This window comes from Antechinus flavipes, chromosome 2 (assembly GCF_016432865.1).
Source record: "Antechinus flavipes isolate AdamAnt ecotype Samford, QLD, Australia chromosome 2, AdamAnt_v2, whole genome shotgun sequence".
In the NCBI taxonomy this organism is placed as follows: domain Eukaryota; kingdom Metazoa; phylum Chordata; class Mammalia; order Dasyuromorphia; family Dasyuridae; genus Antechinus; species Antechinus flavipes.
The window spans coordinates 159,563,781-159,635,869 of NC_067399.1; the positions used below are offsets into that span (position 1 = coordinate 159,563,781).

Consider the following 72,089-nt stretch of genomic DNA (forward strand, 5'->3'; position numbering starts at 1 on the left):
TATGAAAGCAAATTTACATACTAATGAGGTGGATGTGCTTGTTTAGTTTACATAAAGAGTTAAATCTTGGCAAAATATTTGGTATCTACTGTTACCAATTTTTTTGTGATCTCCACATTCAGTTATACAAGTTATATAGAATTACAACTCACAATTTAAGAGCTTTGCTCTAGATCACTGGATGAGGAACAGATCTCTGAAAGCTACAGATTGGGTATCTACATGATAGGATTCTTCCAACACTATTTGACAGCAGTGGATAATCTTAGGGCACTTAAAATAAGTTTATATAAGCAAGAATGATGGATGACATGATAGAAAGAATATTGAATTTGAAGGTTTTTTAAAAAGGACTTATACTCATTTCAATTTATCAAATGTTAAGCATATTATTTTAAAATTCTTTTAAAACTAGTATAAGATACTCCTAGCATGAAACATTATGTGGACTTTGAGCTTACTCTTTTCTCTTGTCAAGAAGATCAAATCCCAGACTATCCTGTTTGTAAAGTGATTGTGAGAATGGACCTTTTCTCACTTCTTTTAATTTCTATCAACAATAATAAAATATAGAAATAATTAATTTGTAACACTTCCTCTGGCCAACTCTTCAGCATGTACTTAGACTCACAGTCTGTATCCCCCCAGGTTCCTACGGTACCCTTTTGGTGATTATTCCTATCACTACAGCTTATGAATTGGTGAACTTCCCATTAACAACCAATAGACAAGACTAATTCATATCAAAGGTACTTATTAAAGTGGCTAGATAAGAATAGTAGCTATAAAATATTCCATCCCCATAACTTGGGATGCACTTTGACAAACACATGGCTTCTATGGAAAGAGCACAGTGATGGGATATGTATGCAGAGAACACACATGACAAAGACTTTTCACCATTCTAGTACTGTAGAGCTTAGAAGTTCTTTCTATCTTAGTGGAGTTCTTCCAAATCTAACTTGTGGGAGCAGAATTTCTCTGTAGGGTTGTTCAAACTGGCTTCCTTTCCACAACTCAACTTTTGATTGCCAGGACTATCTTTCTCTAGTGAATATTTTCTGTTTCACCACAAATGGAAAATTCTTTAATGGTCTCTGTGTAAAAATATCCTCCATTCTCTATCTGACCTGGAACATCTTTTCTTTTTCTACATTCTATTTTCTGGTGACTTCATCAATTTTAATATATATTCATCCTGAGTCTCTCTCCTGCGGATACTCCAGTCTCATTTCACCAATTGCTTTTGTACTTTTCAATATGAACATTCCATAGAAATCTCAAAGATATGGTCATAGATATCCATAGATATCTCATAGATATTTCACAGTTATGCCCAAAACACAATGATCACTACACAAAACTCTTTCTTCTATTAAATGTCCCTGTTTTTAATGAAGACATCGTCAATTTTTTAGTTGCTTGGATTCATAACTGGATTATGGCCTAAATGGTTCTTATCCTTTGATCTCTCTCTAGTTCAATCCATCCTTTATAAAGTTGTCAAAGGGATTTTCTTCAACAAAGGTTTGATCCAATATGGAGTCCAGTGACTCATTATTACTCTCAAAATAAAATGCAAATGCCTCTGGGCTTCAAAGCCATTTCAAATCTGGGTGCAACTTTTCTTTCCATTCTCATTATTTAATACTCCCTTATTGTACTTCATGGTTCAGACAAACTGAGATCTTGACTCTGCTGTTCATATGTGGTATCTGATTTCTAAGCCTTTGCCCTGCATGTTCTCTGTGCCTGGAATATACTCTCTCCTTACTTGAAATAGCCCTCTCTTCCTTCAAGATGCAACTCATGCATCCCTCTATCTGAAGCCTTTCTTGATCTTCCTGATTGCTAATGCCTACTCTTTCAGATTGCCTTGTGTTTAAATATTTTGCATTTTTTCTATGCAAACACACATGAACATGTATCTACTGCTACCGATAGACTAGAATCCCTATGACAGCATAGTGTTCAGTCCTTAGTAGGTACTAAAAAATATTTATTAACATTGGAAAATATCATAGATGAGCATATATGTCTTTCCAAATGCCTCATTGACTAAGCTGATTATTAACAAGGTTTATTCATGATTGTATCTGTTGTATACTTGTATAATATATTAATATACACAGGAATCAATCAAAAGACTTTTGTTAAGTACCTACTATGTGTCAGAAGTTGAGGATACAAAGAAAGGCATAAGATACTCTTTGCCCTCAGAGATCTTATAATCTAATGAGGAAGATAACAAAATTTTTAAAACTGAAAAGTTAGGAGGAAGGAAAGAGGGAATGCTTGAGGGTAATGAGGGTAAATTTTTTTTAATTTAAATTTAATTTGTTAGAATTTTTCTATATTTCCTACAGCTGGACAGGAAATGGTTTGAGGAGGTGTGAGTTTCAGAGTTGATTTCATCTTGCAGAATGACACATTTCAGGAGATTGTGAAATCCAGGTCAACCAGGTGGGAATAGATTAATCAAATGACTTTTTATTTAAATCAACAAAGAGGAATATCACATTCTGTCACTATAATGCCTATCAGTAGACAATATTTTCCAGTTATGGCAAACCACTTAGGTAGACATGATTCAATACTCAGCTCTTGAGGATGAACCTTCAGGACATATCGTCAATGCCCAGAACCCCACATTGAATATGTTCTGCAATCCATCTCCTAAGCAGTATATAGAACATGACCATGTACTACATAAGACCTCAAAGGGAACTGATTGCCAGATATCCTACAAAGGGGGAATTCTTGTTCAGATATGGGTAGAGTCAGATGGCTTCTGAGTTCCTTTGAAACACTAAGATTCCATGATTCCCTCTGTATGTACAGCAATCACAGGTTGGTACACAGAACAAGAAGGACAATACAAAAAAATTTCAAGCTCCTGAACAAGCTATTGTGCCATTTAAAAAATATAAGCTCTGCCAAATCCTGTGGTCCTGAGGACTCTGCTAACCAATCCTTGAGCTTTTTGCTCATCCACCTCCTGAAAAATTTCCATTAATGTTGACTCTTCCTAGCTTAAAATAGCTCTAAGCCTACAAAATTCATTTATGTATTCAATTAACAGTCTGTTCCCTGCTTTAATCCTAACATCATTATTGTAGCATCCCTACTGCTCTGCATGGAGTCAAAGACTCTTAGGAACTCAGCTTTGAACCATGGATTGTTTACTAACAATAAGCTTCTCTACAATCAAAGTCAGATCCATCTGTTCTCCCAGCAATAAATGCTACCTGTGGTTGATCAATTGCAACAATGGGAGGATACATCTTAAAAGGCAACCCACAGTGGGCAAAAAAGAGAAAGAAAATACTTCCTGTCACCCTCCCTGGAAAATAGTCAGGAACACCACAAATAGCATTGGCAGAAGAAGCAATCACAGTTACCCACAAGAACCCTGGTCCATCTCGCAGCTGATAATTACTCTCAATTTTAGTCCTACCTTTTTACTACCTGCATAATTCTTCCAGAATAAGTGGAAAGGGGGAAGATGATTTAGCTCAAGTGTTATACTTATCGAAGTTTGTAATGGGCTGAGGCTCGAGTTGATGCACTGAGGTCCCAAGCACATCAGGCTAAATAGTAATTGGACCATACTCTATTAGTATATATACTTGGAGAAAGAATGGCCCCCACCCACTCTTTGTGCAAGTCCTGATGTGTTGTATAGGAAATGACGTTTTTGGTGGGTGGAGGCAGGGGAGTGGAAAGGGAAGCGGAAAGAGAGACTGCTGGCTGGTTTCTTAACACAGCTGCTCACATTGCTATTGTGACCCCCTTTCCCCTCCAATCCTCCTTCACCTGCAATCCCCCTTCACCTCTGCTGGCTGGCTTCCTGTTGCAGCTGTCAATATTGCTATCGCAATGTCCCTTCACCTCAAAAAGAATAAAGATTGAAGATTTTTCCCTTAATCTGAATTCCTGACTCCGGCTGGTCATGTTTGTGTATTTCTGGACAATCTTCTGTAATATTGTTGAATTGAACTTATTTGTGGAAGCTCAGATCTGTGACTTTGAGTCCAGTCTTTTGAACATGTTATCACTGCTCAATTACTCCTTGGAAATACTCTTGTGTTACAAATCCTAAGTACTATGGTATCTAGTCAGGGACCACACAAAACACTTAGAGAAACACAGATGGCACCAACATTTCTGAATTCTAAGCCTTTTGTCAAGAAGACTTAAGTTCACCAGCAATCTTATTACTGAGTCTCTATCCCAAAGAGATTATAAAAGAGAGAAAAGTACCCACATGAGCAAAAATGTTTGTAGAAACTCTTTTTGTAATGGCAAAAAACTGGAAATTGAGTGGATGCCCATCAGTTGAAGAATGGCTGAATAAGTTATGGTATATAAATGCTATGGAATATTGTTGTTCTATAAGAAATGATGAGCAGACTGATTTCAAAATAACCTGGAAAGATTGATATGAATGTATGCTGAGTGAAGTGAAGAGAACCAAGAGAACATTGTACACAGTGACAATAAGATTATGCGATGATCAACTGTGATGGACTTGGTTCTTTTCAACAAAAAAAATAATTCAAGTCAATTGCAATAGACTTGGGATGGAAAATGCCATCTGCCTCCAGAGAGAGAATTATGGGAGACTGAAAGTGGATCAAAGCATAGTATTTTCACCTTTTTGTTTGTTTTTTTCTTATTAAATTTTTTCCCTTTTGATCTGATTTTTCTTGCACAACATGACAAATATGGAAATATATATAAAAGAAATGCATATACTTAACCTATATCAGATTACTTGCTATCTTCAGAAGGGAAGAGATAAGGAAAAGAGGGAGGAAAAAATGGAACATAAAGTCTTACAATAATAAATGTTGAAAACTACATGTATTTGGAAAAATAAAATAGTAATTAAAACTTTTTTTAAAAAAGATGATTTCAAGTTCAGCTTCAGAAAGTTATTAGTTGTATGACTTTAAGCAAATCACATGACTGCTGTCTGCCTCATTTTCCTCAATTATCTAACTGTGTTGTTGTGAGGATCGAATGAGTGAGAAGGTTGTTATTTGGATACAAATATTTCTAAAGCATTTGGCACAGTGCCTGACATATAGTAGGTATCTAATAACTGCTTATTTCATCTCTTCCAGAGTTTTAGCAGCCAGAGTTATATATAACACCAGGGAGAAAATTAAGACCAAACCTTAGAGAAATACAGGAAAGCAGCTCCAATTTTTTGGAGTCTTAACTACTTTTTATCTACCACTGAGTTTCTCATACTTATTGCACTAAATGGAAGCTCTTATAAAGATTGGGGATGGTCTGACCAGGGTACAACAGCACTAAAGAAACTTCAGGGTTGGTTTAAACACCTAGTAGATTAAGTGGGAGTCAACCAATCAATCTGAGTATTCCTTAAGCATTTCTTATATGCCAGCCACTCTGCTAAGCACTAAGGATGCAAAAGACACTTCCTACTCTCAAGGATCCAGACATAAATGTCCATTGTGAGTCATTTTTGCCCATGTAGTCTCATAAACTCCACCCAAAGAATTGGAGGTCTTCTTAATGTTCTCTTGACATCAAGATGCCAATGGAGGGCTGAGACATGTAACCATCATTCCTCATTCTTATCACATGACTGATCCATGTTTTTTTTTTTTTCCCTATCATCCATTTCTTAGATATCACTCTGTTCCCCTATTTGTCTCCAGAGTTCTTTGTTATGTGTTACAACCTACAGACAATTCCTAGGTGCCTCTCCACTGCCCTCTGAATGATACTACATTTTAATTCTTTAGCAACTACAATGTCCAATGAATCATGGTAGCCATTTGAATATACCAATAGAATATTGGTTTTAAATAGATGGATCTTCCTTTTTGGTTTATTTATAGGATGAATGTCAAGATTGATCCAATTTGTCCTTTAGTAGTAAAGCGTTAAGTTCAATTCCAACCTCAGATACTTATTATCTGTGTGATTTTGAAGAAGTTACAACCTCTATCTCCATCAGTTTCCTCTTTCTGTAAAATGGGTTTAATAAAATAATCCACTTCCTAAGGTTTTTAAAAGAATAAAATGAGATTACATTTCTAAAGCATTATGCCAAAAGTGCTATATAAATGCTACCTATTCTTCTTATTGTTGCTGTCATTATTATTGTCATTATATATTCTAAGAACTGCATGATTCCCAACATCTTCTGTCATTGTCACCATGGGATTGAGTACATATGGCCAATGACTGCTTTGAATTATTTCATAATTGCTTCAGCTGAAACTTTATTACCTCTTGACAATCTCTTGTTAAAAGTCTCCCATGCTTATCTTGGCTTGTCCTTGGATAGCAGGCAATTTCTATTGCCAAACTGTCTTAGAAGCTTCTTCAGCTTCCTAGTATCTACTTCTAGAGTACTGTCTTTAGTAACTTAAAGTTATTCCTCATCATGATAAAGCATCAGAGTAGGACTTTTGTGGAGTACCATAATTATAATACAAGATAAATGTATTATTTGAGTTCAAAACAAGGGGTTTTTTTTAAGTTCTTAAGTGGGAAAAAGGTAGCACAGAAGATAGAGTCTTGGACCTGGAATCACAAGAATCTGAGTTCAATCTGGCTTCAGACACTTACTAGCTGTGGAATCCTGGGAAAGTCATTTAACCCCAATTGCCTCTTTTAAAAAATAAATAAATAAAATGATTTTTTTCATTAAAAAATCCTAAATGAGGAGTGAGGGGGAAAGTCATTACTGACAGGTAGTAATGCCAAATAAATAAACGAATGAATAAATTAAAAAGAATGCATTATGTACTTACTAAGTGCCAAGCATGATAGAATACAGATAGAAAAGCAAGACAGTCTTTGCTCTCTTGAAATCAAAGTGCCCATTTCTGATCCCACAGAAACCTATTTCCCTTAAGTTCTTCAGCATGAAAGCCCAGACTTCTGGCTCCAGTAAAAAGATTAAGTGTGTAGGGGCAGGCTTGGCAGGTATGTTTGCAGTTAGTGGAAACCACGTACACAAAAGCCCAGAGGGAGTAAGCAGTCCATACACTCTGTGTAACTTAGGATACACTGGGATGGGGCAGAGGGGAGGAGACAAGGAAAGAGCCTGATTCCTATGCCATGGATGAGAAAGAATGTCTCTGTTAATCATGTAAATAGCCATGCACAGCATGAACACTTCCCAGAAATCAGATGCACCACTTTGCCTTTTTCCTTAAGATTCCAAGACAATCTGAGGGCTGAGGGATATTTTAATTACCCCTGAAGCCAGCAGGGGGTGACTTTTAATAGTGCCAAAAAGTCTTTTCCAGTAGAGCACGGGCTTTCATTCCAGCTTCTTCCCAGCCAGATAATTCAAACTTGTTTGTCAGTTAGCACATTCTTCATGTATTTTTTCAACAAAATAACCTCTTTTTCCCATGAATGATGCCTCAGAGCCATATTTGGGCTCCATTAACTGCTAATATTCATCATGAAGATAGGCCAAAAGATCATTTACCAGCCCATAAACAGCTTTTGGGAAGCAGCGTCATGTGGAAGAGAGAGCACAAAATTTGGAGGTGGAAAACCTTTCAGTTCTTAGCTCTCCCACTATAAGGACTAATAATAAGCAAAACACTTTATATCCCTAGGCCTCCATTTCCTCCTCTATTTAAAAAATGGGTTGGAAAGATGACCTCTAAACTCTCTCCCAAGTTTAAATCTAGGATCCAGTGAACATTTCCCCCTCTCTGCCCATATTTAATTTCACTAATTTCATTCCTGAATCAAATCTTCTACTCCCTACTTGTCCAGGTTAAGAGATCAGGAAATTTTGCTTGCAATCTGAAAACCCAGAAATTCCCCTCCCTAGAATGATCTTCATGATTTAGAGCAGATTAAAAAAACTAAGCATATTTCCAAAGTATATACAAAGCCCAGCTGCTATAATGATTGTATTTGCAGATTTCATAAAGCTTGGAAAGAAGCTTAATACACAGACACCAAGTAGTACAATGGCATAATGCTAAGCCTAAAGTCAGGATGACCTAAATTCAAATTCTACTTCAGACAATGTAACTTTGGGCAAATAATTTGCCCTCCCTGCCTCTGTTTCCACATCTGTCAAGTAGGGATAACAAAAAAAAAAAAAAAAATAGAGATCTTGTAGAAATCCTTTCGTTCCAGAGATCAGTAGAGAGAAGAAAATAGATCCAGTAGAGATAAAGAATTTGGCCTATCTGAAGGTCATGATTAAAAAAGAGCCTAAATTACCTTTCAATAAATTATCAAGGAAAACTATCCTGATATTCTAGAATGAAAAGATGAAATAGAAATTGAAAGAATCTACCATCGCTTCTTGAAACAGATCTCAAAATGAAAACTCTTGTGAATGTTATAGTCAAATTTCAGAGCTTCCAGGTCAAAGAGAAACTATTACAAGCAGCCAGAAAGAAACAATTCAAATACCATGGAGTCACAGTCAGAATAACACAAGATTTAGCAGCTTCTATACTAAAGAATCAGAGGCTTGAACTGTGATATTCCAGAGGATAAAGGAGCTAGGATTACAACCAAGAATCACCTACCCACTAAAACTGAGTATAATCCCTGGAGGCGGGGAAAGGGAGGGAGGGAGAGAATGAATATTTAATGAAATAGAAGACTTTCAAGTGTTCCTGATAAAAAGGCCAGAGCTTAATAGAAAATTTCATTTTCAAATACAAGACTCAAGAGAAGCATAAAAAACAGTAAGTAGGAAAGAGAAATCATATGGGATTCAATGGGGCTAAACTGTTACATTCCTACATGCAATAATAATGTAACTGCTAAGAATTTTATCATTATTAGGGCAATTAAAAGGAGTATAAATAGACAGAGGACATGGGTATAATTTAAATATGTTGGAATAATGTCTAAAAAGTAAAATTAACATGTGACAAAGAGGAATGCATTGGGAAAAGGGGTAAAGGAGAGGTAGAAGGGGACAGATTATTTCACATAAACTTGTACAGTAGAAAGATGGGGAATACAGTGGAGGCAGGGCCATTTAAATCTTACTTGTATTGGAATTGGCTCATAGATAGAATAACATACACACACAGTATAGAAATCTCTTACCTGTACAGAAGGTATAAAAAGGAGATAAGGGAAGGGAGGGGGAAGCAGATAGAAAAAAGGGAAGACTAGGACAGATAATAGTCAGAAGCAAGATATTTTGATGATAGAGAAAGAGATTAGGATAAACTGGAGGAAACAAGCTAAAGGGAAATACACAGTAATAATAACTATAAAAAATGCTTAAAACAACCTTCTTTGATAAAGGCTTCATTTTTCAACTATATAGAGAACTGGCTCAAATTAGTAAGAATACAAGTCATTCCCCACTTAATACATAGTCAAAGAATAAACTCATGCTTCAGATGAAGTAAGCAATGTATTTATAGTCATATGAAAAATGTTCAAAATCACCACTGATTAGAAAACTGCAAGTTAAGATAACTCTGAGGTACTACTATCCTATATCTATGAGTATAGGATGAAAGAAAAGGAAAATGTAAAATGCTGAAAGGGATATAGAAAGATTGAGGCTCTGATGCACTGTTAGTGGAACTGTAAACTAATCCAACCATTCTGGAAAACAATTGCACAACTATATTCAAATAACTGTAAAACTATGTATACCTTTTGACCCAGCAATACCACTACTAGGTCCATATTCCAAAGACATTTTTTAGAAAAAGAAAACCTAAATATACAAAAATATTTTATAGCAGCTCTTTTTGTGGTAGCAAAAAATTGGAAATTGAGGGCATCTGCATCCATTAGGGAATAACTGAATAACTCAGGATAAATGAATTGAAAGAATATGATTGTAATAACAAAAATGAGGATGAAGATACTCTCAGAAAAATCTTGAAAGACTAACATAACCTAATGCAAAGCAAAATGAGAACTAGAAAAACACCATATAGAGTAACAGCAATATTATATGATGATTAAATGTGAATGACAGCTATTCTCAGTAATATAATGATCCAAGACAGTTCCAAAGGATCTATGATGAAAAATGCTATCCACTTCCAGGGAAAGAACTGGTGGAGACTGAATGCAGCTCAAAGCATACTTTAAGAAAAAAACTTTCTGTATTTTCTTGTTTTAGTTTATTGTCTTATGTTTTCTTTCAAAACATGATTAATGTGGAAATAGGTTTTATATGACTACTCATCATGAATAACCTACATCAAATTGCTTGCTTCTCAAGGAAAAGATAGAGAAGGGAGAAAGGGAGAGAATTTGGAACTCAAAATGTAATTGGGAAAAAATAAAATATTAAATAGATAATTGTAAAGTCTTACTTTTAGTTTCAATAAAAGGACAATTTGTTTAAAAAATATGGAGTTTTCAGTGGAGTCAGTCAGTAAACTTGGAAAGTTGGTACATGTACTGTGTACCAACTACTGTTCTTAAGTCCTAGGGACAAAGAAAGCAAAAAATATTCCCTGCCTTCAAGAAACTCATGATCTAATGGGGTTGACAACAAACAAATAAGCTATAGGATAAATAGGAAATAATTTTTTAAAAACTCTTACATGAACTAAACACTGTCTTCACTCTGGACATTTTCTCTGGCTGTCCCTAATGCTTGGAATCTTCTCTCTTTTCAAATATATCTCCTGGCTTTCTTCATGTCCCAACCAAAATCCTATCTTCTATAGATAGTCTTTATCCAATCCCTCTAAATTCTAGCACCTTCCCTCTATAATTATCTCCAGTTTATTCTATACATGTTCTCTTTGTATATAACTGCTTGCATGCTGTCTCTCCTGTTAGATGGTGAGATCCTTAAAAACAAGGATTTTTTGTTTGTTTCATTTTGTTTTGAGGGTTTGAGCTTTTGATGTAACTCGAGCTTAGCACAACATTTAACACATAGTAGGTATTTAATAAATGCTTGTTGACTTCCATGAAAGTCCACTATGTAACTACCAACTTAGTATTAAAACAACTGAAAAACAACATACATAATGACTATATCAATACAATTGAGAAGAATAACCATAAAAAGTCCAATTTGGAGATTGACAAATTAGAAAGAAGAGCTTTTCACTAAAGATATGAGAAATTTCTTCTCTCTACATCCTTACAGAAATGGAGGGGCCTGAAGCTAGGGACATTGCATGTAAAATCAGATTTTTTTTTCCATTCAATTGATCAATTTTTGTAATTTTCTTTTTTTCCTTCTTTTTTTCCCCCTTGTTAAAAGGAATGGATCTCTGGGATGTGGATGGAATATATACAGGAAGTCTAGGAGACATAAAAATAAAAGATATCAAAAAATCTATTAAAATTTTTAAAAATCTGGTTGGAAAGAGAAAAAATAAAAGTCTGGTTATCAAGTACCACAAAGAACAAAAAAACAAAAACACATGTTTATCTGTTTGGATTGAACTGCCAGGGGTGGTTATGTTTTTAAAATAAGCTTACTTCAAGAGCTTTATGGAAACAAAAGCTTTTTTTAAGTTTTTATTTTTGGACGAAAAAGCCTGGAGAGCAAGGAAGAAAGTCATAAGAGAAGATAGAAAGGGAAATGAAAGAAAGAAAAGAAACTCATTAAAGAAAATGAATTAATTAATAAGTATTTACTGAGAATCTAATATTCATCCAATATTGTTATGAGTGAATAGTTGACATAGTGGATAGAACACTGGGCCTGCAATCAGGAGGACTTTGAGTTCAAATCTAGGCTCATGCACTTACTAGTTGTGTGACCCTGGGCAAGTCACTTAACCTATTTACCTCAATTTTCTCAACTGTAATATGAGCCAATGATCACATCTAAGTTTATTGTGAGGGTCAAAAAAGTTAATAATTGTAAAGCATACAGGATATAATAGGTTCTATACTATATAAAAGTTAGCTATTATTATTACTAATGGCATGAAAAAAGGAAAAAGGAAGGAAGGAAGGAAGGAAGGAAGGAAGGAAGGAAGGAAGGAAGGAAGGAAGGAAGGAAGGAAGGAAGGAAGGAAGGAAGGAAGGAAGGAAGGAAGGAATAACCTATAGATAAGCAAAATAACCATATTGGAAGGTAGGTGACCTGAGTTCTAGTCTTTGTTATGCCATTCATTGGCTATATAATTTAAGGCAGTTATTAATTTTTTTTAATAAGCATTTACAAAACACTGGAAATACAAATGAAAACAGAAAGTCCATAGCCTATTCTAACTGGAAAAGATATAAAAGGAAGGTGAAGGTTGGGGTGGGGGAGTGATAATGATACACAGTGCAGGAGCACTATGGAAAAAGACTAGGAAGAATCATCAGGAGTACCATCTTGATTAACCTAGGCAGAATCAGTTAGAGGGAAAAGGTTCAGGGGTGTGCATACTTCTTGTGTGAAATCCAAGGGTAGAATGAGTTCCCCATGTGAAGATTCTTTTGAGACATTACAGAGAAAACTCTAGGGAGGCAGGATGCAGCCTAGAAAGCAATGGATCTCTTGAAATGTCAGCTTTCTCATCTGCTCACCAAGGTGTGTAGGAGGGAAAAAATAGGGTTCCACATTGTATAATACAGTCATTAAAATGATATTATATCTGGAGTATTATACTTGGAGTCAGGAAGAACTGGGTCCAAATCTCTCATCTTACCAGCTACATGACAATGGGCTCTAAGCCTCCATGAACCTTGAGTTTATGCTAAAGATTCTAAGTTAGAGACATGTTCTGATCTGCATCAATGGAAGGGAGGTTCCACATAAAATCACAGATTTTCACTGATGTGTTCAGTGATCGGATGGTTCTGTAATCTTATAGCTATGAAGATGCTATCTGCCAACAATGCTAGCAATTTGTCTATGCTTTCTCATACTGCATGATGTTTGTCTGTAGTTTCTCATAAATTCTCTATAGAAGGTCTGTCCATTGTTTTATAGGCCTTTCTCTAATTCTTTCTATCATGGGTCATATATGGACTGGTCATGTTACCCCTAACTCTTGTCACATGGCTCTTTTCCAATAATAGACGTCCTTGATAATGTCTTCTACATCACATGCAGTACAGGGAATTAAAATGTATGGTCCGGACATGAGTGCAATGGGAAGTAAGAGTAGAAAAAATATCAAAGAAGGGGGGGTGGGGGAGGGAAGGAAATGAGAAATAAGAGAAAGAAGCTATTTGGAGACCAGGAACACAGTTTGTTAAAATTCTTAGTGGCTCACCATCTAATTTTTCCACTGGCCAAGTCTCCTCACTTACAAGCCTCAGGCATGTGGGCATGCGCTTATTTGCATGGCTGATTTACAAGGAAGGTGCCAGTTATGGAAAGTTGGAACTTCTTTTAGGCTTTGAAGTCTTGAGGCAAATGGAAAATTGGAAAACCAAACATTCCATTTGGTTCCTTTGCCAGAAACGGGCATTAATAGGTTTCTAGACACCTCTGCAACATCAGCAGGGAAGACATGTTGCTAGGGGAGTAAAGGGAGGGAGGAAGAATGCTATACCATTTTGATGACTAGGAATAGCAAGACCGTGAGTCAGATAGGCAGGTTTTCCAAAGCAAGCAGCAATTAAAACTTTATGGTGCCTCCTCTCATGATTGCATATTTTATTTATGCCACATGTATGGTGCCATTTTTTTGTCCTTTGTCAAGCTCCTTTCTGCATTCCCCACTTTGCGGTACATTAGTTACCATGGAAACAATGAGGTCCCAGTGGTATGGACTTAGCTTAATGATGCCCACAAATGCTGCATGAAGTCAATTTGTGTAATGCTTGGAAATTTGTTAGACATATTGTATTAATGTATCATTGGAGCCAGGAATTTTGTGCAGCATTTATGAGTTAAAGATCTTCTACAGAGCACATGAGCTTAAGTTCAACCACTAAGAATAAGGAAACATCCCAGAATCACATTCTATACAGCAACATGCTAACTTTCTAGACCTGTGGTTCTCACATTTTTTATACATAGTAACTATCTAGTATTAAAATTTTTCATATGTCCCCCATGTGATCATAGTTCTATTATTAGTACTCCTTGAATCCAAAGAAAATAGCAAAATTACAAAATAACAATGTTACTGTCCACATGGTCTAGCGTGGTTAAAATAGAAAGGATGCAGAACCTAGAGCCAATAGAGACCTAGATTTGCATCCTGATTCTGATACTTATTTGTATGGGCAGCTAGAGCTTAGAGCACTGAGATTCATCTTCCTGACTTAAATCCAGCTTTAGACAGTTGCTAGCTGTGTGACCCTGAGCAAGTCACTTAACCCTCTTTACCTCATTTTCTCTATCTGTAAAATGAGCTGGAGAAGGAAATGGCAAACTACTCTGGTATCTTTGCCACAAACAAACAAAAATGGAGTCACAAAGAGTTGAACACAACTGAAAAAATAACTTTGATTTCTTACAGCATACTATACTTTACTACTAAGCCACTAAGAATTTCAATAAATTCTATTTTGGTCCTCAAACAGTTTCTCTCTCTCTCCTATTTCCCTTTTCTCCCTCCTTTGATGTTTTCCTTCTCTAACCTCTCATTGTAGTAATATATAGTACTATATCTTTAAGGCTTTTTCTCCATGTAATTGGGAGATTCTACATGTCTGATAAAATGATATCTAATTAAAAAAAAACTTTTTAAAGTTCTTATAGATTAAAGTTATATCCAAATATCTATGAACAATACTTCAGTCAGGCCTGGCTATTTGGTCAAGCCTTGCTAGATATTAATTTTTTAATATTTTACAGTGTTATGTTGTACAGTTTCTATTATTTCTTTGTATAAAATATATTAATTAATAAATATAACCTCCTTGGTAATAATCTTTCTATAATTTCTGGTGGTGATGACCTGATCCTCAATTGCTACCATAAGCTCCTCCATTTCCATAAATAAATCTGGATGATATGGACACTCACCTAACACTATATCGTAGATAGAAGTTACCTCTGAGACCTTTTAATTCCATTCTTGAATCAGACTAGCCATTTCATAGATTCTATTCAAGGATAAACTATTTTCTATTATATTCCATAAATCTAACAGCATCTATCTTTTAGCAGACTTTATTATTGCTCAGAGAATCAATGTTTGCTTGTGCCAAGAGTATTTCTGTAGGTTTGTGACTTATTTATGATGTGCTCTGAGAATGCCTATCAATTTTTTTCTTCCTTTTTGTTAACAATGGGTTAATCTTCCTATAGTCCCTTGGGAAATTGGATCCTGTGTTTCATTAATATTGTATAGGTTTTCATTAAGATATTTTCTGAATCTGTTATGATTCATTTTACAATTCTGACTGGAATTGCATAGGTATTATTTGTTTTAGTCATGAGTTTCCCCATTGATTTTCATTTCAGGATGTCTTTAAATTACTCACAGTTTTCTCCTTGATAGCTTTATGCTACATGTATTTTGCCTAGAGGTTACCAAGGTATTTGTAATTTCAATTTGACATCTATATTCATGCTTAAAGGATTCACTCTATATATTTCTTTGCCATGCTTTAAGAATGTTATACTTATTAAATCCAAATGACAGTTTCGTATTATTGGAGAAAAATTCCATGAAATGAAGCAACTGTTAGATTTTTTATTACAATGCAGTCATATAAATTTGTGTCATCCATACTATATCATGTGACTAATGACATGTCTATTTAATTTCCTCTTTATTTTGGAAACTACAATTCATTCTAGTTAGAAGAGATGATAATGAATTTAAGACTAAACAGAAATATTAAGTGTTTAAGCTATTTCTTTTCAAAAATGCAATAATTTATGCAATTTGTTCTTGACATTACAGGATTAGCAGAGTATTTTTGAGTTAAAAAAACTCTCTATGTGGACATGAAATAATCAGTATTCTCACTATACTCAAGGTATTTTACCCATTTACAACATGTGAATGAGCAATGAGTACAAAACTGAATCAAAAAATTTAAAGTAATCAATAAATATGTTATAAATGTTATACATTTTACAAAGGTATAAAATACCATCAGGCATTATGTCCAATAATTATTCAATCTATTTCAAACATTTACTTTTTACACTTCTGAAACTTTTTAGCACATCTTTTTTGTTTCTCTGCCAATATATTGTTTCATTTTAAAGATTAGCACCTCTGTTAATGATTTAAATTGTAAATGATTTCTAGAAAGTACATAAGTATATAACTTACCTATATTTGGAGGGATCATTGAAAGTCTCCTCTCTTAGTTATAGATATGTAATGCCTTTTGCTAAGAATGCTGGGATCCAGTTTTTGTATGAGAAAAGGCTAGTGATGAGTTTTTTGGTACCACTCTAAAGTTTTTGAGTTAATAATTATGCATCTTATCTAGCTTCATTACTTTCCAATTCTTTTTTTTTCTTTTTTTCCATTTTTAAAGAAACTAGAATTTCAATTGCTTCCCTGGATATAACTGTTCTGTCATTCATTATGCCAGCAGTGTACAAACTTTCTGTTTCTCATTAAATCCAATGTGCATTCTCATTTTATTGGATTTCTTGTTACCATATAGATGACCAGAAATTTTCCACATCTTCCTTATCCAGGTATTCTGTCTCTCTTCTGACTGCTTTCTTCTCAGCCTCTGTAGTAAAGTTTTTCATTGATGTTGAACTGTTTATTGCTCACTGCTCTGACTTCTTGCACTGTCTTAACATTTTGGCTTTTGTTTTCACATATCAATGAAAGGAACCAAAAATTCTGACAAAATGTTGTTTTCCAGATTCCATTTTGCATGTGTCTTTTTTTTTTTTTTTTTGCTTTTAACTGGACAACACGGTGGTCAAGTTTTCTGTTATATAAATGAGCTAGATATTGATTGTCATCTAGTTCTTTCCTATAGATTTTCTTTTTTTTCTTTTAAATCTTTTTTATTATAACTTTTTATTGACAGAACATATGCCTGGGTATCCCATAGATTTTTAATAGTTCCCTAAAGTCACTTCTGCCATAGTGGTATTGGACGCTTCTTCCATGAGTTATTCCATGGGCACCTTCTTTCCTCCTAGGGTTCTTATATGGGCAATGACTACCACATATATTTTTGTGTTCAGAGACTGAAATGTTTCAATACTTTCTGTCAAATATTGTGAGAGAATGCAGACATCCATGATGGTTATAGCCTATACCAGCTTTTTAAATCACCCTGTTTCAGTGTAATTAGCCTGAGAATTGGACTCATATTATCTTACTCAAGGAAAGTCTTTTCAAAATTTCGGTTAAGAATACCCATTCCTTTTTCAGAATTGTTTGGAATATCAGTGTTGTTTTTGTGATGTTTTATTATTAGGCATAATTTAATGAGTTTTCCATAAATAAAGATTTTCAATGGCCTTGGCATCTTAGTTTTTACATCATAACATGGCATAACATAACAATTATAGCATCATAAAGAAAAGCAACTTTGAAAGACTTCAGAACTCTGAAGATGAAGAACACCACTAACATTCTTCAGAGAAGAAATGAACTTAAAATGCATAAAGAGACATACATTTTGGATATGGCCAATGTGGGAATTGATTTTCCTAGATTGAAAATTTGGATGAGGGTTTTTTATTTGCTCAGTTGGGGAGGAGGGGGGCTCAGGAGGATGAACAGATTATAAATGCTTGTAAAACTAAATAAACTATTTATTTTAAAGAAACTCTTGCATATCATTGGTAAGTTCTGCTTCCAATTTTGTTATGCAATTATAATTGTGCATAATGAAAGTACTGGTGTTTTCAGTCTATTGTATTCATCTCTTTTAGTTCCAATTTTGGAAAAAAAATAAAAATAATTTGAGTTATAGGAATGATAGTAGTGATGATGACAGTAGTCATGCTAGTGGTCATTGCAGTGGTGATAAAACAGGGCAAAATGAATTTATTATGTCCAAATAAAGCAAATTTAAAAAACACTCCCAAGTTTTAATCTGCCTGCTACAAAATAACCTAGACTTTCTCACCCACTTATTCAAAGCTCCTTATCTTCTTTTAAACCTTCTAGAGAAAGAATAGCTGTTAAAAAAAAAATGATGTCAACTCACATTTGTAGATTATTTTAAGGTTTATTAATTCCTTCTACCACAATAACCCTGTACCAATATTAATATCCCCATTTTAAAAGTCAGATCACTGAAACACTGAGACATTAATGACAAACCAAAAAATTTCTATTACCTTTAAGATGACTGTGTCTTATTAAGACCTATGGAGCTATATTAAAATTACAAAAATTAATGTCAGTTATAAATATGTTTGTCCAACTCACACCAAATATCCAGATGTTTCAGATGTTTGATACAAACAAATAAACTGATAATTGGCCCAAATTTTCAACTCTTCATATAGATTTTTTGGCACTAAATGCTGGTAACTAGTATACAAAATAATATATGAAAATTGGATTTGACCATTTTGACTGATCATCACATCAGAAGCCTGAGAATGAAACAATGAAACTATTTCTTGGAAAAAAGGTACAGAGTAAAGTATACATTTTCAGACATAATCAATGCTACTCAAGTCAAGTCAAGAAGCATAAATAAAGTGCTTACTATATGCCAGATACCAAGACTATCACTTGGAATAAAAACAGAAACAGAAAAAAGGTCAGCCTGAAAAATTCTAATGGGAAAAAGATGACATATACAAATATTTTCTTGAAAATGGAGGTTCAGAAAGAAATCAATCAATCAAAGGGAGAAACCACAAGTACAGAATGTACTTTTAGTCCAAAAAGACTGCTGCTTTATGGTAGTAATAGAAATGGATATTGTTCTTTTGTTTTCAAAGAGGAACAATAACATCATGATAGGATATATGATGTCTTAACTTGCTCGTGATTTGAATTTAATCAAGGCAAATTTTCACAAAGTCATCAGCCTTATTCTCTCTTCCAGAAATATCAAAGTCAGGAAACCAATGGGGAAGGGGGTGGGGAGTAAAGATGGCCTGGGTGCATTAGAAGGCATCTTTAGTGTCTGACCAAGCTCAAGCACTGCATAGAACTTGCTTCAGCCATCTACATGGCTATTAGAAAAAGTTGTTCTCATTCATCCATTCTGCTGAGGGCAGTCTTTGTACACTTGAAGAAGATATCCTTTTAATTCACTGTCAGGTTTGAAGCCTGTTGATTACCCTCAATCTGGTTTAGCTCATCTGCTGAGATGAGATAGTTTTACAGGAGTATAGCCACTACAGCTTGTCTGGAACACCAAGATTGGAGCTTGTATAGGATTGGGTTGGAAATTGGTGGGGGAGAGAAGAAGTGAGTTAGTGATTAGTGACAAAAATGCAACCAAAAAAATTACATAGAACAAAATAAAAAGAAGCTCAACCAAGGATACACACAAAGACCAATTTTGTTACTATATTATTAGATTAGATATACTTTTTTTGAAACAAACTATACATAAGTTCAGTTTCACTTGCAACCGTCTTTTATTCATTATAAGTAGCGTTTGTATGTTTGCTGATGATTGCTAATAAAAAATTAAGTTTATAATTATGTATAATTGTAATAGTTATATATTTATATGCTCATAATATTATAATTTTGTTAAAATACATCAAGCCAGGTGCATGCAAACTGCCAATAAAGAGGTCACGTTTCACTGGTATAGCCATCTTACTACTTCAGAAACTCCATTAAATACTTGCCACAGGCATCTCAACCCTGAACTGAAAAGTATTGTATTAGAGAGACAGGAAAAAGAGGGTTAAAGCAATCATAAATTTAGATCTGGAAAGGAACTTAGAAGTCACCTGGTTCAACCCCTCTCATTTTACAAATGAAGAAACTGAGGTCCAAGAGAAGCTAATAGACTTACCTAATGTCACATAGCTAACAAATGAATTTGAATTTATATCTGTGGAATTCCAAATCTAACTCTAAATCTGGGATACTATTATCCTAGAACTCATGCTATTGGACAGAAGCTCATGTTCCAAATCAGTTCCAAATTGATTCACCCTCCTTCCCTTCCATGAAATCCTCTTCCTTCTCTTCAACTGGCATGGATCAGTTCTGACCCAATCAATACAACTAGAAATTAAAATCAACAAGTTTCCCACTTCCCCTCCTAAGGTCATGCTGATCCATCAAGTTGTCTGGCTATGGAGTGAAGGACGCTACAAGCATAGGTTACCATTTATAATACAGGAGCAGATGGGTGGTATAGTAGAGTGCCAGGCTCATCTTCCTGAGTTCAAAATTGGCTTCAGTTACTTACTAATTTACCATAACCTTGTTTGCCTCAGTTTCCTCATCTGTAAAACAAGCTGGAGAAGGAAAAGGCAAATCACTCCTGTATCTTTGCCAAGAAAACACCAAATAGGGCATGAAGAATCAGACATAACTGAAAAGATTGAACAATAACAAAATAGATTATAGAAACAAGAAAAGTCACCATCTGCGTACCTATTCTGTTATCTAGAACACTCAATAAATAAATAAATAAATAAATAAAATCCCATTAGTGTTTGTGTGTGTTTTCCTTATCCCAAACTCTGTTCTTTATTTCCCCTATAATAGCCTTCCAGAAAAGGTAACGATGCCAGATACATTCTTTCCCCACAGCAATAAAGGTCTAAGCATTAAAGAAGAAAAACAAAGCCTTTCCTCCCACCCCAGACCCCAGTCTCACCCCTTTGTACCAACAGGCCTTTTCAGCCCAATAGAATACAAGTACAGCCACACCACAACTTTCAAGCCCTATGCCGCAGTCAAGTCCCCAAGAGCAAAAAACCCTTGCATCTGAGGGAAAAACAAATTAACTAGAGCTAATTCATTTTTCCATTGCCACCAGGCATTGCTGGGAAAGTATAGAGAGGAGATCAAAGTGATAGGGTTTGAAAGGACAGTATAAATGTTTATACACTCCTAGAGGAGCACACCACATTCCTATAATGCAAGAAGAGATTAAGGAGTACATAAATCCAGATCGAATAAATTGCCAGATCTTCATATTAAATCTGCCCCCCAAAAAAGCTGGCCCTGTGAGTTTGTTTTCATTTTCCCACTGTAATGTTGTTCCTTTTCATAACCTGATGCATCAGGCCACAACTACTGTGGTCAACTCAGTGTAACCCAAGAGAAATGAATTGGACAAAATGATGAGATCTCTGAGCTTGGGCAGGGCCTCGGAGGGAGGCCTGCTAGTCCATCCCTCCTAAAGCATCCTTCATACCTGTTCATTTAAGATCACTTAAAGGTCTCCTATTCCCTCTAAACTATAAATGACTCTGTTTTGCTTTTAAAGCCTTTCACAACCTTGTGAGAGGGCTTATCTCTACCAGCATCCCTGACATGGAAATATCGGGACAGGAACTGTCATTGTTGATGTTGTTCAGTGAGTTCAGACCTCATTTTGGTTTTTCTTGGCAAAGATACCAGAGTAGTTTGCCAGTTCCTTCTCCAACTCATCGTACAAATGAGGAAACTGAGGCCAAGTTAAATGACTTGCCCAGAGTCACACAGCTAGAAATGGTCTGAGGCTTCCTTTGAATGCAGGTCTTCCTGACTTCAGATCTAGTGCTCCATTCACAGGTTGTCTGAAGGGATTAGCTTTCCCTAAAAGGAGACAACGCTTTTCCTGGGACTTAATTGGTCCCAGCATCCTGGTTACTTAGGGCATTAAAAAAATTCCAGACACATGGACCCTGAGCCTGTAAAATTTGGTGAGTGTCTAAGATTTTGGATTATCATCCTGCCCATCTGACCTGATGATCAGATGTGTTTCCATAAGGTGACTGGGGAGATCACATGCTCCCAAAACAGATTGTCACTGTATCCTTTTTTGCATATCCTTACTGTGTTAGAAAGTGAGCCTCTTTTTGTTAATGGTTCAATGACTTGCCAGTGTCTCATCTTGTCCCAAAATAGAACCTAAGCTAAGAGAGATCTGGGGTTAGAGCCACCTTCAATAAAAGTCATTATACCAATCTTGTTAGCCTCCCCTTCCAGAATATTATGGTCCAGCCAAATTGGCCTCTTCTCTGTTCCTCACCACAGTGTTCCATCTTTTGTCTCTGGATCTTTGCAGTGGGTCTAGCACAAGCCTGGGAAGCTGTCCCTCCTTATTTCCCTCAAAGAGTATCTCACTCTTTCTTGAAGTTATAGCTCAAGCATGACCTCCTAGATGAAACTTTTCCTAATACTTTCCCCCACTCACAAATACCAACTATTAATAGTACCCTCTTACCCTAACTACTTATATTACCTAGCTTATTATTTGTATTTTCTACATAACTACCTGCATTACTTTAGCTAATATATCTATTTTTGTATACATAAACATATATATATCCTTAAATACTTTTATATATACTCACATATGTGCTTAAATGTTTTTGTGTATACTCACATATATACTTAAATGCTTTTGTATATACTTATACACTTATATATATACATATATATACACATTTGTATATATCCTTAAATACTTTTGTATATAGTTATACTTTTGCATATGCTTATAGATATACTTAAATATTGTATATACTTATATGAATGCTTATATACTTTTATATATACATTTAAATACTTTTATAAATACATATATACTTAAATACATTTGGGTATACTTATATACTTTTGTATATACTCACATACTTTTATATATGCATACATATATATTTAAATACTTTTGTATATACCCATATTTTTCATATACTTATATGTATAATTATATCTTTTTAGATATACATAACTTATATATATATATATATATGTGCATGCTTGAATGCTTTTGTATATACTTAAATACTTTCCTATATATTTATATACTTTTGATACTTTTGACATTAGAATGGAAGCCTTTTAAGCATGAGGATCATTTTATTGTTGCTTCTTGCATCCCCCACCTCTAACACAGAGCCTGGCACACAGTAGGTACTTAATTCACTGAATAATTGATCTCTAATGATAAGGAACTAGATCCCTCTGGAGGAACCCATTCATTTTTGACAAATTCTAACTGATAGGAAGTTGTGATTTTTTTTTTACATTAAGCTGAAATCTACTTCTCTGTATCTTTTAGCCATCAAATCTCTAGGGATGAACAAAAGTAGTCTCATTCCTCTCTCACATGCTAACCACTGAAACACTTGAAGACAGTGATCAAGAGTTTTTCCTCTTCCATAGACAAGTTTTCTCTCTCCAGGTTAAATAGCCTCAGTTTGTTCCTTTGATATTCTAATTGCCCTGTCATGAAGCCCTTCATTCTCTTCATGGCATTTCTTTGATTACTTGTAGTTCCTCCTAAAATGTATGGCCTAGGATGGATTCCAGGACTCCAGACAGAGTATGACCAGAAGAGAAAATAAAACAGAACCACCAACTCCTAGGCTCTGTTAGCATTCTGACTCCAAAGCTTGGAGTCTCCAAATGGTTTCTGTCCTAAGAGAAAGAATTTCAAAGGCCTGGGTCCTTCATGGCTTCCTGGGTGTCCTCTACAGACATTACATAGCTCCAGCCCCCTATACAAGGAGAGCAATCAGGAGGATTATGTATATCTCCTAAGTCACTTACAAGGATTCTGTGAGAAGGGTCAAGCACAAGCATTCACAAAGTCTGGTAATCTATAGTTTGAGTGTATTTTCATACCAAAGACTGGGCTGAACTTTCCCTTTTGGAAGCTTCTCCAAGGGGAAGCTTGGGAAGGAAGCTGCTTACCCAGTGGCTGCTGCAAAAAAAGCCAGAGGTTGGTTTTAACTATTTCTTAAGAAGATCAAACAGCATGCTACAAAGAAAGACAAGAATTTTGAATTTCCTATTAAGAAGAAAGATCTAGATTTGATTCCATTCTCTGATACAAAGCTATGTGACACAGGCACATAATTCAAACTATAACTGTTTTTTTATCCAACTCCCAGAAATCTCTAAAAAACAATGAAGTCATGAGGTAGATAGAACTCAAGACATAGGATTCAAATTATGCCTCTGAAAATTACTATTTTTTTTTTATTCTGAGTTCCTCTTTATGTGCTGTCTTTTCCCCCTTTATAATTAAAATCTTTCAGAACAAGGACTGCCTTGCTTTCTTCTATTAATAGCCTAGCATTTAACACAGTACCTGGCCCAATATTTAGTGCTTGGTAAATTCTCCCTTTCCCTTACTCTTTCCTGCCTTTTTTTTTTCTCCCTCTTTCCCTCTCCTTCTCCTTCTCCCTTTCTCTTTTCCTCTCACTCTCCCTCTTACTCTCCCCTTCTCCTCCTCTCTTCCTTTCCCTCTCCCTCTTTCTCTCTCTCTCTCCTCTTCTCTCTCCTTGTCCCCCCTCTCTTCCTCTTCCTCTCTCCCTCACTTTGCCCTCTTTCCCTTTCTCCCTCTCTTCTCTTCTCCTCTCTTCTCCTCTTCTCTCTCTTCCTCCCCTCCTTCTTTCTCCCTCTCCTTCTCCCCCTTCCTCTCCCTCTTCTTCTCTTTTCTTCCCTTCTCTCTATCTCCCTTTCTCTGTCTGTCTCTATCTGCCTGTCTATGTCTCTCTCTGTGTGTCTCTCATCTTCTTCTTCCTTCATCTCTTTCTCTTCCTCTCCTTTCCTTCCTTCCAGTCCATTTCTCTTCTTTCCTCTCTCCCTCCTTTCCTCCTTGTCCTCCCCTCCTTCCTGTCCTCCTTCCTTTCCCTCGCTCTCTCCCTCTCCCTCCCTTTCCTCCCTCTTCCTCTCCTCCTCTCTCCACCTTCTCACAAAGCTGTGTGGAATAGATGAAATACTATCTTAAAGTACTTTGCAAACTTTAAATACTAATAAATATCATCCAATTTCATTGTTATAATAATGGTTTGTGGTGGAATAAATGAATCTAAAACCTTCCCTCACCTCATATAAAAAAAGTCTTTGGAAAACTAATAGGAATAAAGTTGGGCAAGACATTTCCATAAGCTGACTATTGTATAATTTGATGAAATAAAGTATTCCTATTTTTAAAATATTAGAATATACTTTGTATGCTCTTAAAAGATACAATATAAACTATATTCGGTGATTATAAAATTAATTGGGCAAATAATGGGACCCACTACTCAGGACAGATTCTCAACGACTTGTTGACAGAATTGTAGAGGTATTCTTATTTGAGTGTAGCTTCAAACAGATGGCCTTGGAGTTCTTTTCCAACTCTGAGATTTTATAAATCTATAAATAATTGTGGTAGTAATCAATCAGTCAACAATCACATATTATATGTGGCAGGTACCAGAGCTAAGTGCTAGAGATAAAAAGAAAGGTAAAAACACTCCCTGTCCTCAAGGGATTTATATTCTATTGAGAGAGGCAACATGTAAGAAATCTGTATATACAAGATACATACAAGGCAAATAGAGGCAAACTGAGAGGTGAAGACACTAGTGAGAGATAAAGGAAAAAGGGAGATAGAAGAAAAGACATTCTATAGAAGATGAGGTTTGAGTTTAGTCTAGAAACAAAACAGGAAAACTAAGAGGTGGAGTAAGCATTTTTACATTCCAAGAATTGAACATAGTTTAGATTAGACAGAGTTAAGATTCGGCATTGAAAAAATGGGAAAATTCACCAAGATTTTAAGGATGGGTTTAAGCATACAGTATCCACTAAGTTCTCAGCAGTATGCAAGGTACTATGAGGGATACAGGAAAAGCAAAAGACCCCTTACTATTATGCTTCCTTAAGAATGGCACAATCTGTCTTTAGCAAAAATGCCTGACTTCTCTATTAATTACGTCCTAAAACTCCTTTTGTTTTTGTATTAGTATGTGTGACTGTGAGAAGAATGTGAGTGTGAGTAGAATATAAGTAGAGAGGTTCCTCTACATGAGCCCAGAATATATGGACTTTCACAGAAACTTTTCCAAAAATAACCTGATATAGACTGGCCAAAATGAAGACATTTAATCAATTTTATTGTTTCACCCTCCAGCAGAAATTAACAAGATTGTTACATCCAAATCTGCTAACAACACTTATTTTTTTCCACCAAGAGATCTTTTCCAGTAGTCAATAGAGTTCTTGGGGAACATGCACTCTAAATTGTTTAAAAAACACAAAACCTTTTTCAGCCTCCTGACCTCAGTCAGCTTTATGCCAAATGATCCAAGAAGGCTATTCTGCTGCTAAATGGCTCTCAGATGGACCTTTAACTCCTACTCTGACAGCAGGCCGATTGGTGAGTTTAGCACCTAGCCAGCTGGAATAGGAAGTGGGGAAGGAAAAGGAGAGAGAGAGAAAGAAAGAGAATTCAGAAGATATGTCTATAAGTTCTGTCTATGAGACTACCATAGTACTTACATCCCATGTTCCTAATATTCTTTCTTCCTAGGACCTACATAGGCTCATCTTTGCCCTTTTACAGGCTGGTAACAAGATTATACCATCTATATTTCACACTCTGCCAAATCTAAAATCCTAAGAAAGAAGTCATCTGTTATGTGTCCAGAAATATGACCAGTACTATGAGGAAGATGAAATTAGATGAAATCACATCCGCCAACCTAAAGGAATTACAAGCTAGTAGGGTACCTATAGGGAACTAAGAGCCATGAACCTGAAACTAAAATGGGAATTGGCTTGGGGTTTAGTTTTTGTTGAGAGGTAGGCAATTGTTTTTGTTTTGTTTTGTTGTTTGTTGTAAACCCTCAAAATACTACTAATTCATTTAATGGGGCAACTAGATAGCACAGTGGCTAAAGCCCAGTCATGGGGATAGGAAGATACTGAATTCAAATCCAGCCTCAGACACTTGCTAGCTGTGTGACTCTGGACAAGTCACTTAACCTTGTTTGCCTCAATTTTTTCATTTGTAAAATGATTTGGAAAAGGAAATGGCTAATGATTTCAGTATATTTGCCAAAGAAAATCCCAAATGGGATCACAAATAGTCCAACCCAGCTAAAATAACTGAACAACAATTCATTTAATAGTGCTCCGAGGGAATCTTCTGCAAAAATTGAGCACTTTAATTCTTGGGAAATAGAGACCTCCCTGTTAACATTAGGCCTCATAGGAGACCTTTAGATTTTTGCTTTTCATATAATGAAGTACTCTCCTTCTGTGTCTTATTCATGCCTCAGAAACCCCTTATCTAATGAAACTAGCTAGTTTGCCAGAGATAGTGTAGAACTCAACCAAGTCCTAATTGTAATAAGTGACATTTTAATGACATATTCTGCCCCAACTTGTTTCCTGAACAATGAACTACCAGTTAGTCCTCAGGTTCAGGCCATGGCAGTCATTTAGCTGTTCAAGGATAGATAATAATTTTCACTGTAAACCATAAGGGGAGACCCAGATGAGATTTGTCTGGACTTCCTGGAAATTCACAGATCTGCTCTGAATTGTTGGAGGAACCACAAAGATCTACCTCCCAAGGAACTTTTGTTTGGTTTTGCTTTAAAGGTAAACTAGAATTTGGAATAGAGTGGGATCAATTGGATGCTTTGTCTTTGGCTCAATATTTATTAATTTCTTTTAATAAAAGAGGTACCTCCCCTCTTTTCTTCTCACTGAGAACCTTGCTTTGCACTATGGCAATGATCTCAAGTTCCTTCCCTTAGTATAATGTAGAGGTGAATTGACTTTGTCCTAAAACATCAGGAAAGAAAAGAAAAAAACTCAAGGCTAAGTATTTCAACCTTTCAAGGAAAAGAACTATCAAGATGGGTAAGCAGGAAGACTGTCTGGACATATCCTAAACATTCAAAACACATGGAGTTATTCCTGCCAAGTCTATAACCTCACTCTATATTTTCAGAGTCTCCACAAGTTGGGAAATTACCATCTCCTTCTTTCTTTTCTATTGTCTTTCACATCTGGCTCTAGGACTCAACTATCTTCACTAACAAACTCATGCTTTCCAACCACCGACCCTCACCCCTATTTGTCAGACAGATACATCTGGTAAAACCAGAAAAATAATTCAATTAAAATACAACAAGATGTTCTTTCCTGGTTCACATAAGAATAATAACAATAAAAAGCGGTTAAAATGATACCAAAGTAATGGTCTCATCAGTCATGAGTTCTGTTAGGACACCCCTATTTCCTATTCCCACTTAGGTTGTTCTATGGATAGAACCTTGAGGCCGAAGTCAATAAATTAAAATCCAGCCAAAAACATTTCCTAGTTCTATGTCCCTTGTCAAGTTAACTTCTTCCTGCCTCAGTTACCTCAATTGTAAAATGAGCACCAATCTCACAAGGTTATGAGAATAAAATGATATTTGTAAAATGCTTGGAACAATGCCTGGCACAGAATAATAGAAATGTTGTGGAAGCATAATCAAGATGGTGGAGTAAAGCTACTTGAACTCTTCCCCAAGCCTTATACCTTATAATACCTTATACCACCAAATACCTTAAAATAATGACTCAAAACAAATTCTAGGATAGCAGAACCCACAAAAAGATGGAGTGAAATAATTTTCCAGCTCAAGATAACTTAGAGGCTTGTCAGGAAAGGACTGTTGTTCCAGATGAAGTCCAGCACTAGCTGTGCCAGGATAGCCCCAGTCCCAGCAAACCAGGAGCAAGCCTCGGGAGCCAGTGAATCTGCAAAGGCAGTAGCTGCTACCAGAGCTTTCTGCCCACAGATGATAAGGGTGTAGAGCAACTTGTTAGAAGATGATAGAGGACTCTTTACTAGCCTGAAACAGGATTCTGTTGCTTTGCTCATGATTCGATCTAGGGCACAGTTCTCACTGGCAGTTCCATGATAAGTTGGAGCAGTAGCACATCAGAGCTTGTGGCCACAGTTGGAACAGGGACCTCATCCTACAGAGAGTGTTTGTGGTCACTCATCAACCAGAGCATAGTGCAGGAGAGGAGTAAACACCTCTCCTTAGATCGCATACCTTGGAAGAATTGAAAACTCACAGATCCCCAGAAGTATCTCTGAAACCAGCTCCACAAAACCCCTAAAACTTGGGACAATGCATCCTCCATCCTGGAAGCACAACGATACTTTAACAAAGAATTAAAAGTCAACTAGCCTGGGGAAATGAGTTTGAGGGGATGGTGAAGTCAAGTGATTTCTTCTGCTTCTTGTCTGACCAATTCTTCTCAGTCTTCTTCATAGGATCATCTATGGATATGTATACCCCAGAGTTTTAGCTTTAAATCAGTGTTACAAAATTCCAAGAAAAAGACAGTATCCAGAATATGGAATGGTTCATACTCAACAAGGATGAGAATTGAGAAAAATCCATAAGATTTATTGATAAAGATATTGTTGATGACCTCAAGCATTTCCAGTTGCATAATGGAGACAGAAAGCAGATTGTAAAAAGAGGAGGTGAGTAGAAAGTGAGACATTGCAGACAAAAAGTCTAGGCAGATTTTTTTTTCTCTAGAAGCTTGTTTGTGAAAGGCAGAAGAGTTTGTTTTGTTTTGTTTTGTTTTTTGGAGATAATTAAGGTTAAGTGACTTGCCCAGGTTTACACAGGTAGTAAATATCTGAGGTCAGATTTCAACTCAGGTCCTTCTGCCTCCAGGGCTACTGAATTGGAAGTTTTTAAGGAAAGGAATGATTTGGGGAGTGTTTGTAGGCATTAGAGAAGGACAATACAGATTAGGAGAAATTTAAAAATATGTTTAAAGAAGAGAGAAATAAGAAGGGATTTACTCAAAAAAAAAAAAAATAGTGGATGGGAAGGAAGGCACAAGTAGAGGGCTTGGCAAGGAGAAGGACCACTTCCTCCAAAATTGGATCAATGGAGGAGAATATGAGGAATTCTGTTGATTTGGTTTAAACTGAGGGTTCATGATAAATGGCCTCAATTTTTTTCATAAAAAAACTATGGTATGATACTCCACTGAGAATAAGACTAGAAAAAATTGGTTTACATAGCTTGTGGAAAAATGTATTAGAACAGTAGTGGTAGAAAGTATGATAGAGAGTTCACAAAGGTAAAGAGTTGGCATGCAGAATTGAGGGCTTTGTTGAGTTTAGATAATGAAATAGAATTAACATGAGAATTAATGAGATCTAATATGATTTGTAAATAACAGGTTGGTGATTCCATAGGTCAAAGTCCTATTTTGTAGTCCATAATAACATAAGGGGACTACAACTCAATTCAGATCTCTTACCAACTTAGAAACTGATGTTGAGAAAAGTGACTTGGTTTCAATATGATCATAAAATGTAGTCTAAAAAGGAACCTAATTTGAACTGGGTCTTTGTTTGGACATTAGGTAATTTGGTTTTGCTGCATATATACATACTCTGTATCAATAGAGTTTGAATTTTGAATTATTTTCCTACTCAAGTTGTGATGAGCTTTTATTGAACCAAACGCCTTCTTTCATCTAGTCTTTTATGGCAAGATGCCTTGTTTTTCCATATCTTTTAACTGGTTAGGGTTTCTATGAGTGATATATAACAAAACCAAAGACAAAACAAAATTCATTCACGCAAGAAACAATCCCATGACTTTGACTTCCTAACTACTGGTCTAACCAACTGAGCTAAATATTTATTATGGGCAAGAAATAGGTATATGGAATATGATTCTGACAAGTATTGTTCCATTATTTTAAAACATCTGTGATTTCACTGATGTTGAATTCTCCCCCTTATACTGAAAGCAACTCTTTTAGGCCACAATAGGCAATTTTCATGAGCAGTTGTTGGCAAAACTATCTTCCACCTGGCAGCTAACCTTTTGGTGACACAGTTCTTTGACTTTAGCTCAAATGGTCCTGACAATAGTCATTTGTTCGAGTCCCTATTTGAAACCTCATGAAAACTCATGGTTACCTCCATATGCCATGTTGAGGTATTGGAGTAGGACTTTAATTGAAATAGTAGAGAAATGATAGCCAGGAAAAAAAAATGCCAGGTTAGTCATATTTGAACAAAAAGGGAATTGGACATGAATTAATACTTTAGTCCGAATTGGCTTTCCACCATCTTGGTCACACATCCTGAAAATTGGACATCTAGAGTTTGAAAGGAAAAGCGTAACCAGTTTGCTCTAAGTCTAGTACCATAGCACAGTGTTCTGAAATCGATCCACAAGATGATCTCAGAGCATTACCTGGTTAGCTTTTAAGCCAGATGCAACACCTTTCTGCAAAAATTTCATTAGAACACAAGCTCCTTGATTATTTCATTTTTTGAGTTTAAATTTTCAGTTTTAAGCACAAGGTCAGGAATACAGTTACAAATTTCATAAAACATTTCTTAAGTTTGTGAAATTCCAGAGGGACAGCTTCAACTTCAACTAGCATTTGCTAAATCCCTACCATGTTCCAGGCATGGAAGTTCAAGGGATACAAAAAAAAAAAAAAAAAAAAAAAAAAAGATTATAAACACAACAAAATAAAAACAAAAAAAGTTCTTGTTTTCAAATAGCTTACAGTGTAATAGGGGAGATAAATTGCAAAGAACTATGTACAAACAAGATATAAATAGGATAAATTGGGAGTAGGCTTAGAGGGAAAGTTCTAACTAAGGAGGACTGTCACAATTCCTGAGATTCTAGGATACCCTTATAGTGAATGGAAAACCAAAGCAGAGACAGTATGAAGGATGCCTGTCCTAGATGCTAGAAGGAAGATAGTAGACAAGAATAAATTGCTAAATAAGCATTCAAGATCTCTGTACTTAGAGATAACTAAAACCCCTAAATCACTATTTTTTCCTTGGTTATTTCAAAAGTAGTCCTATTTTAGAGGCAGAAGTCTGGACCAAAAGACCTCTTGAGAAGTCTTCTATTTCTAGGGTTTACTGTGTTAATAACACATGTTAGTCTATTTTAAAATTTTCAAGCTTTAAATAAGATTTGCTTTAACCAAGTTACTGTCTATTTTTCATTGTTGTTAAAGATCTCTAAGGATTTAATTCCTGGCCCAAATTAATCTAGATCACACAGATCTATTCCATTTCTCTCCTTCAGGAACTTTGAAACCAGGGAAAATCTTACAACTTCGTTATGTCTTTTTTTTCCCCCTGAGGCAATTGGGGTTAAGTGACTTTCCCAGGGTCACACAGCTAGGAAGTATTAAGTGTTTGAGACCCAGATTTAAATTCAGGTCCTCCTGACTTCAGGCTGGTGCTCTATCCACTGCACCATCTAGCTGCCCCAACGTGGTTATGTCTTAAAGTAGGAAAAGCTTATCCAGAACCACTGAGGAAAATAGGAGAAATCAAATAGTTTAAGTGGAAGATAAAATTATTATTGCTCAAACTCATGAAGCTACTTCCCTCTTTGTCTCTTAACAATGGTGGGAGACTAAGACCTTGGAAAACATCCTTATCACACATCATTTCTCCCTGACTAAATCACTTTCCCCTTTCCTCTCTCTCCTCTCTCCCCTTTTTTCTCTTTCTCTCCTTGAACTCTCTCTTCCCTTTTCCCCTCTCCTTTCATCTTGTCTGAACTTGTCTGAACTCATCCCATTCATCATTTCTTGTGGCATAATTTTTCCAGTACATTTATGTACCATAATTGCCTAGCTACTCCAAAGCATATTTTCAATGAACTCAGCATTTGACACTTAGCCAAACATGATGCAGTAGAAAGAATACTGTATTTGGAACTGAGTTTGAATCTCATTTTTGTCATTTACTACCTGCATGAACTTGGGCAAATTACATAATCTTTTCAAGCCTCAGTTTCCTCAATTGTAGAATGAGAATATTGGACTAGACAGCCTCTAAGATCTCTTCTAGCTTTAGATCTCTGATTCTCTATGTCGTTGAACTTCAACCTCAGTATCAGTTCTAAGAAATAACAAGTAATACAACATTAGAATTGGAAAAGATCTTAGAGATGAGACAATTCAACTCTTCCTATTAGATTAAAAAAAAAAACTAAGATTCAAGGAGATGAATGATTTGCTCACAGTTATGGAACTAATTATAAATAGATTTTGAATCCTAGAGACTTTTCAGCACTAATTTGCATTTTGTTGACTTGGTTGCAGGTTAACTCTGAAAGTCAGGAACTTGTTGGTCCCAGGAGGATCAATAAAATCATGGGAACTGAAAGAGGGAAAAGAAGATTCACCCATCCTTTTATGGGGAGAGTCCTGAGCATACTAAGTCAATTCCAGAGTATATTCTGAAAGTTTGTCTTTGTCCAAAATGGCTCTAGAACTTCTTAGGTTCAACCAAGCTAGAGTCCACCTGCCTGGTTCAATCCTAGAAAAAATCCAGTTATATAGTGAAACATGACTGGGCCTTCTTAATCAATACTTCAGTGATTGTCCTTCTTTTATCCAGGAGAGTTCATCCTAGTCTCTATAAGCCAGGACATTTTTCATCTGGAATCTTTGTTTTGAATTCCTGCCAGTGTTTTAGAAAGCTGGTAATACCAAAGAAGCCAAGGCTGAGATTGCTATGGACTTTCATGAAGACTGAATTGAGATCATTGGGAATTTTGGGCACAGTCAGACCCAAGTCTTTTGGTGTGAAGGTAGAGCTAGGGAATGGGGAACCCCCCCTCTCCTTCCAGCCTTCCCAGACAAAAGGCACAGAGGAGCTTTACAATAAGGTTCCTTCTCTTACTTTTGTGCAACTATTAAATGCTGCCCCAATTTTTGCAGTTAAGGTTTTGCTTCCAGATGTCATATTTCAAGAGTAGCTACAAGGCAAGCCTTTTCCTAAACCTCAAGCATGTTTTTAAGCTTTAAGCATAGCCTTATATCATTTCATCTTTTCTCTAAGCCATGGTCCATCTACCACTCAGAATCTAAAAAAGTTGTTCCATCCCTCAGTTTTCTCATTCCTGATAGTGGATACTGTGAGGATTCTCAAAATTATTCTGCTCAGCCTAAAAATCCTAATTCAGGATTCAATTTTAAAACAGACTGCCAAACTTTGTCTCTCTATATTTACTTCCTTCCAATCTCTTTTCCTCTTAGCCATTACTACCATTGACCAAAACATAGCTACCAAAACTAGGATCCAGGAAAGGCCTCCTCATTTTCTGGCCATCACCTCTCTGATATAAACAGGGTAACTATTTGGATCCCTAGTGCTGGTCATTTTACAAGGAAAGCATTCAGAGACTAAGGACATGCTGGAGGCAAAGGGAACAATTGAGCAAACCATGTCCTTGTGCAAGATGGGGAGATGTCTAAGGATCCAGTTACACTTTTGAGGTGTCCTGGCAGAAGTCGACTCAGCCTCAACTGCTCCCAGGCCCCATGATTAGTTCTGTTCAGAGCCATAATACAAATGTCTCACGAATGAAAGACAGAGCATCTTCTCTGGAAGAAATTGAAGGCTTTGAAGTGCAGCCTTTTTTTAGGTTACTCACAGAATGGTGAAGCCACTGGGCCCCATCTGGACCGATGCTATTAGAGCTGTCTGGAAGCTGACCTCCAGGGTCATGTTTCAGGAAGCAGAAACTTTTCCAACACAATGTCTAAAAATGCTTTGAGGTTTATCGGGACAGGACCTGGATCTGCATCTTCTCAGATACTTGAAACTGCTGAATTTTTGCATTTTAATATAGACTTTTCCCATCTAACGAGTCCCAAGTTGCTAAATGAGAACAAGACTCTTCTCCCTTGAACATTTGGCCCTTGGACATCCTCCACATCTCTACCCCGTAAACTGAAACTCAAAACAGTCTGTTTCTGCAGCATCAAATAATAGGTGGAAATACAAGCAGCTGAATGACGCAATCTGGGGATTCACAGGGAGCCAAATAGATCCTGAAGAAACATAAACTCCAAACATTGATAGAAGCACTAGCAAGCACTATTGGATTATTTTACAGAAAGGTGACTCCCAATCTGTCAAAAGACTTCATTTCCCTATATCATCTCTCAATGGTATCCCAATAATTTCGATCTGGTTCACTGTCTAATTAGGGAACTAAGTATAGTTTGGAGATAAGCAGTTTTAGGCATATTGTTTAATTTTATAATCCATTCATCTTATTAGTATGGCTATTCAATTAATGTATGTATGAGACACTGTATTTGACATTAGGAAAACCAAGACAAAATTCTCTCTCCCTTTAATGAGTTTATATTCTCCTAAAGCATATAAATATCATTATATTCTCCTAAAGCATATATTTGTCCACAGATAAATCAATTGACAAGCATTTAAAGCACTTACTACATATGTACTAAGCACAGTGTTAAGCATTGGGGATTTTTTTTTTAAAAAGGCAAAAAGTAGTCCTTACCCTCAACAAGTTTACATTCTTATGGGACATAACATGCAAATAAATAAATCCATACAAGCTAGATACTGAATGAAATACAAGCACAGTTCAAGGAAAATCAAGAAGGGAGAAAGTATTAATAATCTGAGGAATCACGGAAGGCTGCAAGGAAAATTGTATATGAATAGAATCTTGAAGAAAAGCAAGAATTCTAAAAGACAGGAAAAAAAAAGAGAGCATTATTTTCAGTATCAGTAATATTGTGTGTGAATTTATAGGGCTAAGATATGGAATATTGAGTTCAAAGAAAGGTTAGTAGAATAGTTTGGCTAAAATAGAGAACTGTGAAATAAAACTAAAAAAATTAGGAAAGAATCAGATAATAAAGGACATTAAATGAGCAACTAAAAATGTTTTATTTTATTCCATCAGCAATGTGGAGCCTCTGAAGACTCTTAAATGGGGAAGAAGTAAACCTGTATCTTGAAATTATTTTGATAATTATGTGGAAGATGGACTGGAGAAGGAAGATACTGGGAGCAGGAAAATGAGTTAGAAGGCTATGGGAGTAGGTTAGTTGAATAGTTAGAAAAAATCATCGAAGTTTATAGCCATGTGAACAGACAAGGGGACAAATACAAGATATTTTTAAGGTCATTTCATTTAGACCTGATAAATGATTTCAAATAGAGATAAAGGATAATACCAAAGTTACAAACCTTAATAACTAGGATGGTGTCTTCAATAGAAATAGGGAAGTTTGGAGAACAAGTGTGTTTAGGAAAGAAGACAAAGAGTTGGTTTTTTGACACAATGAGCTTAAGATATCTTTGAGATATCCAATGGGAAGTATCCAATAGGAACTTATTGATCTCAGAATAATAGCTCAAGAGAAAAAAATAAAAGTTGAATATAATGACATGAGTCATCTGCCTAGATATGATAATTGAATTCATAAACGATATGAGATCTCTTACGAAATTTGGGAAGAAGAATAAGATAAAAGAGCCTAGGATAGCACTGAAGCAACTCATGCTAACAAGGTCATTAGATGCATTATGAGAAAAGTAAATGACACTGAGAAGAAATGGTCAGACAAGTAAGCAAAGCTCAAAAAAGAGGAGTATCACAGAAGCAAAGGGAGCAGACAGTGTTTATGGGGAGGTCATGGTCACTGGTAACAACTGATACATGGAGGTAAATGGAATAAGGGAAATAAGAAGGAAAATGGGATAAGGAATAAGAACGGATCTTGGGGTTTAATAGTTTAGAGATAATTGGAAAACTTGGAGTTAATAACTTTAGTCTACTGATGAGAAAGGAAGTTGAATTACAAGGGACTGAAAATAAGTGTTTAGGAAAGAAGTATATGTAGCAAGTGTAGATTCTTTTGAGGAGTCTGCTAGTTTAAAAGGGGAGAGAGGTATAAAAGACAATGGAAGTCCTACCATGCAGATCTGTTTGGTTTCTATATAACGTATTTGCTACATAATTTGGGCTTAATCTTGGGAGGGGAAGCCTAAAACTTGGAAGAGAAGCTATTTATCAATTAGACTGCAGTCAGTGAAGAAGCTGACTGGAGATAGATGGTACAGAGCTAAAAAACAATAGAGTTTGTTCTCCCATTATGGGACTGCTGAAGGATAATTGGGGCAACAATACAATGCTTAGCACACAGTAGCTGCTTTTAAAAGTGTCAGTATAAACCAGAATTTGAATCAGTTCAAGAACCAGATTTTTTTCAAACATATCAAATACAAGGGACTAGGATTGGAGTGAGAAGCTGAGAGCAAGAACAAAATTTTCAAGCTAAAGATAAAAAAGACAGAAATCACAAAATTTGGGACTCTGTTTTCCAAAAGGTTCTCCCTAATGCAGGCAACATGTGTTTTCCATGTTGTGCTGATGTATCAGGATGGTCATGTTCTGTGCCCCAGTATGCTCCCTCCTTCTTCAGCTCCACTGGTGAGGTCGTTATGGATTTGGACACTGGGATAAACAAATAAAGGAGAGGATTAGTAAAAGGGATTCCATTGACTCTTTGTCATCAAATAGACATTACCACCCTGCTTTAATGTGGAGAGGAGAACATGACTGATAGAAGTTCTCTATGGGATTAACCAAAGATTGTTGCACTGAGGCCACCATGTCTTACTCATGGAAGGCAATTCTCTCTTCTCACTAATTTATTAACCCCCTGTAATCTGGTTTCTGACTTCATTATTCCACTGAAACTGCTTTTTTGAAAAATATCAATGACTTCTTTGCTAAATTCAATGACCTTTTTTTCAGTCTTCATTCTTCTTCATGTTTTTCAGGTTTTCAGGACATTCTTCTTTCCTGATTTTTCTCCTATATAATGGACTATTCCTCAGTCTCCTTTTGGGATATTATTCAGGTCATGCTCTCTAACCATGTATGAATCTCATAGAATTTTTTTCTAGGACCTCTGTTCTTTGAACACTATACTATAATCAATCCTCAACTTTTGTGGAATGACATTCCTAGAAAATGGCATGAAAGTTTTTTAAAAGTGAATCTTAATACATTGAATCTATGAGAAATAAGGGGTTAGCTTCCCATAACTAACAAAAACTGTAATCTTTTGCTAAATTACTGAAAATACATTTTTGTGTCTCCAATTCTTTATAACAAAACATTAATTTTGATAATATCAATTTCTCAACACAGCAACCACAAAATAACCCATAAAATGCAGTTGTTGTTCAGTCATTTGTGTCATATCTAACTCTTTTAATCCCATTTGGGGTTTTCTTGGCAAAGAAACTGGAGTGATTTGCCATTTCCTTCTTCAACTCGTTTTACAAATGAGGAAATTGAGGCCAGCAGGATTAAATAATTTGCTCATGGTCATACAGCTAATGCCTGGGGCCAGATTTGAATTTAAGGAAATGAGTCTTCTTAACTCTGTGCTTGGGGATCTATCCTCTGTATCACCTCTATCCAACTGCCCCAAAAATGCAGTATACAAAAGTGGTGGTATGAAAAATATTTTTTCTTGCTAGTAATTCCCACAATTTCTTTTGTGTTAACATCCCAATTTTTTTTAAAAATATTGATTTCAGATAATATTCACTTCTCTTAATGTGTGAAATCTATAATACCATAAATACTGTACAGCAAATAAAATACTTAAAACTAAAACATTTTTAAACCAAAATCTAATCTTTGTGTCAGCTAGCAGGGCAAGAGCATTGCATTATATACTATACTACACTTCTCTACCTTATCTGCTCTGTGAAAACCACAGAAGAGGTTCCTGGGACTTGCTGCTGTCCAAAGACATTGAGACTTGTAAGGTCTCAGCATCACCTCTGTTACTTTGTTCTTCAGGACTAGTGAATGGCATTGGAGATCATGAAGGAGACACCAGCTTGAAATAATGTCAGTGACATCTGTTTCAGGAGCTATTTGAAATCTTTAAGAGTCTTGGAGTATGAGACCATAGTAGAGGAAAGTTGAAGTTTAATCTTGAGGCTATGATCGATTACGGGATAAGCAGTTTTGATGTCTCTAGCCAGTTGGTCAATTATGCCAAGTCACCCTTCAACCCTGGAAACTGTGAATGGTATGGTCATTTTTTTTCTCTACTGCATATAGTCACAAATGTGCATAATTGCCAACATGAAAGTGAAAATAAGGTTACGAGTAAAATCACATGAAATCTTGATGACAAAGTTAAATGTGCAAATGTTGAGGACTGACTATACTACAATTGGTGATCTCTTCAACTCCCATGGATTTAATTAAACATCTTTATGTTGATAATTCTCATATCTATTATCCTGCCCTAGTCTCTCAGCTGAGCAAGCTTCAATCTCATAACTCCAATTGCCTTTCTGAAATCTTGAAATAGATGCCTAGTAGACACATTAAACTCTACATTCCAAAGTAGAATTTGGTATCTTTCCCCCGAAATCCTATCCCAGTTACTATAACAGGAATTATCTTTCTCCCCAGACTTATAAACCAGGGATCATCTTTGACTTTTTATTATCTCTCATCACTTCCCCCATCCAACCTATTGCCAAAGTGTAAAGGGCAGAACTCCGGAGAAGTATGCTTGAAAGAAGGTGTTAAGTCAGTGGAATTGATAAGACAATGGTTATATAATTTAGCATGGTGATTAATAGTTCTCTAGTTCAGTATATGTACTTAATATAGTTCTACAAGATGGATACCTACGATGATGTAATTAAAATAGAGTTTATAAGAGCCAACAAGGACTGGACGGAGACATTCCATCTTTGATCAGGGTCCTGGTGGCTCTCCATTTCTCCACTGAAACCAAGTCCTATCTGAAGGCCCTCCAGAAAGTTAGCCAGGCCCCAAGTGAAGAAGACAGACTATGAAGGAGATAATAAAGAATTTGGACTTTATTTCTGGCTATTCTCGTGGTGATTACTCTGTTGAAACAAAGGCTGGTCCCAAGACCTCCAGAAAGCTAACCAGAACATTACACCAAGGCCTATTAATTTCACCTATATAACATCTTCCAAAAACAACCCCTTTTTTCTTCTGATATTTCTACCATGCTAGTTCAGGGTCTTATCAACTCATGCTTGGACAATTGCAATTGCTTGCTGATGGGTCCACCTGCTTTTCTCTTCTCACACCAATCCAGCCTCCATTGCCTGCCAAAGTGATTTTCCTAAAATGCAGAACCATGTCACTTCTTTATTCAATAAATTCAAGGGGCTCCCCATTCCTTCTAGGATCAAATACAAAATCCTCTGATGTTCAAAGCCTTCAAACTTACCATCCCCTTCAACACATGCACACACATGCACGTGTACACACACACACACACACACACACACACACACACACACACATACACACATCCCTTTCCAGTCTTCTTACACCTTATTGCCTGCCACATATTCTTTCAGTCTAGCGACTTTGGCTTTCTTACTATTCCTTAAATATGTAAGATCACATATTTCAAAAAAGAAATCCCTTCCAATCTAACATTTGTAAACAGCAAAGTCATAAGTTTGAGCTAATTTGTGATTTGCTTTTTTTCATGGCCATAAACTGCATCCACACCCCAAGCCAAACAATTGTCATTGGCCACAGATGAGACCTCATGAGAGAATGAAAATTGTACCTGCTATTAGAAAAACAACTAAATTTAAGCATTTACTCTCCCGATGATGGGTTCGATTGCACTATCTTCGGAGACAAAGGACGTAGGAAATGAACATGAGAGTCCTGGAGAGCTTTAGCACCACTCTTTACGCAATTGAAGCTAGAATTTAAGAACTTTAAACCTACTGCAGTAGATGCCTCATTAACCAGTAAGCTCTATTTGCTCTCCACCACTGATTTCTTCTGTTTTACCCTTTTTCTGTAAGGATACACATCATTATCAACAGAACCATTTAGGAATCATCAGACAAAGACCAAACAATTTAATTTATGCTCCATATGTATCAGCTGCAGGGAGTTTGGTTTCTACTGAATAATGGAATCCCATTTGGTGAATCACATGCTTGTGGTAAAAGGCAGCATACTTCAGTTAATAGATCACACAAAAAAGAACCTAAGGTCAGGGGACCTGTACTCTATTACCAGCTTGAGCAATGAAATTTTATGTGATCTCTTTCAAGCTGGTAATGCCTCTCTGTGTCTTAGTTTGTCTTTCAATAGTCTATAGAGGAAAAACAAAGGGCTGGCTAGATTATTATCTAATCCAATTCCCTTCTACAACTATTTAAATCAATCCTATCAAATAATGATTTTCTAAATACTTACATGATATCTCCTCCAACAGAATATGTCCTTCATTAAGGTCAGGACCATTTATTATATTTTTATGTATCACCAGCACTTAGCACAGTGCCTGACACATAGAAAACCAGAAATGAAGGGAAAATCTGAAAGGGAATAGTTCTTGAGATGAAAAGAAATGTCCTGTTCCTTTTCCCACATTGACCATGTAATCAGAGTAGATCAACATGAGACAATGCATCCAGCCAGAGACAAGAGAGCTAAAGTGAGGCTAGACAGATGTGAAAAGACAGTCACTTAAGGAAAAAGGCAGCTTCAAGGAACATGACCTCTCATGGGAAAAAGGAATACTGGAAACAGTGCTCCCATGAGTACTTTCCAAATGGCATTTCTGACTGCCCAATGATTCAAGCAGCTTAGTACAGAGAAAAAAGCATAGACTCTTTTTGTTAATACTTTATTTTACATTTTTCTATGTTCATTAGGGATCTTGTTATTTAGTTTTCTTTTCTGCTTTGACTCTTCTTGAATAATGTATCAAAACCATGTCTGTGTCACAGATGGAATCTGATAGGATGCCTTCTTTTGCTATTTTTGCAAATAATTTATGTAACAGCATAATTAGTTGTTTTTTAAATGTTAAATAGCATTCATTTGTGAATTCATCTGGTCCTGGAATTCTTTAAATTCTTCTTTTGATAATGTATCATTTAACTTTATTGTTTTTGACTTGCTGATTTAGTTATTTTATATTTTTGTAAATATTCTCTGAAATCCTTTAAGTTGCCAGTTTTATTGGCATATCATTGGGCAAAATCATTTCTAATAATAGCCTTAATTGCTTTATTTATTTTAAATTCTCTTTTTTTACTTTTGATACTAATATTTTTCTCCTTTTTTAAAAATTAACTGTTCCCCCCTCCAAAAAGAAAAATGGCCCCTGACTAGATTATTATCTAATCCAATTCCCTTCCACAACTATTTAAACTAATCCTGTCAAATAATGATATGTCTAATACTTACAGCCATCTCCTCTGGCAGAATGTACCCTTCATGAAAGGCAGGACCATTTGTTGTCTTTTTATTTATCACCAATATTTAGCCTAGTGCCTGGCACATAACAAAACTTGATGGAATTTTTGTTTTAAGTTTTGATGTTCTTCTTTGATGTTAAGAATTTCTATTTTTGTGTTTATTTTTTTTTTAATTTGTGAATTTTCTGATATTTTCAGTGGCAGTCCCAATTCACTGATCTGTTCTTTCTCTTTTTTGTTATCAAATGTGCTTAGAAATATAAATTTTCCCCCAAGGACTGTTGTTTTCTGCCTGTTCAAAATTGTGTGATATTCTTTTATTGTTATTATTATCTTTAATGAAATTCTCATTTCCATAATTTGTTCTTTGACTCATCAGTCCTTTAATACTAAATTATTCAGTTTCAAGTTCATTTTTATATTTTTCAGCCTTTCTTTATTTAATATAATTTTATTTCATTTCAATCATTGCATACAATACTTCTGCATTTCTGCATTTATGAGATTTGTATTTTCTAAGATGATTTGTTTTTGCAAAAGTGTCATACACACCTGAGGAATATGGATGCACTTTTTTATTCCCATTCAATAATTGCCAGAAATTTACCATATCTAATTTTTCCTCGATCTCTGTTCAAGTCCTAATTTTTTTTCTTATTTATTCTTTTATACAAACCTAAAGCTGATATAAGGAAATTGAGATTCTCCAGTCTTATAGTTGTATTGTCTTTTTCTTTTTATAATTAATTTTATTTTTTGCTTTAAGTATCTAGAAATTATACCACTGGCTACATATATGATAAGCATTGAAATAAATTCATTGTCACTTTTCAGCAAAATGTAGTTTTCATATTTATCACTTTTAATTAAATCTTATGTTATTGTTGCCTTATCTGAAATCATAATTGCTACTTCTACTTTTTTGTGTGTTCAGGTGGGCATAGTAGATTTTGCTCTACCTACTGTATAAATATTTATGTTTCGAGCATATTTCTTGTAGACAACATATTGCTGAATTTAGCTTTTTAACCTATTTTATCAGCTTATTCTATTGTATAGGTAAATTCATCCTAGTCATATTCAAGAGTGATAGTCAATTAATTATTTCACTCTATATTATTTTCTTCTACTTTTTCTTCTCTTCCACACTTTCTGTTTATTCCTGTTTTTTGTGCTTCCCTCCCTTGTGCTTCACTATCTTTTTGCTAGGTTTTCGTTTGTTTAGGACTAATCCCTTCCTGAATCAAACCTGTCTTATATATCCTTTTTTCCTCTTCCTGTATATATATGTATATACATATATATGTATATACATATATATATATATATATTTGTTCAGTCCTCTTTTGATCAATACAGATGAATATGAAGTTTAAATAGCAATTCTTCAATCAAGTTTGTATAATAAAGTAGTTCTATTTATACAACCTGATTTGTTCACATTAACAAGCTTCTCCATCTTTTTCCCCATTTTCTCCTAACATATCTTTTCTTTGCTCCTTTTCTTTTTTCTTACATTTAAAACTGAATAACTATTATTATATTATATTATTCATTATGTTAATATTAGAAATACAAGATTGGTTTAATGCTAATAGCTAATTAATTAATATTAGAAAATCATAAAATTAATTATATTGATAACAAAACCAACAAAAATCTTTCAAGATATATATAAAAGCTACAATAAAGACAAATAATTTGAAAAATATTATTGTTCAGGATTAAGTTGAGCCAATATGATAAAAATGATCATACTCCCCAATTTAATTATGTATTCAGCATCATATCACTCAAACTATAAAAACAAAGGATTATTTTAAAGAACTAGAAAAAAATAAAATTCATATGGCAGGGGGGAACATCAAGAATCTGAAGAAAAATAATGAAAAGAAATAAGAATTAAGGAAGCTTAAAAGTTTCTGATCTCAACCTATACTAAAAGGAAATAATTATTTTAGAAAAATGTGGTATTGGTTAAAAATAGATCTATCAGCAGAACAGATTAGGTGCCCACCATCCATAAGCAAACTTATTTAATACCCTATTATTTCATAAACTCAAAGACCACATTTACTGATATAAGAACTCACTATATGACAAAAATTGATGGAAAAATGAAACAATAGTATGGAAGAAATTACATTTAGATCAAAACTTTGCAAAATCTATTTATACAAAAATAAGCTCCAAGTGGGTAACTTAAATATAAAAGATTGCATTATTAAGGAATACTATAGAAATATGCAGAAAATTACTCCTCAAAACTGTGGATAGGAGAAAATTTCATGGCCGAAGGATGCAAAAGAGCACAATCAATCAACAAACATTTATTAAGCACTTAACTATGTCTCAGGTACTATGTTAAATGCTGGGGACAAATAAAAAGGTAAAAGATAGCCTCTGACCTCCAGGAACTTATAATTTCATGGAGTTGGAATGCTTAAAAAATGCAACAAATTTAAATGTGATAATATGCTATATCCAATAATTTAGAGTCATTATTAGCCCCACTTTACAAATTAGAAGCTGAGACTCATAGAAATGAAGTGATTTGCCCAATGTCATTATTATTAAGTGGCAGAGCCAGGACTCAATTCAAGGCCTCCCAACTCCAATTCCATTTTCTTTAAACTGCATCCTGATGGAAACAAAGACTATAAAATCAGTAACTTTGATTACATAAAATAAAATTTAAAAACTTCACATAAGCAAACACTATAAAGGTTAAGATTAAAAGGAAAACAATTAGCTGAGGGGAAAAATCACGGCAGCAACTTTTATCTCCTAAAGGTCTCATTTCAACTTATAGTAAGAAATAATTCAAGTTTATAAGAATAAAAGCTATTCCCCAATTGATAAATGATCTAAGGATATCTAATAGATTATTCTCAAAGGATAAAATCCAGGCTATTTATAATCATGAACACATCTTCCAATTGTTACTAATTAGAGAAATGCAAAGGAAATCAATTTTGAGATTCTACCTCAAACTCATCAGAGCGGCAAAAATGAGGGGAAAGGAAAATGACAAACGTTAGAGGAGCTGTAAGAAAGCAATTATATTGTCACACTTTTGATAGACCTGTGGATGAGAATAATCATTCTGGAATTACACAAAAAAAGTTATGAAAAACCACAGGCCTTTTCACCCACTTATGCGACTGCTAGGAAGTCAAAGGAAGATTAAAAGGTCCTTAAATTTTTATAGCAGCTCTTTTTATTGTGGCAAAACACTAGAAACCAAGGAAATTCTCATAAATTGAGGAATAGCTGAAAAAGTTATGGAATCTGAATGTAATAAAACAATATTGTGCTATAAGAAATGTACCAACTAGGTGGTGCAGTAGATAGAGCCTGGAACCAAAAATACTTATCTTCTAGAATTCAAATCTGATCTCGGAACCTTCCTAGCTGTATGATCCTGAAAAAATCACAGTTTGCTCATCTATAAAATGAGCTAGAGAAGGAAATGGCAAAATACAAATATCTATATGAAAGAGGTCATGGTTTTAGAACACAAAATAAGAAATACATGTGTGTATGTGTATGTGTTTGTGTCTCTGTACTTATTTTACTTATCTAGATACAAACAGCCATTGAGGAATTTGTTTTTCTTGACTATGCATATTTATTACAAGGAATTGTGTTTTAGTGGGGATAGAGGGAGAAAAAATAGATTTTGGTTTAATTGGTTTTAGTTGAGTGAAGCGATGCTATAGATGCAACAAATGTTGCATGATGGCTATAACAATATAACAATAATATAATAATAGTACTTATATAGCATTTACTATGTTATAGGTACTGTGCTAAGTGCTTTTCAAATATCTCATTTGATATTTGATATGGGAAGTACATACTGATATTATCCCCATTTAATTGTTGAGGAAACGAGGCAAGCAGAAATTAAGGGATTTACCCAACATTACACAGCTAGTAAGTGTCTGAGGCTGAATTTTAAACTAAAGTCTTTCTTTCTTTAGACACAGATTCAATCCATTGGGCCACCTAGCTGCCTTTACCTTCCATTTATATTTTATGGGACTTGTGGAAACAGAATTTTAATATAAATATAAATGCCTATGTAATTTTTTCCAAGACATTGCAAGTTCCTTGAGAGCAAAGATTATCTTTTTCCTCCTTTTGTATACTTAGCACTTACCAGAATGCCTGGTTTTAAAAGTGTTTGCTAATTGATTTGTAGGTTGTCTCTACTTTCAGAATATAAGTTCCCTAAGGGCAGGGATCTGTCTTATTTTTATTTGTGTACCACCAAAGCTTATCACTATACTTATAGTACATAGTTGCTAGTTCATACTTGTTAACTGACTGAGACCAGATTTTCTGTCTTTAAATCCAGATTTCTTTTCAACTTATTATGCTGTCTCTCACTTGACTTTCCACCATCAGAACCTTAACCCTCAGGTTCCTCATCTATTTGTCTGGATTTTTTTTTTTTAATCCAGACCAATGATTTCATTAGTGATCAGAGTTCATCAATCTTTCCACTGTAGAAAAAACTTTCATAGATGCAGATCCTCTGGATGGCTATAATTTGTAGTTTTAGAGAATTACTTAAGACACTGAGAAGTTTACTTGGTATGTGTCAAAGACAGTAATTAAACACAAGTCTGTTTGACTTTGTAAGAAATGGATGGGCATTTGGTTTCCGCAGTTTTGAAAATTAAATTGGAGAAATGAAACAAATTAGAAAATTGAAACACCCCCCAAAAAGAATATAAGCTCCTTGGGGACAGGAACTGACTTTTGTAATCAGGGATAGTGGCCTAAAATTTGAAAAGAATCCTTTTTTCTTTGCTCTTAGCTCTCCTTTGTTATCTTCCCCTTTCTAGAATAGAAGCTCCTTGGGAGTAGGGATTGGCTATGTAATGAGGGATGGAGATTCATATCTTGTAACTTCAGCAACATCCAATTAATGGGGAATTTAGGGAAGGACTTGTGCTTCAGGACTGGAAATAAAATGCTGTTTGAAAAGCATGTCTACTCACCTAGGTACTCATTCCTGCAAGAATGTAAAATAAATCTTTCCTGCATCCATCAGTGAGTCAGAAGAGTTCTTGATAAGATATTTTGTTTCTTACAACTCCAAAGCTCTTTATGCAATAGGCCAAGCTATTTCCCTTATCAGTAAAAAAGGTAAAAATAACACTTGTCTTTTCTACAGTACAGGATTGTGGACGAAAAGGTTGTTTTTTTGGGTTTTTTTTATAAGCCTTTGAGGGCTCTAGATATGAGCTAAGACTTTATAATTGGGACATAAACAGGAGTCAACTTTTTTACTATTTTTAATAATTACTAAAATTTGTTTTTGCCCAGGTCCTTTGCCTTCTGGCTGTACAGCCAAATAACCCATCAGAAACCCAAAATAAGATTGAGTCACCAGGATGAAAAGGGAAATAGATTTCAGAAAGACATTGATTGTCCTGAGCCAATCTCACGGAGCTCTCAAGTGCTTTGTGCGGAGGAAGCCAACAACATTGATGAATATAAATAGGCCAAGCAAGTGACAGACCTTGCCTCAGAGTGATTTTCCAAGTAAAGGGGGAAGCCAAGGCCCCCCACTCCTCCTTGACCACCCTGACCCTGCAATGAATCATCGCTTTCTGGTCCTGCTACACCACCAGATTCGTTGGGAAGGAAAAGGCAGTCCACTGCCTTTTAGGGGCAAAACATCTTCTGTAAATGACTGAGTCGGGACTCATTCAAATACTCCTGGATCTATTCCCAAGGATACAGTCAACAAGGCTACTTTTTGCAGTTGTATATGACCTTTCCTGCACAGGGCTGAAGAACTTTCTGTATACTTTTCACAGCTGGGCTATGAGATAATTCAGAGGCAGGCTTCAGCTGGCAACAGTCCACAAAACTTCAAAATGAATTTCAACATTGTCAAAGTTCAAGTGGCAAACTGAGGCACAAAAGGAATGAAAACCTTGGATTCAGTGTCAGATTAGTTCTTTGTGAATTTATTACATAAGAAAAGTGTACTTTTCCTGAACTGACCAGAATCTAGGGAAAATATCATAGATAGTATTTATCTCACACATACTATATTTCATTAATGAGTTAATACCTTTTACTTTTTCATCCACAGCCATACCTACTCTTCATTGACCAAGGCCTATCATCAGTAATTTAATCAATCAGTCAATAAACATTTATTGTTCACCTACTATGTATCCATGAGCAGCTGAGTGGCATAATAGAGTGGTAGTCAGGTCTGGAATCAAAAAGACTTTTCTTTATGAGTTCAGATAATTATTAGCTTTATCACCCTGGACAAGTCACTTAAATATGTTGAACTCAGTTTCCTTGTCTGTAAAATGAGTTGGAGAAGAAAATGACAAACAACTTCAGTATCTTTCCAAAAAAAAAAAAAAAAGCATAGATGGGGTCACAAAAAGTCAGATCCAACTGAAAAAAAAACCAAAACACAACAACTATACACCAAGCAAAGTGTTAAATGATTGGATAAAAAGAAAGACAAAGGCAGTTTCTAAACTAAATTTTCTTAATAAGAATATTTTAAAAGGCAGCTTGAACTGAACACTGGCCAATCAACCACCACCTCCAAGGAACTATCAAAATTCAATTCCACAATGGTCTCATGAAATTGGTTAGTTAATGAACATGGGATTTAGAGATGGAAGAAATCTTAGAGGTCATCAAATACGATTTCCTTTTACAGTTAAGGAAAGGAGGCATGAGAAGTCAAAAAATTTATCACAGGCTTATGTGATGCTTGACATTGAAGTTTCATTCATCTGAAGTTGACTGCTTCTCCAGAGACAGGTGGGCTGAAGCTAATGCTTTAGCTAAGGATTGGCTATAAACAAGAGCATCCATCTTATCACATCCTACATATGGTACTGTCCCAACATTGATATTATATTGTTGTTTTTAAGTAGCATCACTTTTTTAACATTTGAGTGATAGCCTTATTTTGCAATTAGCCAATATCTATATCTACATATTATTTTACTTTAAGCTGATATATACTTACGTGTATAGGATTCTTTTTTTTTTAATATTTTATTTTATTTTATAATAACTTTATATTGACAGAATCCATGCCAGGGTAATTTTTTTTACAACATTATCCCTTGCACTCACTTCTGTTCCGATTTTTCCCCTCCCTCCCTCCACCCCCTCCCCTAGATGGCAAGCAGTCCTATATATGTTAGATATGTTGCAGTATATCCTAGATACAATATATGTTTGCAGAACCAAACAGTTCTCTTGTTGCACAGGGAGAATTGGATTCAGGAGGTAAAAATAACCCGGAAAGAAAAACAAAAATGCAAATAGTTCACATTCATTTCTCAGTGTTCTTTCTTTGGATGTAACTGCTTCTGTCCATCATTTATCAATTGAAACTGAGTTAGATCTCTTTGTCAAAGAAATCTACTTCCATCAGAATACATCCTCATACAATATTGTTGTTGAAGTGTATAATGATCTCCTGGTTCTGCTCATTTCACTTAGCATCAGTTCATGTAAGTCTCTCCGAATCTCTCTGTATTCATCCTGTTGGTCATTTCTTACAGAACAATAATATTCCATAACATTCATATACCACAATTTACCCAGCCATTCTCCAATTGATGGGAATCCATTCAATTTCCAGTTTCTAGCCACGTATATAGGCTTATTTCTAAAAATCCTTCTTTAAAATAACATCATGATCTCTACCTATAAATATAATGCTAACTTTTTATAGAAGTGGGATTATTTTGTAGTGAACCATTCACATTGTTTAATGAGGTACTACTTGTAAGCAATGACATTTGTCAGGACTCAGCTTGGGGTCTGAATAGTCACAATTTAACCCCTATCCCAAAACCCATTAATGACCTGCGCTGTGTGAGTGGCAGGAAAAGAATTAGAGAAACAGGAGAGCTCTATCCTTCTTCAATCTTTCAGACTCAAGTTGTTTTGAGCATTTCTGGCTTTAGGCTTCAAGAGAGAAGATGGAAGAAATTATCCTGCTTCAGGCTGCTAAAAGAAAGATTCTGGGAAGAAATGAAAACAATCTGACATTCTCCACTATGGTGCTTTCCCTTGCTATCCTGGAAACTGAGGCATTTCCCTTTTGTTGGGTGAGAGCTTTCTGTCTCTCTGTGTGTCTTTCTGTCTCTATCTTTTTCTCAATCTCTGTCTCTCTCTCTTGTCCCTGTTATGCTCCCTCTCCTTCCTCCCTCTCCCTTCTTTTTTACTCTTCCTCTCTCCTTTTCTCATGTCTCTCACACTTCATCTTTCTATCATTCATCTCCCTCGTTCTCTCTTTCATCTCTCATTTCTCTCATCTCTGTTTCACTCTCCTCTCTCTGTGTCTCTTTATCTCTTGTCTCTGTTTTCTCTCTCTCTCTCTCTCTCTGTGCGTGTGTGCGTGCGTGCGTGCATGCATGTGTGTGTGTGTATGTGTGTGTTTATCTCACTTTCCATGGGAGCATTCCTTTATTTTGTATTATCTTGTATATATTCTCTTTTGTATACCTTCTCTGGTTTCTGCTTTGCTATGTTTTGAATCAATGCATTCTTTTGCTAGTCTCTATGTGTATTCATTGTGGAAATGATATTTTGTTGGAAAGGGATCAAGCTTTGAATATAGAGCATGGGATCCTGCTTCTCCCCAATAATGACTTAGTGATCATAAATTAGCTTGAACTCAGCTATATCACTCTAGACAAGCAAATTTGAGTGTACAGATAGTTATATTTCTAGCCCTTTACCCACTCTCTCTGAGGAAAGCAGAGTAGCTTCCAGTCCTATCTTTTTTTTTTTCCTCTCCTGGAAGGAATTAAGGTCATCTTTGGAGAGGGGTGAGGAGAAAGGAGATTAGGGATATCTCTTCTGCTTCTATTTAAGCCACTCAATGACTTCTATGCTATAGTCATTGGTCAGTCCTCATCCCAAATAGAGCTACTCTCTAATGGGTTCTCCTTTACACTTGGACAAAGGGTGGGGAACTGCTCTTTCTTGTTAAAACTGCCACATTAATTTACCCCTTATCATTTCTCATCTAAATTATTAAAATAGTCTTCCCAGTGGATTCTTTATTTCCTGTCTCTCCCCTTTCCAATCTATCTTCTACACAATTACCAAAACAATCTTCTGAAAGCATAGCTCTTACTATATCAATCTTTTGTTCAATAAACTGAAATGGATCTCTACTGCCTCTAGGATAAAATCCAATCTTATTTAAAGCCCTTCACAGTCTGCCTCCACATTACCTTTCCAAACATTTCATATGATTTTTCTCTATATTCTTACCTAGATCCTAGCCAATTTCCTCTTCTGTGAACTTAGCTTCCATCTCCTTACCTACCTGATTTTGCCTAGGATATTGATAACCCATGCTTGGAATGTATTCCTTTTTTAACTTCTTTTTAGATATTTAGAATTGAAGTTTAACTCTTCGGAGTCTTTCTGACTCCCCAGCCCTTCTACTAGAGTAATAATAAGTGTTTGTACCCTTCCTCTAATTAACCTTGTACTTATATGTCTGTGTAAATGTCATATTCTCCAGCAGAATGTAAGCTCCTTGAGAGAAAAGACTTATCATTTAATTTTTTTTTGTATCTTTGGCCTTGAGGACACATGTTATACTTTTGTAATAATAGATCTGCATTTGGGCACAGGGGGTCTAGGGAATGGAAAGGTACTGGATGAACAATATAGCTCAGTTTAAGACACAATTCATTTCCCTATAGACAAAAGAAATGCTTTAAGATGCAAAATACTCAAAAATATACAATTTTTTAAAAAGACTTAAACATGCCTATCACTTTTTTATACTATCAGGATATTGATATTTAAAATAAAAATACATGAAACATTTAATGGTATTATTTCATAAACATCTCACCTATACTTCAATTCCACACAATCCAAACATCCCTTAAAGTTTTTAACTTCTTATAATAAATCACTATTTGGCCACTTATGGAAGGAAGAGAGGGAGGAAAGAGAAAAGGGAAGCAGAAAGGAAGGAAGGAAGAAGGGAAGAAGGAAAAAAAGAAGGATAAGAACATTCATCACTCCAATGGAGGGATAATAAAGTCAGAAAGGCTCCTAGGAATTAAGCCTCGATCCTAAATTTCTAAAAAAAGAAGGAGGAAGAAGAGGAGAAGGAGGAGGAAGAGAAGGAGGAGAAGTTAGAATCAGAGCAGGTTTGAGAAATATGATTTAGTTCTATTTTATTTATAAATATGTGACTAGAATGCCCTTGACTCTTTGACATGATCAATGGAAAGGTCTTAAAAATAGACTGACATGTTAGTATAAAATTCAGAATCCACACAAGGGCTAGAAATGCATATTTGGGAAACATCTTCATAGATGATAACTGAAGTGATGAGAAAGAATAAAAAATCATTAAGAAAGAAAATATAGTAAGAAAAGAAAAAAGAGCTGATGACAAAAATCTTAAGGAAGATCAATATTCAGAGGTGAAGAAGAAAAAGAGGAACTAGTGAATCAGGCAAACAAAGGGCTTAGAGAAGTAGAAGTTACAAAGAGAATGTAATATATCAAAAATCCAAGGAGGAGACTATATCTAGAATGCAGAAGTAGTTGACAGTATCAAAACTTAGGCCAAGGAGGATGAATTTTGAAAAGAAGCCTTTGAACTTTAGTAATAAGGTTGTGATTGGAGATTTCAGAGACTGTAGTCTCTGAAGTAATATCTTGACATCACAAAAGTTTTAGGAATGATACAAATCATATTTGTGTATATGTCTTAGATCATAAACTCCTGGAGGTCAGAGATTGTTCTATATTTCATCTGTGTATGAACAGTTCCTGATGCAGTACATATGTTAGACACTTTCAAGTTTTCCTTGAACATACTAGACACTTTAAAGTATTTCTTGTTGAATTTGAATAGTGATAGAGCAAGGAGGGGAAAAGTTCCAAGTGAGTCAAACACAAGCAAACGCACAGAAATGTGAACATTCTTGACATATTTGTGGGGCAGTAAAGAGACTACTCTGGCTAGATCAGAGAATGCCTATGTGTGGCAAACACAGAGAGGAAGAAGTTGTGGGGAATTAGTTTGGATAGATAGTCTTGAAACCATATCATGGAGAGGTTTGGCTATTAGACAGAAGAATTAGATTTGATGCATAAGGAAATAAAACTTTAAAGGGAACTTTAGATTATAAACTTTGGAGTACAAGGTGATGAAGGTGGTTTATTAGGAATATTAATCTGGGTGTCATGTGGAGGAGTAACAGAGAGTTAAAAAAAAAAAAAAAAACAAGCAAAAACAGACAGGAAATTGTGGCTATGACTCGGGACTAAGATTGGATTAAGAACATTGAATGAATCAACCAGGACCCAGAAAAATGCCATTTGACTGTTAGCTCCTACTTATTCTCAGTACAAAATAAAATTCACTATGAAGATGGAATCTCAATTCTGAGTCCTTCAAAAAAAGTAGGGTAATTATTTAAGGGGTATGTTGTGGTTGATTTTATGGCCACAGACTAGATTAAATACGTGGCCACTGGAGTTCCTTCTTACTCTGAAATTCTGTGATTCTGTTCCTTGCTTAGATGGAATTGAAATGAAAGAAAAAGCCAAGTTAGTAAAATGTTGGGCAAGGTAGGATGAACAAACTAAAATTTGAGGACTTGGTGGTTAAAAAATCTTGAGTTGGAAGAGACCTTTAAGGACATCTATCCAGAGCCCTCTTTGATTAGAAGAAATTTGGTTGTATTAGCCAATCACACAAAAGAGACAGAATCATAGAATTGGAAATTAAAAGGTACCCCAGTGACCATGTAGTCAGACTTACATAAAAGGACTTACATATATTAAATGGTTAGATGCTCACAGTATAAATAAATATAAACATAAGGAAGGGTTATGTAAACATAAAAAATGGTTGTTTATGTATTTATAAATAAAATATTTATACAAGTACTTCTTTTCTTTATTTACTTACTTAAATCTCCAAGACTGCCTCAGTAAGAGACTGGAACAGAAAAGTATAAAATGAATCCTGTCAAATTCATCCTGCAAAGTATTTGGCTCCCCTGTATTTAAGCCAGGTCAGCCAAGCCGAACAACGTTCCTGAATGCCCATTTCTTGAGCAGGGCATGAACATTAGCAATGTGGGGAGATAGAAATGAAATAAGAGAGAGGACAGTGGCATGTTCCAGCCAGAGAATGGAACAACCAGACACTTGGCTGAGAGGGGGTATTTTGAAGTAAATATGTGAAATTGAGCAGTTTCCTGGTTTCTGTCAACAAGAGATTAGGAGTCAAAAGTTAAACACAGGCATTTTTCCCTTCCATAAATGAAACTCAGTGTTCAAAGAGTGCTCTCCAAAACATTTACTGGATAACTATGATTTATGGAGCATGTGTACACAGGCTCCCAAACTAGGAGACAGTGGCCCTCTCCTCCACTTAATTTGTGCTGAAATGCTAATTGCACTAGAAACCAAAGAAGCAGGTAGAAAGACCAGAGCAACAGAAAACATTGACTATCAAAGGAAAGGGATGGATTGTGAATTATGCTCCATTGTGTTATTATTTGGATTTTTTTTTCTGTATGTGCATTCTATCTGCCTAATTAGATTAAAAGCTTCTTAATAGCAGGTCCCTCCCCAAGCTACTTAAAATGCATCCATGCCAACAGTCAAAGCTATTAACAATCATGAATTTAAAAATACTCTAAATCATTACTGATTAGAGAAATATAAATTAAAACAATTCTCAGATACTACCTCCTAACTATCAATTTGGATATCATGAAGAAAAGGAAAATTACAAATGCCAAAGGAGATGTAGAAAAATTGAGACATTAATGCATTGTTGGTGGAACTATGAATTGATCCAACCATTTTGGAACTTTGGAACTATATCCAAAAGACTATAAAATTCTGCATAACTTTTGGCTCAGCAATATCAATACTAGATCCAAAGAGATAGAAAAACAAATGAGGAATGGAGAGAACCTATATGTACAAAAATAGCAGATCTTTTTTGTGGTGGCAAAAGATTGGAAATTGAGGGGATGCTCATCAGTTGAGACATGGTTGAAAAAATTGTGGTATATGATTGTGATGGAGTACTATTATGCTATATAAATGAGGAAGGGGATAGTTTCAGAAAAACCCAGGAAAGACTTAAATTAACTCATACAAAGTGAGCAGAATCAGGAGAACATTATGTAGAGTTACAGCATTATTGCAAGGATGATCAACTGTGAAAGATTTAGCTACCCTGATCAAGACAATGATCTGAGATAATTCCAAAGGACCCATGATGAAAAATGCTATCCACTTCCAGAGAGAAAACTGATGAATTCTGAATGCAGATTAAAGCATACTTTCTTTACTCTCTTTATTTTTACTTTTATTTTGTTTGTGTTTTCTTCTGCAACATGACCAAAATCAAAATATATTTTACAGGCTTTCACTTGAAAAACTGAAATCAAATCACTTCTGGAGGGGATGATCAGGGCATAAGAGAGGGAGAGAATTTGGAACTCAAAAGTTCTTTAAGTGATTGCTAGAAAATTTTACATGTAATCAGAAAATATGAAATTAAATAAAATAAATTTAACTAGTTTGTCCAGACTCCACTTCACAGATGTAGAAACTAAGACTAGGAAGCAGAAGTGATTTACATAGCTTGTAAATAACCAAGCTGAGACATGTAGTCAATTCCTCTGACTCTGAATTCAGTCTTTTTCCTACTATTATAACATTCTGCCTCCTATCATGTGTTTATTAAGTATGCATTATTTTATATTGCAATTAGGTGAGAGACAATATGTGGTAAGAGGTTAGAGAGCTAGTCTCAAAGACAGGAAGACCTGGATTCATGTGCCATCTCTGGCATGTACTAACAGATCAGCCAAGGGCAGCATCTCTACTGAGCAGGTAGGTCATTCAGCTGGAACTGTTCCTCTCCACAGTGACAACTAACTGCTAGGACTAACTCCTAGCTATTGAGTTAGCTGGTTCTCTTCTCCGCTACTATGGGTCACACTCCTGAGAACTGCCTAAAATAACTAACTTTTGGGGCCCAGTCCCTGATGTTTTTATTGTTTCCTACTAGGTAAGTAGTCTACTTCAAAATATCATAGAAGAAATAGAAAGCTCTTTTTCTCTTTGCTGCCCTCTGTTAGAGATGTGGTGATGGGGAGAAAGGCAAAACACCATCCACTCTCAAAAACCAAGATTTTCCTCCATAATTGTTTCGTACCTTGATTGTCTATGTGACAAGCTAATATACACACACACACACACACACACACACACACACACACACACACACACACATATATATATATATTTTTTTTGCTGAGGCAATTGGGGCAAAGTGACTTGCCCAGGGTTACATAGCCAGGAAGTGTTAAGTGTCTGAGGTCAGGTTTGAACTCAGGTCTTCCTGACTTCAGAGCTGGTGCTCTATCCACTACACCAACTAACTGCCCCAAGCTAACTTTTTACAGGCCATCTGTGAATGCCAATCTTGTCAGCCTCAACATGTTGTCCTACCACTTTCATCAGAGAAGTATTTCACATCTCATATAGAAGTAGCAAAGTGATAACCCTACTTTGCACTTCATTTAAAATACTAACATCTTGTCTCCCTTCTGTAATTTCATCAACTTGGAGTGTGGGGGGAGAATGAGCAGAAGAGGGTCTTTATTAAATCTCCCTTCCATTATATACATGTCTTTCTCCTTGAAAAAAGCATATCCCTATCTTGAGGTTTTTCTCAAATTAGATTAAGACTGACAAGATTACCATTTTCTCTGAAAATGGTCATTCTGAACATGTGTCTGCTGTTCAGGAGAAACAGGTCTGTAAATTATCTGTGGTTTTACCATTGGATATTTAGATATTGTGATAGATAAAACTATATGTCATAGAATATTAGGAGTATTTCTTTTTGCCAAAATGTGGTAACTGGATGAAAGAGACAATATGCTTTTTAAAATGAAAATGACAATGGGGACTTCATTGTTTAGATTCTTGAATAAGGCTACAATTCTGCAGTCATTTCAGGTCAATGTGACCTAGCAAAAGATTCCATGATGGAACTAAGTCTAATAGTCAGTCCTTCCCAGAGTCAAAATCAGTGCCAAGAATCAGCTTCGGGATTTGTGCCATAAAAGCTACCATTCTTCACCAAAGCCTCTCTTCCCTTCTAACTACCATGGTTGTATCATATGGGCCTGTGGAAAGTGGAAGTTATGAGACTGGTGGCACTAAAAAAATGGAACTGACACTAAATTCTCAACTGGGTTCAAATTCTGCCTTTGGTGTTGATGCCCTGTACCACATCAGGAAAGGCACTCAATTTCCTCTGTTTCCTCATCTGTAAAATAATGAGATTGTTCTACATTGCACCTGGTGTCCCTTCCAGTTCTCAGTCTATAATGCTATGAACTTCTGTTCTGCTAAAGCTAAATCCTCAATTGTCCCAGTTGACTGTTTGGCTTCATAAATATGCATCTGCTTGGAGGTCTAAGGGAAAGGCTTCCCCTGATCTTCCTAATGTCTACTCTATGCATAATGCTTAGTGCTTCAGATGTCCAAAGATTAAAGAATATGTGTGTGAATTAGATTATTTCTAAGATATTCTTCCAGATCTAAGCATCAATGAATTCTAGAAGTAATATTTTATTAAAAATCCATAAGCCAAATTATAGATACTGATAAACCTTTTGCAGTAAAAACCTCATTTGTTTAGGCATCACATATCAACTGTTTTTATTCAAAACAGAGAGAAAAAAGAAAAAGCTTCTGGCATACAAATAAACTTATCTCTTCCCCCAAAAATTCATGTCCCCAAAACACATGTATTTTGTCCTTCGGGGAGCACTCACTTCCAGTCCTGAACTCTGGTTATACATACAATTCCAAAACTGATGAACATCTACTTTTTTTTAGCCATTTTTCCCTGTTTTCTTTGCCAAGAAAAATGTTTTTGGACTGGAAAGGACATAACAAAAATGGCCAATAGGAAGGTAATAACCAATGAATGAAATATATCTAGGTGTCCTTTACAAATGTAAGGTGATTGGCCCAGATGAACTATACCCTAACATAGTGAAACTGGCATATGTGGTTATTGAATTTCTATTGGTGATCCTTAAAAGATCAATGAGAATAGAAGAACTATCAAAAATGGAATAGATTAAATGTTCTTCCAAGTTCTTAAAAAGGAAAGAGAATGGATTTTTCAAGCTATAACTCTATATTTAACTTTTATTCCTGACAATATTCCAGGAAATAATATTTAAGGGACAGTTGGTGAACACCTAGAAATAGAAGGAGTTATTCTAATGAAACAGTATGATTTCATCAAGAGTATTTCATGCCAATTGTAATGTATAAAAGGAAAAGTATAAATAAAACTTAACTTAAAAATAAGTCACACTAAATTGACATCTTATTTTTCTTTTTCTTTTTAATATGATAATGGACAACTCACACAAGGTAGTACTTATACAGAGGTCAGAAGCAGCAAGACAAGGGCACTTTGGTAATAATTGTGAGACTTTGAAGATGTTGGCACAGGATCATCCAGCATGCTGTCCTCTATCAGTAGAGCAGAATTGCAGTAGCTCAAAAGAAACACAGGTTTAGAGACATCTGTCTTCCAAATGATCACACAAACTATCTGTGCCCAAGCTGTGGTAGATCCTTCCAAGCCTATATTGGTCTGATCATCTACAGTCAAACACAATACATATTGACCCCATCATCACAAAGTGATATTGGTTCTCTTTGAATTTAAAAAACAAATAACAGCTAACCTGGTAGATCAGAAAAATGCCAAAATTATAGGTTTCCTAAATTGCAGTGAAGTATTTAACATACATTTCAGCTTTTCTTATGGAAAAGTTTAAAAGAATTGGACCAAACTATGGTACAATTAGATTGATTCAGAACTGGTTAAATAGTTGGTCTCAAAGAAGAATCATTTATGTCAACTTGGGAATCAGTTACAGAGTGACTGAGGATTGTGCACTTAGCCAATGCTACTTAACATTTTCATCAGTGAAAATTTAGATAAAGGTATAGATGTTTTCCTAATTGAATTTATAGAATTTAATTGAATTTATATAGATATAGAATTAATTGAATTTATAGTAGGTAGGAATAGCAAACACAGATCTTCTTCAGTTCTTCAGTCAGAATATTAAACCAAATCTAGTAAGGTAACATTTTTATAGGAATAAACATTTCATGTGACACTTTGGGTCAAAAAATCAATTCCATAAATATAAAATGAACAAAGTATGACAAGGGAGCATTTCATTTTCAAAAAGATCCTAAGATTTTAATGGATTGAAAGCTCAATATGAGTTAACAGTGTGACTTCATAACAGCCAAGAAAGTTAGTAAAATGTAAGTTTACGTTAAGAAAGGACAGTGTCCATAATTAAGTAATCATAGTATCACAAAATTAGAAAGCAACTTAGAAATCATCTTCTCCAATTGATTTGTTTGTTAGTTCCTATCCTAATCAGACCACAGGGCTGCTAGGTGGTACAGTGGACAATGTCAAACCTGGAGATGAGAAGACTCATCGTCCTGAGTTGAAATTTGGCCTCAGACACTTGCTAGTTGTGTGACCCTAGACAAGTCACCTAACCCTATTTGCTTCCATTGCCCATCTATAAAATAAGGTAGAAAAGGGAATGGCAAACCACTCCTGTATCTCTGCCAAGAAAATCCTAAATGGGGTCATGAATAACCTGATATTACTCAAACAATTAAATGGCAACAAAAAGTCAGACTATAGCTCCTTCCTAAGTATCACATTTTAGGAAAGATAAAAATAAGCTACCTCCAAATGAAAGCAACAGAGCTGGTGAAGGGCACCATCCTGTCATAAAAGGATTAATTGAAGACACTCAAAAGATGTTTAACTTGAAAAATAAAAGACTAGGATGAAAGGGGATATGATCACAATTTCTGAGGACTTACGTATCACATAGAATATAGATTGAATTTACTCTGGCCCCAGAAATGAGAATTAGGAGAATAAATTAATTTGTCATTTTCAAAAAAAGGAAACTAATCAATAGGAATGAGCATAATAGCTCCCTTTTCCCCACCCCATCCCCAATAGAGATCTTTTTAATTAAAAGTGCACCCTTTATTGCTTATGAAGTGGAGAACACTTTTATTCAAGTATGGATGTATTAGATTGTCTCTTAAGGTCTTAGATTATGTACTTTGTTTCTACAATCAGAATATAAACTCCCTGATAGCAAAGGTTGCATACTTGTGCATCTCCCACAGTGCTCTATAGAAAGTGAGTACTTTGTAAATAGATGATGAATGATCATCATTCAAGGTCAATATCTGCATTGATCCTGTTAGATATAGGATGACTTGTAAACAAAATTCTGAATCTTTGTTTCATTTAAGAGGGAAAAATTAGCAAGATGTAGATACGTATATCTTCTTTAAAATAGGATTTCCAGTGAAGGAACTCTCTAATCTTTTTATTGATGGATAAATTATATACATCATTAAACTTAACACATATTTGCACTATACAGAATTAAACAAATATTGGTTTCTGTCAAAGGGGAATATTATGATTTATCTTGAGAGTTCAGTATTGATTCAAGAAATGATAAATTTTAATTTAAAATAACATGGCTAGGCTTTCAGATAGAGCGGGCAGCTATTTATCCAATGTAATTCTAAGGGTCTGGAGAGAAAAAATTAGGCCTGATCAAAAATTTCTTTCTTATTGACCTGACATAGTATCTGAAATTCCCATCTTTAGAATTACATCAACTCTTGTTTAAATATAAAGGATCTAGACATTAATCTTTTAACATTTTTTATGACATGCCTGGTTCAGCTCTCCTCAAATCTACATACTCCCCATTCCACTAGAGTATTCCCACTCTGACCTACCATTGCTAGATGAGTCACTCAGGGACTGGTCCTTTCCCTAACCAGAAGAATGCAAAAGATTCCTCACTGAGAAAGATAACTGCTTCTGTTATCAAGGTCATCCACTGTGCCAAAACCTTCAGTCAGTTCTCCTACACTCCTTTGCCTTACCTGGGTGTATGTTAAGGGGTGTATTTCCTAATGCCAAGTTGTCTGCAAAGACTTTTGTTTGCTCATTTTGACTTTTTCTTCGGTGTTCCTATCCTCTGAGCTCCTGCCTATTTATTTCTAATTCACAATTACTTGGTTCTCTGGTATCCAGAAGTACACTGATTTCTCCTTCTGTTACTGCTTTATTTATTTAAATCTTGCCCCAACATTTCAATTCATGTACTTTCCTGGTTGGCTTAGATGCCCAGCCCCATTTTTTCCATTCTAAAGCTCCTATTGTGTTCCCAGTTTCTACTTTCAAGATCTGCAATAACTCTTAATTCTGTTCAGGAACCTCATCACATAGATAAATCTGGTGATCTAAGAAAGGAATATAGGTTTGACAATTTTGAAGGAGTCTGTCTAATATGGGGGTGGGAAAAAGAAATAGCAAGAGAAGTAGAAAGTAGACTAGAAGAATAGAAGGCAAAAGGTCTGGAGAATGCCAAAGCATGTACAATCATAGGCCAGCATGAAGGTACTGAGAGAAGTAATAAGAACTTAGGCTAAAGTGGGACGTCACAGTGTAAAGGATGTAAAATATTTACTGTGTGACCTTAGACAAATTGATCATCTTTCTGGGAATCATTTTCCTAATCTATAAAATGAAGGGATTGGGCTAGATGTCCTTTAAGACATTTTCCAGCTCTAGAGCATGCTTCGTTGAACTTGCTCTACATCAATCAATCAACTAGAATTTATTAAGCACCTACTAAGGGGTAGATACTGTGCTAAGCATTGAGGATACAGAGACAAAAACAAAACAATCCTTACCTGCATAGAGATTTGTTATGTTGGAAAGAAACACATGCTGTAAAATATAACATAATTATTATATATTTTACACAATATATAATAATATGTAAGGAATATAACACACATAAGTAAATATATATACACACACAAAATAAATACAAGATAATTTCTGTACACGGGCACCATGGCACAGTGGATAAAGCGCTGAGCCTGAAGTCATGAAAACTTGAAATAAAATCTGGCCATTGACTAGGTTATTATATATTATATAAGATATGTTATGATTATGATATATTATATTGTATTACAGTATTTCCCTTTAACAGGACAACAGTTCTGTGATGGCAAGGACTTTTTTGTTTTTGTTTCTGTATCCTCAGTGCTTAACACAGTGTCTAGCCCTTAGTAGGCACCTAATAAATCCTAGCAGATTGATTGATGAAGGGCACGTTCAAAGAAGCATGATCTAGAGCTGAAGATTTCCTGAAGGACATCTAGTCCAATCCCTTCATACTTAATCATATGATTAGGTAGTTATGACTATCAGCAAATCACTTAACTCCTACGGGTTTCAGTTTCATCATCTGTAAAACAGGGATGATCTTTATTATCTCATTTGATTCTCACAAAAATCCTGGAAGTCTTGTAAGGATTGTTGTGAGAATCAAATGAGACAATAAAGGTCATAAAGCACTTAGCACAATGACTAGCACATAGTAGGTGTTATATAAATGTTAGCTCAGGGAGTTTTGGAAGAAGCCAGGGATACTAAGAGATAGAAATGAGGAGAAAGTAAATTCTAAGAATGGGAAACAGCTCTTTACAAAGGCACAGTGGAGAGAAAGGTTGCATATGGGAAAAAGTAAGCAGGAGGGCTTGGGTTTATTTATGACTCAAAATGTAGGAATGGTGTGTAATGGAGAGTTAGACTGAAGCCAGACTCTGAATGCCAATTAAAAGTCTATCCTATGGGTCATAGGAAGAAAAAAATGTTCCTGGAGTTTTCTAAACAGGGTAGTAGTATCATCAGCACTCTGCTTTGAGAATATCACCTTGGTGGCAAAGTTGGATTAGAGAGGGAAGGAGCCTGATTAGAAGGTCATCACAATTATTCAAGTGAGAGGTAATGAGGTCCCAAATTAGAACATTGGCTGTCTGAGTGGAAAAAAAGGGAATGGATTGCAGAGATATTATGAAGGAGATTTAATGAAACTTGGCAACTGATGAAAGTGAAAGGGAGAGTAGAGAATCAAGACTTGACTTTTGACTATGGGTAACTGATAAAATGATGGTACCCTCATAAAAAAAGTCTACTTAGAACTTAGCATATGTTCTGGCAAACTTTATGTTAAGCACTAAGTTTTTTTTATTTTATTTTTTTTTTATTTTTATAAAACAAAAATTTTTAATAGGCATATGTTAAAAATGAAGATAATACAAAATTGTTAATAGGTATACATTAAAATTAATATATAACATATGACACAAAGATTGTTAATAGGCACATATTAAAATTAACACATAATATATAACATAAAAGTGTTAATAGGCACATATTAAAATAAACATATATAACACAAAGGTTGCTAATAGGCATATTAATAAGGGCATTTTGGGTGGCACAGTGGCTAAAAGGCTGGTCCTGGAATCAAGAAAACTTCTCTCTGGTTGTTGCTCAGTTGTGACAGCCTTGTCCAGCCCTTGTTGTCCCCATTTGGCCTTTTCTTGGCAGAGATCTTCCCTAGTGGATCCAGTGGATCCACTTTGTCAGAGGTAAAATGACTTGTCCAGGGCTAGGCAGGATGTGAGGTTAGATTTGAATTCAGTTCTTCTTGACTCCAGGTCCTGTGCTCTATCTCTCTTTTTTTTTTTTTTTTTTGTGAGTGGGTTGGGGAGGAGACATTTATTTGGTCACCCCAAATACAGGATTTGGAGACACAGGGGTCAAGGGCATGTTACAGTGTGCCTGACTATGGGAAGCACAATGGCAAGTGAAAAGAACATCGACTCTGAAGATAGAGGACTTGAATGAAACACTTGAATCTTACAGTGTATCCTTCAATTTCTCATCTTTGTTGAAGTAGTTGTAGGAGGAGTTGGGTTGAACTGTATTCTCTTACTTTACTATGTTGTCTAGTTTCTCCTTTTTCTACTTCTCTTGATTCCTGTTGTTGGAGATCAAATTTTTTGTTTAAGCCTGGTTTTTTCCTTAGAAACAGATGGAATTCCTTTGTTTCACTTAATGTCCATCTTCTTCCGTGGAAAAAAAATACTCAGCTTAGCTGGGTAGTTTATTCTTGGCTGCATTCCAAGTTCTTTTGCCTTTCGGAATATCTGATTCCAGGCCTTTCTATCCTTTAATGTTGAGGCAGCCAGATCTTGCGTGGCCCTTATTGTGGCACCTCGGTATTTGAACTGTTTTTTCCTGGCTGCTTGTAAAATTTTTTCTTTAGTCAGAAAATTCTGAAGTTTGGTCACAATATTCCTCGGAGTCTTTATTTTAGGGTCTTTTTCAGAAGGTGTTCGATGAATTCTTTCAATGCCTATTTTCCCTTCTGGTTCTATTACTTCTGGGCAGTTCTCTTTGATGATTTCCTGTAAAATAGTATCTAGGCTCTTTTTTTCATCGTAATTTTCTGGTAGTCCGATGATCCTCAGGTTATCTCTCCTAGATCTATTTTCCAGGTCTGTTGTTTTTCCAAGTAAATATTTGACATTTTCTTCCAATCTTTCATTTTTTTGGTTTTGCTGGACTGATTCTTGATGTCTCAATGAATCAGTCATTTCTATTTGTTCAGTTCTGATTTTTAGTGAGTTATTTTCTTCATTAGCTTTTTTTACTTCTTTTTGTCCAATTGAGTTGTTTTGCTCTATGGAATTTTTTTCCATTTCACTAATTTTTTTTTTTTTAGTGAGTTATTTTCTTTTTCCAATTCGCAAATTCTGTTTCCCTGCACTTCTTGGGAGTTTTTTATCTTTTCCAATTCACATTTTAGGAAGTTGTTGCTCTCTTGCATAGCTTCTCTTTCCTTTCCCCATTTCTCTTCTAGTTCTCTTTTAAGGTTTTTAATAGTCTCTTCTAGAAGAGCCTTTTGTACTGGGGACCAATAATTAATTGTCTGGAGACTGTCTGCTATTAGTCTCTTCAGGGTTGAAAAGCTGTTGTTTTTCTGTATAGAAACTATCAATCGTTCTTTTGATTTTTTTACTCATTTTGTTAAAGACTGTAAGGTTTGTCTTCAGAGCCAGGAGGTTACCAGCTTCCTCTGCAGAGCAGTGAAAGGTATATGGATGGGTAGCTGTCCTGCCAGCCAGCTACAAAAAGCAGCGAGGTACTGGAGTGCTCTGGGAAAGAGTTCCCCACCTGGGAGTAACTCACGCCTGCAGGGCTGGGCTGGGAAAGTGCCCTGCAAAGAACCCCTGCTGTGTGAGATAACGATTGCCCTGGGGCTAGACACTTAGCAGTGAGAGTTTCACTGCCCCAAGCCAAACCCTTCCCTGAGGCTGTGGGTATTAGCAGCTGAGCAGTGAATGGATTTGCAGGGACCAGAAGTGTCTGCCCCGAAGCACAGTCAGCTGGGAAGGTTCTATTGCCCCAGGCCGAGCCCCCCCACTCTGCCGATCAGAGGCTGCCCAGGCTGTGCCCCCCTGCCATGCAGATTTGTAACTGCCCCCGCAAAAGCCCCGAACTGCAGAATGTGGCCGTAAAGTCTGCCTGAGTCACTTCCGGGTTTGAGGGGTTACAGCCAGATCTCGTTAGGTTTTGGCGGTTTTTAGAGGACCCTCTGTTTCAGGCATTAATTTCTCTGCCAGTTTACTGCTTTGTAATCAAGGCAGAGCAGTTAGCTTATAGCAGAGTCATCGCTATAACTTCTCTAGCCACAGAGATCACCCCCGCCCCTGGTCTGCTCAGGACACTAGTCTCTCCCTGCCTGTGCTGGTCTGTTCCTGGATCCTCAGGACAAACCTTTCCTGGCGAGCTTCCAGATTGACTTTGGCTGGTAAGTTGTACTGCTTCTCATCTTCATGAATTTAAGCAGTGAAGAGCTATTTTTGAGGCTGGATTAAATAGTTGGTTATGAGGGGAAGGAAAGGAGCTTAGAGAGTCGTATGTGCCTGCTCCGCCATCTTGGCTCCGCCCCCGGAAGTCCTTAAGCACTAATTTTTAAAAAGAAATCTTTATTTTATCATCAGGAATAATTGGAAACAAGTTCTTTATAATATATTGCTTTTGCAACATCAATCAATAAGAAAATGATCACAAAAATATGAAGGAAATATTGAGCCTCTAAGTATTGGTCTTCTTGCCTTCAGTCTTTCTAGAGATGAAGCAATAGAAGGAGTACTGATTTTGGTGTAAGAAGATTTAAGAATTATGCCCTTGCCCCTGCCACTTGCTACCTCTTCTGACCTTGATTAAAACAAGTTTTCAATAGACTATAAATCAAGTGAGGTCCCAGGACATTCAAACATGTTTAATAATATATAATGAAATAAATTTCATCAACAAAATTGAAATTTTCCCCTATTTTTAGTGCTCTGGTTTTTGTATTGTCTCGCCCATGGCAAGCATTTTCCCTTATAATAATGGCTAAGAGCTGTATTTTTATTGATTTATTTTCACTATCCTTCCAACTTCAAGAAGTCTAGGTCATTGATTATACATTTATAACCTATATCAGATTGCGTGCTATCTTGAGGAGGGAGGGAAAAAATTTGGAACTCAAAATTTTATAAACATGAATGTTGAATACTTTCCTTACATGTAATCAAAAAATAAATAAAACATGATTAAGTGAACTTAAAAAAAAACCTATGTCACATTCTAGATGAATCAGTAATGACCCACATCCCTTTGAAGGTAATTATATATTTTAATAATTAGGCTGTTTCTTAACAATAATTTGTCAAATCTTTTTTTAAATTTTATTTTCAATCACTCTTCCCTTATCTTGTTTCATTGTGTGTTTGAATGATACTCTTATCTCCCATTTCTATGCCTTTGTACCAATCCCTGGACAGTACTCCACTTTGCACAAGTCTCTTAGAACACTAGTTTGCCTCAAGGGTCAGTTCAAGTGTCACTTCTCATCAGAAGATTTTCTTGAGGTCCACAATTGTTAGTGCCTCCCTCCACAAATTAACTCATATATACTTTGTATATAATGTAAAAAAATTATTATATGCATAATATTTCCCAAGGTATAATGTAGCTTGAAGGCAGAGTATATTTAATTTTTATTTTTTGAATCTCTAGTTCCTTGCATATGGTAGACAATTAAAGATTTACACATAGTAGAAGATTGTGATCACTTAGTATCCAATGGAAAGAAGAATATACAGAAGCTCTCTGCAGGCTCACATAACAAATGAAAGCCTCCTCACTAGATCAAGTATGATAGATGTACTGGGGAAGTCTGTCATGGAAAAAAATGTGCTGAGTATGTCCTACAACAAAAATGATGTACAATAGATGGATTGCCCTATAAGACCTGAAATGGCCAAATGGAACATCAAAAACTAGACAGGATTATTCAAGTCTGGCTGTATAGATGAAAATTAAAAGAGCAAGTGTGAGATCATCAATTTGGAGTCTCAGTGGAGCTGCCCTCACAGTATATTATGCCTTCAAATATAGAATTTAAAATATTTTTATGGTGCTAGAGCTCTTAAAATGGCTGTACTTATTTGCAAATTTCAAGATAACCTGAGAAATTCATTAAGAATGTTATTTTTTGATCCAGAAGAAATTCAAAAAGTAAAGCAGTGACCAAAAGTCATAGATTTAGAACTACAATGGACTTTGGAAACTATCAAATATAATTCTCTCCCCATATACAGTGATTTTAATATGTGGAAACTAAGGCAGAGGTGATATAACTTGCTCAGGGCCATACAGCTGAATTTGGATTGGAATGTAAGATCTTCTTGATTTTAAGCCCAACATTTTACCCACTGCACATCCTAGCTACCAAAAAGTTACAAAAGATTTCTCCAAAACTATGTTGAGTGAAGAATTAAGATATTCATAGTTAATCATGATACAAGGAAAGGTATGACTGAGACAAAGTATTTGAGATGTTTTTAAGAAAGGAAATACTTTTAATTGAGAAAGTCAAAAGCTGGTACTTCATGACAAATGTGAGAACTAAACCCAGAATTCTAACATTCATCAAATTGCAGATGCATTCGGTTGTTAGATATAATGAAATCAAAGGTCCAAAAAACACCAGAATTAATAATGCCATGCTTATCATTTTCATCTCTATTAGAATGACTAAGCCACTGACTCAACCCACTAAGTTTTCAGCTAATTAATCCACTGTTTTGGTCTCATAAGATCCATCTGTTTGCCATCTGTTCTACAAGATCCGACTCAGAATGATTTCTTGAGCTATAGTTTCTTCAAACTATCATCAGCCACTCTTCTGAAGACTTATTTAACCAGGAATTACAATAGTTGAATATACCTTCTTTCTGTAGACCTTGTAAGCTATTTTGTGTCCTATATTTCCTACTCTGAAGAAATACACTATTTAAGAAAAATATTTTAAAATTCTACAATCCAATAAAATCACCCATAGCCAAACATAAATAAAGACCCTAGGTTTGACCACAGTTATTTAGGATTCTTCTCAGCGCTATGTACTCAGAATTTCTCATTTCCAATCCAATCCAACAAACACTGGGGAATACCTCCAAATGATATCTTCTTTTGATAGCACTATTCCTGAGGTCAGCTTGTGTTTTTCCCATTATTATATTTCTGAAACTCAAACTTCCCCTTGTGGTTTAAGGCCACAAGCAGAAAAAGACAGCTTTCCTTACTGTTGATTACCAGTGGGAAATGAATGCATCTTCTTTATAGTTCTGCACACAATAACTAATCAAATAATCCATTGGGGGAAAGTAATTGGTTAATTATTAGATGAGTTGTTAAATGTCAGACCAATGTCTACAAATAGGAAAGCAAAATTAGCACATTAATTATTTTTGTTTGCAATTCTATTGGGAAGGACAATAATTTCTTTGCTTAAGGAAAAAAACTGTTTTTACTATAGGTTTTCTTATGAAAAAGTATTCAATAATCATGATCCCCTATAAGGCAATGTGTGATTGAGATTTATACATTCTTTTTCATTCAACTCATCATTTCTCATTGCCAAGGACAACTGAGAGCAATGAAATAAGGAATTCTAAATTTTAAAAAGGAAGGAATAAGTTGATGCTTAAATTGTAAATATATTAGCGGTGTTCTGGGAATGAAATGAGATACTTGTAAAGCATTAGCACAGTTCCTGGCACACAGTAGGTGTTTAATAAAGATTCATTTCCTTTTTCCTTTCCTTAATAAATGTGCATTTCATCCATGTTTGTGGACATTAACTTTAATTATGCATCTCACCCTTCATTTGGTCTATGGAAAGCAGGAAGTCATGTTTTGGAATTTTCCATCATTTCCAATTTTTTTTTTAAAGATGTCATTTCCTCATCTTATCTGATCCTTACAACCCCTGAGATGCTCTTATTTTACAGGTGAGGAAAATGAAGGAGAGGATAAAAGACTTAACAGAGTCTGAAGCAGGGTGTGAACCCCAGGTTTTTCTTTCTGACATTGTTTAGATTTCAAAAAGATCATGAAATTTGGTGACATCATTGGAGAAAATTTCTTCAAGAAAATATTTAAGAAGGAAGCCCAAGTGTAAGATGCTAAGGAGAATGAGTAAGAAAGCAATGGGATCAGCAAGTTATTTATCTAATAGTTGTGTATCAAATACACAAATTTGTGTAAACACACAATACACAAAAATGTGTATTTGCCCAGGAATTAAGTGTCTAAAGAATTTGAACTCAAATAACTTGACTTTTAGGTTAGCACAGTATCTACTATCTAGTGACCCTGAAGCACAAGAACACTCACATGAGGAACTGGCAGACCTAATATTCAGCTTTACAGCTCAGTATAAAATCTAACACCATCAAAGAGTCTCCTCTACCCTTGGTATTACATTAAGAACATATTGTTCAAAGAGAAGAGACATCATGGCATAGCTTTTTCGATAGGCAAGCTTTTTTTTCTTTAAGTTCTAGCAGCATAAGACAGGACAAGTCCTGAATCAGCCAGCTTTGGGGATTATATCATAATCCTGATACTTAGCATCACAAAATAAATAAAAGCATTACAGGATATTTTAATCATAATTCTTTAATAGTCTCTCTCAAATAGAAGCAGACTCTTAAAGTTATGCTACAAACAAGCCTGCCAGGATATAAAATTATGAATCATAACTCATTTCTCTCAAGGCAGAGTACATATCATCCTCTTAGGCACCAGGGAGAGGAGAATTTTAGCTGAACAATTTTAAGTGAAACATATACCACATGAAAGAGAAATTCTAAGAAATGGCAGAGTGGATCACCATGAGTGTTGGGTAACTCATGAAATGGAGAGCCTAAAAAATATTTCACTGGTCACAAAGGTCTTTTGTGGGTCTTCTGTGTAACATCTGTTTACCTGTTTTCTCATAAAACAAGAGTGATAAAACTGCAATGTCTATCTTACAGGGTAGTCCAAGTGAACCCCAAATGAAGTAGAATTAGCAAAATGATTTGTAAACCTTAGAATGTCAAGTGAATGTTAACGGTTACTATTGAATAAAAAAAAATTAAATTTAGAGCCAAAAGATAGGTTCCAATTCCAATTCTGCTATTTACTATCAGCATAACCTTAGGCAAGTCACATAAGCACTGTGGATTTCAAATTCTTTGTTTGTAAAATAAAGATCAGCTCAGATGACCTCTAAAATCTCATCTAGTTCTAAATCTCAAAATTGTATGGGACTACAAGAATTAAGATGTGACCAATCTTGGCTAAGATGACAGGAAAAAATAATGGGGAATGTTGGAGGGGATGTGGGAAAACTGGGACACTGATGGATTGTTGGTGGAGTTGTAAACGAATCCAACCATTCTGGAGAGCAATCTGGAATTATGCCCAAAAAGTTATCAAACTGTGCATACCCTTTGATCCAGCAGTGCTACTTCTGGGCTTATATCCCAAAGAAATACTAAAGAAGGGAAAGGGACCTGTATGTGCCAAAATGTTTGTGGCAGCCCTGTTTGTAGTGGCTAGAAGCTGGAAATTGAATGCCCAGCAATTGGAGAATGGCTGGGTAAATTGTGGTATATGAATGTTATGGAATATTATTGTTCTGTAAGAAATGACCAGCAAGATGAATACAGAGAGGACTGGAGAGACTTACATGCACTGATGCTAAGTGAAATGAGCAGAACCAGGAGATCATTATACACTTCAACAACGATACTGTATGAAGATGTATTCTGATGGAAGTGGATTTCTTTGACAAAGAGACCTAACTCAGTTTCAATTGATAAATGATGGACAGAAGCAGCTACACCCAAAGAAAGAACACTGGGAAATGAATGTAAACTATTTGCATTTTTGTTTTTCTTCCCGGGTTATTTTTACCTTCTGAATCCAATTCTCCCTGTGCAACAAGAGAACTGTTCGGTTCTACACACATATATTGTATCTAGGATATACTGTAACATATTCAACATATATAGGACTGCTTGCCATCTAGGGGAGGGGTGGAGGGAAGGAGGGGAAAAATCGGGAGTGCAAGGGATAATGTTGTAAAAAAAATTACCCTGGCATGGGTTCTGTCAATAAAAAGTTATTATAAAATAAAATTAAATTTAAAAAAAAAATAAATAAAAAATAAAAAACCTATATTAAAGAAGAACCAATTCACTTCTAAGGCAGATTCCAAAAGTGGAAAAAAAAAAAAAAAAGATGTGACCAATCAACCTATGGCTAATGAGGATGAAGGAGAAGGTTGGTGCATTGAAAAATAGGTTGGAGAACTAAAAGGTTAGATTGCTAGTTTGTCTATATGAATATTGAAATAATTGAGATGGATGGATGTGGAGAGGTAGATTGTATATAGATCAGTTACTAAACTCAATGAAAATAAATGAATGAATTAACTGGAGACTGGTCAGTAGCAGCAACAAGTTTGGGGAGAGGTTACATACAAATTGAATGAGGTTAAAAGAGACTGATGAAAGGATTGTGATAGAAAATGGTATGAAAATAGTCACTACAAAAGAGTGTGAATGGGGATGTGAAATTCTCATAGGAGCTCCAGATGTCCATTAAAATGAGTAAGTGGAAGAAAATTTGGCTGAAAAGAGTAAGAGATAGTTTGGACATAATAGAATAAGAGCTACAAAGAAGTATGCAATGAATCAGTGCAAGCCTAGAGGGAAGGAAGAGTAAGGCTGATGGTATGGACATTCTGGTGATATATTTACAATTCAGC

At 35.5% G+C, this 72,089-nt stretch overlaps 1 long non-coding RNA gene across 1 annotated transcript; it reads left to right on the plus strand.

Annotated features, from left to right (window-relative positions):
- Positions 1-28,689: 28,689 nt before the first annotated feature.
- On the plus strand, positions 28,690-48,056 carry LOC127548446 (uncharacterized). The gene is made up of 2 exons (XR_007950390.1): positions 28,690-29,235; positions 47,200-48,056. It is a non-coding gene; the product is annotated as an uncharacterized LOC127548446 (long non-coding RNA).
- Positions 48,057-72,089: the final 24,033 nt, after the last annotated feature.